Source organism: Amblyraja radiata, chromosome 42 (assembly GCF_010909765.2).
Source record: "Amblyraja radiata isolate CabotCenter1 chromosome 42, sAmbRad1.1.pri, whole genome shotgun sequence".
NCBI classification, from domain to species: Eukaryota; Metazoa; Chordata; class Chondrichthyes; order Rajiformes; family Rajidae; genus Amblyraja; species Amblyraja radiata.
The window spans coordinates 1,789,551-1,861,639 of record NC_045997.1 but is presented as its reverse complement, the minus strand read 5'-3'; the positions used below and the strand labels follow the sequence as shown (position 1 = coordinate 1,861,639).

General features: G+C 46.0%; 2 long non-coding RNA genes across 2 annotated transcripts; both read left to right on the top strand.

Annotated features, from left to right (window-relative positions):
• Window positions 1-39,720: 39,720 nt before the first annotated feature.
• Window positions 39,721-42,711, top strand: LOC116967955. The gene is made up of 2 exons (XR_004410363.1): window positions 39,721-39,750; window positions 42,105-42,711. It is a non-coding gene; the product is annotated as an uncharacterized LOC116967955 (long non-coding RNA).
• A 10,038-nt stretch (window positions 42,712-52,749) lies between these two features.
• On the top strand, window positions 52,750-70,215 carry LOC116967956. Its single transcript, XR_004410364.1, has 2 exons — window positions 52,750-52,782; window positions 70,108-70,215. It is a non-coding gene; the product is annotated as an uncharacterized LOC116967956 (long non-coding RNA).
• The last annotated feature ends 1,874 nt before the right edge of the window (window positions 70,216-72,089 follow it).

Here is a 72,089-nt window from a genome sequence, read left to right as displayed (position 1 = left end):
GGAGCAACGGAGATTTCGTTCAGAACTCACCCATCACACATTGATCAATCTCAATATGTTTACCATTGAGATAAACGGTTCCATAGTCAATTATTACTCACTGTGAGTTGGTCACTGGATCTGGGATGGAAATCCCAACCATCAACCGTTCCCGGTAAACTAATAAATGGCGCAACTTCCTGCTCGTTTTATTGCAGCCTTCCACATATAAATTGGACAGTTCCCAACATTTAGACGCTATGTTCACACCCAGTGTCTTTAGTCTCTCCAGCACCCTCCCTCGGTCAATTTCATTCTGTGGAATCCTCCTCTTAATTCACGGTCTGTGTCCGTCAGGACCTTCAACCTGTCCCGTACAGACAGACGGAACATCCTCACTCTGACGCTCAGTTATTCTCCATGCTACGTAGCACATCGCATATTCTCCCTGGCTGTCCCCATGATTCCTTTACCTACTTTGTAATAATTGCTCTCTAGCTCACTGTTAATTGGGCGAAATGTCGAGAGGTCCTGTTGTCTTCACAGACATTGCTTAATCAGCTGATTTCCTCTAGCGTTCCATCATTTCCTTTCTTCTTCTTTGCACTCTTTCCAGCTTGATAACATCTTTTTTGCAACAGGGTGACCACAATTGAACATACATCTCCATGCGCAGCCGCACCAACTACTTGTAAACTGTAACAATATATACTAACATATTTACTTAAGGAATTGACTAATTTAAGAACAGCGTGCCGAAACGTCCCATACCATAGGAATAGATCGGGTTGATGTTCAGAGTTCCTTGTCCAGAGTAGGGGAATTGAGGAACAGAGAACATAGATTTGACGTGAAAGGGAAAATATTTTATAGGAATCTGAGCTGTAATTTTTGCACATTAACTACCTGGTGGGTGTCAGGAAGAACCTACCAAAGGAGACAGCGGGGACTGGGACTATCCTTACGCTTAAGGAACAGTTAGACAGTTACATGGATAGGACAGGTTTGGAGGGATATGGACCAATGGCGGGCAGTGGGACTAGTGTAGATGGACATGTTGACCGATGTGGGCAACATTAGCTAAAGGACCTGTTTCCAAGCTGAGTCACTGTCTGACTCGATGACTCTGTGACCATCTTATGCACCCGCAATACCAAATTCTGGGATCAATTACGTATATTGTTAGAGATCCTTGGTCTACAGCATACTCCAGGGTCCCCTGGGAAAGACCGGGCCTGACTTCTCAAAATATAGCAGGTCACGCATTTGAGAATTAAACGCCGTAAGCCATTCCACTGCACATTTGTGCAGCTGATCATAATCCCGACGAAATTCTTAATATCCATCTTGGTTTTCCACCATTCTACTTGCCTTAGTTTTATTGTTAAGTTACTCATCATACATTGATCCTTCTCATTCAGTTAGTTGATATTGATGATAAACAGCAATATGTCCACCACTGACCCGTGAGGCATAACATTAGTCGCAGGCCTGCAATCCTAAAATGTCCCTGTTAAGTTTAGGTTGACGTTGAAAACTTTTATCACTTCCTCTTTCCACAAATTTCGTCTAATATGCAGTGTGTTGCATGTAAACCAGCATCTGCAGTTCTCTGTGTCTACATTCTTTGTCTGCTCGGTGCGGAGCAAAATATAAATGTGGAACAGAGACACATTTTTTATTAGGCACAGAATATCAGCAAACACCATTTGGACGTTTTTATTCCAAAGCCGTCTTCCAGGGCTTCTAATCACGTCTTTAAACGGCATTGTCCTGTCTCTTATTACTCAATGATGAACGCTACCGCAGTAGCTGTTTCAATTGAACAAAGCTGCAGAAAACAGTTGAATTTGGATGAACTCATTTCCCAAGAGGTCGTTGGTTTTCTGCTGTAATTCGCGGTTCCAGTCGTAAATTATAAAATGGTGCTTTTCACAGCTCCATTCATTGCAGTAGATTTGTACGACATAGGCAAACTATCGTAAAACATTCACTAGCTTGTTACATATCGGACAACTTGAGACCGCATTATTTATTGGAACCTCAACGACGGAAGCAGGAATATACTTCTCAGTTCAGCTTTATTCTAGAGCGAACCCTAGCATTAACGGTTGTAGTCAGCATTGACTGCGGCTGAAAGCGTTGGCTTCAGATCACAGCCTCCACTGGTTCTTCTCCCACTCCTGACTATGAGGGATGTTTAAATCAGAGTTATCTTTTCTCAGTCCGTGAGTGTTCCAGCCTATAGATAGAGACATAAACTAAATAGTGACGGCGCGGAGGTGGGGTATCAAATTTGGATTGTAAGTGTGAAGCAAATGGAAAAAGATTGCAGGAAATGTTACAGAAGTTTCCAGAATTAACGGGACAGACATTTTAAGAAGGGATAAGAGAGTGTCAGGTAAAATCGGTACCAGAGTGAGATTTGGAGGAGAACACTAAATGAGAGGTTTTGTATTTCAATGCGCGCAGCATAAAAACATTATGCTGTGCTTGAGTGGAAATGGACCATAGCAGGGTTGGCGGTGTAACAGAAATGGTATGAGCGTGTGGCACTGTTATAAATTGGTAGGTATGATGTTGTGGTCATTACAGAGACGTGGCTGCAAGAGGATCGAAGCTGGGAGCTGAAACTTCAAGGTGTTACGAACTATCTGAATGACAGGCCGTTGGACAGAAGGGCTGGGGGTTTGCACTGTTGGTTAGGAATGGAGTTCAGTGCTTACCGAATGATGACATAGTTTGAGCGGATGCCGAGTCATTTGGGATAGAGCAGCAAGATTCTAATGGTCAACATACCCGAATGGGAGTTATTAACAGTTCCTCAGTAGGCAGGATATCGGGAGACAGGATATAGGACACAAGTTGCTATAGGAGACATAATTGGCATGTAAGAAAGGCAATGCTGCGGTGGTCATGGGAGATTTCTATATGAAGCTAGTCTGGGGACAGCAGTTTGGTACTGGACACCAAAAAAGGGAATTTGTGGAAAGCCTCCGAGATTGATTTTGATGCAGTTTGCCGTGGAGCCTGCTAGGGTAAAGGCAATTCTGGATTCAGTGTAGTGTGATGAACCGGATTTGATAAGGGATATCAAGTTCAAGGAACCACTAGGAGGTAGCCACCACAACATGATAACTTTTAGCCTGCAATTTGAGAGGGAGAAGGTTAAAACGGATGTGTCAGTACTGCAAATGAGCAAAGGGGACTACAGAGGTATGAGGGAGGAGCTGTCCAATGTTGAGTGGAAATGGACCATAGCAGGGTTGGCGGTGTAACAGAAATGGTATGAAATTTTGGGAATAATGCTGAGATTCACGATATTTTTTTATTTCAAAGAGGAGGAAAGATTATTGGGGAGAAACAGGCGACCGTGGCTGACAACTAAATACAACTCAACTAAGAAGACATATATAATTGGCGAGGTTTGTTGGAAGCAAGTGTATTGGAAAGCTTTTAAAAAATAACAAAAGGTAACTACTAAGGCAGTAAGGGGAGAAAAGATGAAAGACACAGGTTAGCTAGTTAATAATATCAAAGAGGATGGTAAGAGTTTCATCGGTTATGTAAATAGCAAGAAAGAAGATGTGTGGGCATTTCACCTCTGGAAATTAATGCCGAAGAAGTGATAATGGGGAATAAAGAAATGGCAGAGGATATTAAGAAAGTTTTTGCCTCATTCTTCGCAGAGGAAGATACAAGCAATGTGCCTGAAATTCAAGAGATTCTTGGTGTGGAAGTTAGAGGAGTGGCTATTACTGGGTGAAGGTGCCTGGAAGGTGAAAGGCTGAAGGTGGATAAGTCACCTGAACCGCATGAACTGCACCTTAGGTTTCTGAAAGAACTGGCTTTAGTGAACGTGGAGGCATTCATAGACAATAGTCAATGGACAATAGGTGCAGGAGCAGGCCACTTGGTCCTTCGAGCCAGCACCGCCATTCAATGTGATCATGGCTGATCATCCCCAACCAGTACCCCGTTCCAGCCTTCTCCCCATATCCCCTGACTCTGCTATTTTTAAGAGCCCTATATAGCCCTCTCTTGAACGCACCCAGATAACCTGTCTCCATCGCGGAAATAAACCTTGTAAACCTACGCTGCACTCCCTCAACAGCAAGAATGTCCTTCCTCAAATTAGGGGACCAAAACTGCACACAATACTCCAGGTGTGTTCTCACTAGGGCTCTGTACAACTGCAGAAGGACCTCTTTGCTCCTATATTCGATTTCTCTTGTTATGAACGCCAACATACCATTAGCTTTCTTCACTGCCTGATTTACCTGCATGCTTACTTTCATAGACTGATGTACAAGGACCCCCAGATCCCGTTGTACTTCCCCTTTTCCCAACTTGACTTTAGGATTGACTTTTAAATTTCGTTGTACCATGCGCAATGACAATAAAGAGATTCATTCATTCATTCATTCATTCATTCATTCATTCATTCATTCATTCATTCATTCATTCATTCATTCATTCATTCATTCATTCATTCAATCATTCATTCAGTCATTCATTCAATCATTCATTTAATAATTCATTCATTCATTCATTCATTGACGCCATTTAGATAGTAATATACCTTTTTATTTTTGCTATCAAAGTGGATAACCTCTCATTTATCCGCATTAAACTTCATCTGCCATGCATCTTCCCACTCCCCCAACCTGCCTAAGCCACCCTGCATTCTCATAGCATCCTCCTCACAGTTCACACTGCCACCCAGCTTTGTGTCATCTGCAAATCTGCGAATGTTACTTTGAATCCCTCCATCCAAATCATTGATGTATTTAGTAAATAGCTGCGGTCCCAGGCCCGAGCCTAGCGTTACCCCACTAGTCACTGCCTGCCATTCTGAAAGGGACCCGTTAATTCCTACTCTTTGTTTCCTGTCTGCCAATCACGTCTCTCCTCCATGTCAGCATTCTAACCCCTATAACATGTGCCCTAATTTTGCCCACCTATCTCCTATGTGGGACCTTATCAAATGATTTCTGAAGTCTAGGTACACTTCATCCACTGGCTCTCCCTTGTCCATTTTCCGAGTGATAGTGATAGTAGTGATATTCTAAGAATATCTGTACTCAGCAGTGGTCCCAAATGATTGACAAATTGTCAATATCACCCCGCTACTCAAAACGGAGCAAGGCAGAGTAATGGGAACAATATGCCGGTTAGTCTGAATTCGGTGATTGGTTAGATTTTACTTCGGAGTCACGTTAGTGATTACGTGAAGAAACCCGTTCAGCCGCACGTGCGTCATTACGTCAGACCCATTGGTGCAGGCGGCCGGTTGGGGCAGCAGCTCCCCAGCCCGGTAAGTTTAAACTTCAGGTAACCTGTTTTATTCCCTGCAGGAACCTCTTGTTCCAGAGGCTTCCTGCTGGAGGATTCGCGAGGCCCGACGAGGGAACCAGCTATGGGCTGTGGGGAAACCTCGGTTCTTGCCGCCAAGCGCGTGTAGCTGGAGAATGTCGGGTGTCACGAAGTGGGTCGCTGACGGGTGGTCAGTGTCTTCGAGGCGCTCCGGGTGCCGGGAGGGGTTCCCTCCGGTCGGCACAGAGGGGCTGGGGTTCACAGGGATGGGACCTCCATTAGGCCGGGTGCGAGAGGGCATTTACCCTCTGATATGAATATTTATGCAGGAGTTCCCGTGGAGGGGACCGCCAGCAGGCCGGATGCCGGGAATGATTTTCCCTCCGACGATATGAATGTTAATGCTGGGGTTCCCGTGGAGGGGACCTCCAGGATACCGGGAGTCGGGAGGTTTTTTTCCCGATATAAATATATATGCCGGGTGTCGGGAGGATTTCCCCGATATACATATAGAGGCTGGGGTTGCCGGCTAGGGGAATTCAGTAATTATGCGGCTTGCAGACCGCAGGGGTCCCTAGGTAAGGGGTTAAACGGACCGGAGCGGTCATCCCAGGGGCCGGTACGGGTTTCCCTCCGGTAATATATAAGGGTGATGGGATTCCCGGGGGAGGGGAACTCTACCAGCTATGCGGTGCCCAGACCGCAGAGGTCCCCAAGCTATGGGGTGAATCGACCCAAGTGGTCAGTCCTGGTGCCGGGAGGGTTCCCTTCCGGTAGAAATAAATAATGTGGAAGTTGGCCAGGATGGAGCCTTATTGAGAGGAGGCTCAAGATAGATACACCCTAACATCAGGAGATATGGCATTATTGGGCAGATGGGAGAGCCCTTGCCAGCAGCGCCTTGTAGCAGGGCTCCATAATGGGGATGCCGAATCTATGGCAGTGCCGGCCTATTTCTCTAGGCCGTGTCAGCAACGCCTTGTATAATGCTGCTTAAATGTATGGCAGCAGCACCTGTAGAAGGGCTGCAATGATGTCTCCCTTATGGAGAGGGGGAGCTTACCCGGGCATGTTCTGACCCTGAAGGAGAGGTCATGCCAGCAGCGCCTAGTAGTAGGGCTGCTTAATGCCTCCCTTATGGGAGAGGAAAACATGCCGTGTCAGTGTAATCTGATGCCGAGGCTGAGGGTATAGCGTGCAGCATACCTCAAGGAAAGAAGGGCACATGTCAGAGATACGATTTCTGGCAGCAAGGTTGCCATCACATCACAATGCAGTGAACACCGCTATCAGGGGAGTTTGAGCCCCCCGCCGAATATTCTATTCAGGTAAGACATATTCCACAGGCAACACCTGAAGGGCGAAGCATAAACTGTTGGACCAATTAGGCCAACGACGAGTAAAGATTCATAGTTTAGGGGAAAACGCACCCCACGGCTTCATCGTCAGGAAGCGGTTCACTGAAGCTGATAGCAGCATTAAGCTGACCATAGTTACTCTACAACTATGTGACAACGAACAAGTTGGTAAGATTTACAATTGGTTGGGCAATACACAAATAACTGAGACATTGTCATCTACTCAGAGGCATTTTAACCAGGTAACTGGACAATACTAGTATTCCAAGAAGGTTGGAATTTGACCAGAAGAGTGTTGAGCCAGGTCCAGTATTTTAGCCAGGTTGCCTTCGAGACAGGCTCGTAGATATGGGGAATTTTCTTTCAAGCCAAGGTCAGAATTATGGCAAGAGTTGGCTTGGGACATGTGAGAATTATCGGAACCGGGCCATAGTTGCCGTCAGGGAAGACTCGAAATGATGGCAGGTGTGGCCTGTTCATTATGAAAGAAGGGTGATCAAACTGATTGCATAGAGTTTTCCATGTACAATGAGCATCAGAGATATTTGAAGGCATTGTTATGATGAGGCAATTTAAACAGTATGATAACAAAAATCATTCAAAGGACTACTCAGAGTTCAAAAACACTTGTGATGTATTGTCTAGATTATATGTTGATGCTGTATTTGGCTAAAATCCACTCAGTCTCAAGCTAATTGAGGAATTGGTTTCTCCTATCCAGTGAATTAGGTTGTTCTTAAATGGATAGTTGGCCCGTGTCTCCGCCCTAGGCAACAGATTGAAATCAATAGAAACCTGGAACAGCCGTGTGGTTATAAAGGAGTTCATATTCATTAGACTAACTGGCAATGTAATAGATGTGATGCAGCTGTGCATTTGGGAGAACGGACAGCATGCTTAATGACAAACAATAAGGGTCATGAAGGTAATTGATAATACAACTTGCTATTGCCAGCTGAAGCTAATAAAGCCACTATGATGGACAGACAGTATTATGCATTGCTCCAGTAATTGATCAATAAATATGTCATTATATTGCAAAAAAAGGTGCTATGGCTTAAGGTGGGGACAAGCAAATGTCATATCTAGTTGGAGGTGCAGGAGATTTGCAATGAGGCCCGGGAGCCGTTACAGGGGGAGGAGCGACCTTCGTGTGGTGAGTTAAAAAACCCATCGCGGGGCTTGTTTCAACAGAGGCCCAGGAGCCGTTACAGAGGGAGGAGGAGCGACCAAAATCTGCAACGTTCCATTCGCAGATCACATTTCAAATTAAGGGGGCTGGTGGAAGCCTCTGATTGGTCGAACGGACTAGAGGAAGCAGCCGTTACAGGACTAGAGGAAGCAGCTGATTGGCTTGTATCCCGGGTAAGGCGTTATTGTATTCGGATAAGGGGGAGACTGAGGCCCAGGGCAGTTTACTGTTCTGGATGTCAGATGTGGGAGGTCATTGAGTCTGAATGCCCTCCAGACGTCCACATCTGCGCCAGGTGCGTCGAGATGGGGCTCCTAACGGACCGTGTTAGGAACCTGGAACAGCAACTCGATGACCACTGTCTGCTCAGGGAGAGCGAGGAGGTCATAGATAGGAGTTACAGGGAAGTGGTCACTCCAAGACCAAGGGAGACAGAAAACTGGGTCACAGTTAGGAAGGGCAACGGGCAGAGGCAGGGACTGGTGAGTACCCCGGTGGCTGTACACCTTGAAAATAAGTATTCATGTTTGAGTAAGGGTGGGGGAGACAGCCTACCTGGGGGCAGCGACAGCGGCCGGGCCTCTGGCATAAAGACCGGTCCTGTTGCTCAGAGGGGTAAGGAAAAGAAGAGGAGGGCAATTGTAATAGGGAACTCTATAGTCAGGGGGTCGGATAGGCGATTCGGTGGACGCAGACAAGAGACCCGGATGGTAGTTTGCCTCCCTGGTGCCAGGGTCAGGGATGTGTCTGAACGGGTCCAATAAATCCTGAAATGGGAGGGAGAGGAGCCTGAAGTTGTGGTACATATAGGTACCAACGACATAGGTAAAAAAAGAGAAGAGGTCCAGAAAGAAGAATTTAGGGAGTTAGGTAGAGAGTTAAGGAGAAGGACTGCAAAGGTAACAATCTCACGATTACTGCCTGTGCCACGCGACAGTGAGAGCAGGAATGGAGCGAGGTGGAGGATAAATGAGTGGATGAGGGACTGGTGCAGTGGGTATGGATTCAAGTTTCTGGATCATTGGGACCTCTTTTGGGGAAGGTGCGACCTGTACAGAAAGGACGGGTTGCACTAGAACTCGAGGGGGACCAATATCCTGGCAGGGAGATTTGCAAAGGCTACTGGGGAGACTTTAAACTAGTATAGTTGGGGGGAGGGACTCAAATTGGGAAAGTTAGCAGTCAGTGTGTGATGCAGGAGGCAGAGAATGGTAGCACTCTGACCCAAAATGTAGGGGAGAGAGAAGAAAAAGTCAATAAACAGAGAATAAGAGAGGGTGGGTTTCTTAAATGTGTATATTTTAATGCTAGGAGCATTGTAAGAAAGGTGGATGAACTTAGAGCCTGGATTGACACCTGGAAGTATGATGTTGTGGCGATCAGTGAAACATGGTTGTAGGAGGGCTGTGATTGGAAACTAAATATGCCAGGATTTCGTTGCTTCAGGTGTGATAGAATTGGAGGGGCAAGAGGTGGAGCTGTTGCATTGCTTATCAGGGAAGATATTACAGCAGTGCTTTGGCAGGATAGATTAGCGGGCTCGTCTAGGGAGGCTATTTGGGTGGAACTGAGAAACGGGAAAGGGGTAGCAACACTTATAGGGGTGTAATATAGACCGCCAAATGGGGAGCGAGAATTGGAAGAGCAAATATGTAATGAGATTGCAGATATTAGTAGTAAGCACACGGTAGTGATTGTGGGAGATTTCAATTTTCCACACATAGACTGGGAAACATTCTGTGAATGGGCTGGATGGGTTGGAGTTTGTAAAATGTGTGCATGATAGTTTTTTGCAGCAATACATAGAAGTACCTACTAGAGAAGGGTCGGTGCTGGACCTCCTGTTAGGAAGTGAGACGGGTCAGGTGGCAGAGGTATGCGTTGGGGAACAGTTCGGGACCAGTGATCACAATACCATTAGTTTCAATATAATTATGGAGAGGGTCAGAACTGGACCTAGGGTTGAGATTTTTGATTGGAGAAAGGCTAACTTTGAGGAGATGCGAAAGGATTTAAAAGGAGTAAATTGGGACATTTTGTTTTATGGGAAAGATGTGGAAGAGAAATGGAGTACATTTAAAGGTGACATTTTAAGAGTACAGAATCTTTATGTCCCTGTTCGGTTGAAAGGAAATAGTAAAAATTCGGAAAGAGCCATGGTTTTCAAGGGAAATTGGACACTTGGTTCGGAAAAAGAGGGAGATCTACAATAATTATAGGCAGCATGGAGTAAATTAGGTGCTTGAGGAGTATAAAGAATGTAAAAAGAATCTTAAGAAATAAATTAGAAAAGTTAAAAGAAGATATGAGGTTGCTTTGGCAAGTAAGGTGAAAGTAAATCCAAAGGGTTTCTACAGCTATATTAATAGCAAAAGGATAACGAGGGATAAAATTGGTCCATTAGAGAGTCAGAGTGGACAGCTATCTGCAGAGCCAAAAGAGATGGGGGAGATATTGAACAATTTCTTTTCTTCGGTATTCACCAAGGAGAAGGATATTGAATTATGTGAGGTAAGGGAAACAAGTAGAGTAGCTATGGAAACTATGAGATTCAAAGAAGAGGAAGTACTGACACTTTTGAGAAATATAAAAGTGGATAAGTCTCCAGGTCCGGACAGTATATTCCCTAGGACATTGAGGGAAGTTAGTGTAGAAATAGCAGGGGCTATGACAGAAATATTTCAAATGTCATTAGAAACGGGAATAGTGCCGGAGGATTGGCGTACTGCGCATGTTGTTCCATTGTTTAAAAAGGGGTCTAAGAGTAAATTTAGCAATTATAGACCTGTTAGTTTGACGTCAGTGGTGGGCAAATTAATGGAAAAGATACTTAGAGATAATATATATCAGCATCTGGATAAACAGGGACAGTCAACATGGATTTGTTCCTGGAAGGTCATGTTTGACTAATCTTCTTGAATTTTTTGAAGAGGTTACTCGGGAAATTGATGAGGGTAAAGCAGGGGAAGTTGTATATATGGACTTCAGTAAGGCCTTTGACAAGGTTCCTCATGGAAGGTTGGTTAAGAAGGTTCAATGGCTGGGTATTAATGGTGGAGTAGCAAGATGGATTCAACAGTGGCTAAATGGGAGATGCCAGAGAGTAATGGTGGATGGTTGTTTGTCAGGTTGGAGGCCAGTGACCAGTGGGGTGCCACAGGGATCTGTGTTGGGTCCACTGTTGTTTGTCATGTACATCAATGATCTGGATGATGGTGTGGTAAATATGATTAGTAAGTATGCAGATGATACTAAGATAGGTGGGGTTGTGGATAATGAAGTAGATTTTCAAAGTCTACAGAGAGATTTATGCCAGTTGGAAGAGTGGACTGAAAGATGGCAGATGGAGTTTAATGCTGATAAGTGTGAGGTGCTACATCTTGGCAGGACAAATCAAAATAGGTCGTACATGGTAAATGGTAGGGAATTGAAGAATGCAGGTGAACAAAGGGATGTGGGAATAACTGTGCACAGTTCCCAGAAAGTGGAATCTCATGTAGATAGGGTGGTAAAGAAAGCTTTTGGTGTGCTGGCCTTTATAAATCAGAGCATTGAGTATAGCAGTTGGGATGTAATGTTAAAATTGTACAAGGCATTGGTGAGGCCAATTCTGGAGTATGGGGTACAATTTTGGTCGCCTAGTTATAGGAAGGGTGTCAACAAAATAGAGAGAGTACAGAGGCGATTTACTAGAATGTTGCCTGGGTTTCAGCAACTAAGTTACAGAGAAAGGTTGAACAAGTTAGGGCTTTATTCTTTGGAGCGCAGAAGGTTAAGGGGGGACTTGATAGAGGTCTTTAAAATGATGAGAGGGATAGACAGAGTTGACGTGGATAAGCTTTTCCCACTGAGAGTAGGGAAGATTCAAACAAGGGGACATGACTTGAGAATTAAGGGACAGAAGTTTAGGGGTAACATGAGGGGGAACTTCTTTACTCAGAGAGTGGTGGCTGTGTGGAATGAGCGTCCAGTGAAGGTGGTGGAGGCAGGTTCGTTTTTATCATTTAAAATAAATTGGATAGTTATATGGACGGGAAAGGAATGGAGGGTTATGGTCTGAGCGCAGGTATATGGGACTAGGGGAGAATACGTGTTCGGCACGGACTAGAAGGGTCGAGATGGCCTGTTTCCGTGCTGTAATTGTTATATGGTTATTATATATGAGTTATTAACTCTTCAGTATTGGTATCAACTATCTATAGACCCTAAGCGCATTTATGGGTTAAAGAGTGATTGAGTGAATATGCATAGGTGCATGCTCAAGTTCATGTTGATACACTGCGATGTGGCATATGATAAGCAAGAGGGTGCAATCAGGGAAAATATCCTGTAAAAAGTACATACTCTAATTTGCCACTGTAGTATCATTAAGTACCGAACAATGACAACACGCGTGGTGTTGGAGCACGCAATGTGTGGCATTACAGTGGCGAAAGATAGATTCTCGCTACAAGCATGGGAAATGGTTATTTATGTCTTCCTCCAATTTTCTTTATGAGTCGGGTCTTGAAATAGAGTCAACAAGAGTCGCTTTAGGTTCCAGCTCTGGAATTGGCCTATGTAGTTTGATTCCCGATTTGTCGGGAATAATAATAATGCAACATTATATTGTTATTTAAACGTAACTTGCCGGTCCAGCCTGCGGCTTGAAAGATCAGCCGTTGCATGATAAAATCAATATATGTTCTACAGATTCTCAATAGACTGCTTACGGCTTGGGTTTGTCATGACTATTTTTGTATGTATTCACAGTGCTGGAATGGTAACAAAAAGCGGTACTTTGCTGCTTCAGGAGATGGGAAGCGTTTGTTTAATGCTCATGTTATATTTTAAATGGTACATATTCTGAGTTATTGCAGTTCATTTAAATGGTCTTTGACAATATTGAATTACTAGACTAAGTGGGACCCGTTGCGTTCCATGTTCACACGGGAGGGCTGGTCCCCCGACGCAATATACCACCTCTCCACCAATTCCAATATTGGTAGCCAGTGGGGGGGGGATGCTTTCTGGAGCGCTGGAATGGGTGTTGTTGGCTGCATGGACTACTGGTCTCCAGAGGGCTAGAGAGACTGATGTGCTGGCAGCTCACTCACAGCTGGCGGGCTGGCAGTTGACTCACGGCTATTCCTTGAAATTCCATTTCAAGCAGACTGCAAGGCCGCCAAATTCAAATCCATTTTCCTACCATTTCAAGCAGGGTGCAAGGCCACCGAATTCAAGTGCAGTTTCTTACCTCTTCGAGCAGGGTGGAAGTCCACCAAATTAAAGTGCAGTTTCATACCATTTCAAGCAGGGTGCAAGGCCACCAAATTTAAGTGTAGTTTCATACCATTTCAAGGCGGGTGCAAGGCCACCAAATTCAAATGCAGTTTCATACCATTTCATGCAGCGTGCAAAAACACCACATTCAAATGCAGTTTCATACTATTTCATGCAGGGTGAAACCACCATAAAAACCACCATAAAACCACACAAAACACCACACTCACATTTCAGTAGACATTCAGTGCGTTCAGTTGATTCACAGCTCAGAGTCGTTACCTCTCCCTCCCCCATCGTGCAAAGATTGAGCCACACCCACACTTCCGGGTTTTATAATCCCTCCCCCTCCCACCGGGAAAGGTGTGGCCTTTATGGCGTGATTGACAGGAGAGAGCGTCTTAACATTTTTAAAACAGTAATAACACTTTTGTGTTTCATTGTTGGGAGGAATCCTCTGCACCTGATGAGCGGAGGGGGACTGAGTAAGATGGCCAAAAATCACAGCCGTAAGTGGCAGCATTTTATCTTAAATCAATATAGTGCAAACAGGAAGTTGTCAAGTTTAGACAAACAACCATCTGCAGTGCCCTTTCACTTCAACCCAAATCCCCCAAACAACCATTTGCAGTGCTTTTTTACTTCAAGCCAAACCTCCCAAACAATCATTTGCATGCAGTGCCTTTTTACTTCAACCCAAACCACCCAAACAACCATTTGCATGCAGTGCCTTTTTACTTTAACCCAAACCCCCCAAACAACCATTTGCATGCGGTGCCTTTTTACTTCAACCCAAACCCCTCAGAAAACCATTTGCATGCAGTGCCTTTTTACTTCGAGCCAACCATATTTTCATTTCCAAACCGCATTAAGGGCACTCACAGTTGAGTAGACACGTGTTCAGTGTAATTCAGAGCTCAGAGAGACGTGATCCTCTGGCTTCCTCCATCTTGCAGAGACTGAGTGAGGCATATCACTTCCGGGTTTATAGTCCCTACCCTCTCCCACCAGTAGGGGCAACAGAGAGAATGGCGATTTAAAAAAAACCATTAATATATCTCTGATTTTTGAACGATGTGAAAAATCCTCCAGTCCGTGCAGGCGGAGGGGGGCTCTGAGCGAGGTGACCAAAAATGATGGCCGTTGGTGGCGGCGTTATCTCGGAAATCAAAGCAGAGCGAGCCAAAAGCGGTCAAGATCTTACTTTTAGTAATATAGATAGGATCATTAACTGTGCCAAGGGGCTTTCCATCAGACTTACTGCAGTTAACAAGGTCCAAGTTGTTGGGTTCACCTCGGATATCGAGTTAGTAAAGGATATCTGTTATACAGGTTTCCCAGGACAAGTACAATGCAGTATAGGTGATAGACATTGTGTAACACTATTTGAACCAGGGTGTTCCAACTACATTCTTAGCTTTGATCGGACCTCATTAGGTAGTTATCCTCCTAGCGCTGGTTAGCGCAACAGGCCACTCGCTACATTATTGTGACAGGAGAGGATGATTACATCTGCAAATATATGCAAAGTATTTTATGCTATAATTAATTTAAGCAGGGCAGTAGGGGTGTCAGGTCTCAAAATAGGTCAAGACATACCCAGGGATTTCTCGTTATGTGGGGACACACATATACAACAATACGTCAAGGACACCAAGAGGCTCTGAGACTGAGCTAACTATGAATGTTAGTTACAAATGACGTTATAAGAACCTATCTGCTCAGATCTTGTCAGGTGTTAAAACGGAGTTGTCGTATGCAGGAGTAGATACTGATCTGGATCTCACACCACCAGGGCTACTATAACAGCAGCAGCAGCAAGGGTTAATTACGTTCCGCTGGACCTCATCATGACGGCTGTAGTGTGCTCAAACGAACAATATTTCAAACATGTTATAATAACCCGTTGCCAGACCAGAGGTATTCTCAATGTATTTTATGTTCTGTAATAGGTTCCATCCGGATTAGAGATGTGACTATGTAATTGCTTATTTAACAGCATCAGCATGTTTAAATCTATGTCATGACTGTATGCATTATGAATGTTATCCCTCATGTTGTCAATGAGGCAGTTGTGGTTGTGTAGACTTGTTTTCTCACGGAATGAAATCACAGAGCTTTGAAATCTTCACGTAGTCACTCACGTGACTCCGAAGTAAAATAGTAAGATTAAACGAGGACTTACCAGTTTGAAGTTTGATCGTTATTTTATGAGGAGTTACGATGAGGGAATACTTGTGCTCCGCTCCCAGCCCTCGTTAAGATCATCTGGTAGTTATAGTCTTCTTTCATCTTACTATCATACTTCATTCACTATTATTATCTGTGATTTCACACCGCTGCTTTGATGTTTGACGCACGTGCGGCTGAACGGGCTTCTTCACGTATTCCCTCATCGTCACTCCTAATAAAATAATAATCACACTTCAAACTGGTAAGTTCTCGTTTAATCTTACTATTTTAAAAGCCATTATAAATGATGAGGTTACGGAGTATGATGAGGAAAACTTTCAGAGTGTGAGTGAATATGTAGTTATTTGGAACAGAAGACTGCAGAGGCCAAGTGAGTAGACATTTTTAATACAGAGATAGATATATATTTGTTTAGTAACGGTGTCAGATGTTACGGCACGAAGGCATCAGAATGGGGTTCGGAAGAAGAGGCAGATCAGCCATGATTGAATGGCAGAGTAGACTTGATGTGCAGAATGGCCTAATTCTACCCCTATCAAGTCATGAAGGTTTCATGGCGCCGGGCTAATACTAGCTGGAGTTTAGTCGGATGAGGGGGAAACTTACTGAAGAGCGAAAGGCCAGGATCTATGGATGTCGAGAGGATGTTTCCACGTGTGGAAGTGTCTAGGATAATATTATACAGCGTCAAAATAAAAGGACGTACCCTTAGAAAGGTGATGGGGAGGAATTTGTTTCGTCAGAGGATGGTGATTCTGTGGAATTTATCGCCACAGAAGGCGACATAGTCATTAATTGAAATGTGTTATGCGGCGATAGGCAGATAGTATTTGCTTTGTCCGTGTGTCCGGGGTTATGGGGAAAATGCAGCAGAATTAAATTGAAAGGGAAGGACAGAACAACCATGATCGAATGACGGAGTAGATTTGATGGGCCGAATGACCGAATTATGGTACTAATACTCTTGGATGTATGAACAATCGGGTCGGATGTTATATCCCTGCTATGGCACATCCACTTTAACTGCACATCGGAAGCAACGTTTTGGAATCTTCTTCCGTTTCCATCATCTCGGTTCCACATGTTCGGTCAGGCTCTTGCATAGTCGACAATCTTCTCGTTTGCCACCGCTAGATCTCCCAGGCAGCATTGTTCACCAAGAAGTTGGCATCTTATTAGGTGTGACATGGATTGTACAGAAGATCCATATTCAATTTCTGTGTCTGCCGCACCTGCATAGACCCATTTGCACATATTGATCTTGTACGAAACCTATTGAGGGACTTCCAAGTCAGTGAGGTGAGAGCGAGCAGCAGGAGAGTTGGCTAAGGAAAAAAGATATAGGGAAGACAGAAATATAAAAGTGAGATTAGGGGGAGCTGAGCAAAAGAGGGAGTGTTGGAGGATGAGGGATGAACTATCTCAGAGATAGTGCGCTGATGTAAAGAGAGGGGAGTTCATAGAGACTGTATATGGCACAGAGAGAATGGTCAGAGTGATGCAGCGAAACCGAGGGAAGGATGAAGTGATAGTGGGAGGGGAAGGGGAACAGATAGATTGACAGAGAGCCGGAGGCAGAGATGCAGCATATACAGGGCAAGGGGGAGCGTAACAATTCGGAAAGACTAACAGCACTAAGCATGTAATAATGGGGAGGAAAGGCGCAGTGCCGCTGCTATAGCTACGTTTAGGACAGTTCTGAGGCGGGAATGTTTCTGTTCTCTGCCCTGTGTACTTGGGACGTTCCTCCGCGAATGGCAGTGGCCCAGGGCAAAGTCAGGAACATTACAGCAAAGGAAGGAGTGTCTAGGGTCACCGGTAGTGAGGGGTTGAGATTACAGTCGCGTGAGCCGCGATCATATTGAATGACGCAGCAGAGTAGCGGGGTCATTTTCGTCCGAGACGAAATGTTCAACTTATTCCTCAACCTGTGGACATAGTTCACCCAGCACTTCAGCAAACTGGGCACCAAAAGCCCTGAGAGGGTCCCAGGAATTCGGGATTACCTTTCTGAGTGAAGTGGATTGAATGGAATCAGCCAAACAACATGTGGAGTATGAAACAATATCACATTTGTTGGAACAATGCCGCTTCCAATTGCACACTTCGGCATCGCCACAAATCGCAGTCTTTGGAGTTTCACAATCAATTCCCTGAACTATATACAGCATGTCACAATGGGGATTTCACTTTGCTGATGTAATCTGTTTATGAAAAATGTCACAATATCTGTTTATAATTCTGTTGAACATTTGTCCCGGTGGAGACGTTGAGTGCTATAAAATCTCCGGGAATGTTTTGCCCCACCATTTCATTCCGAGAGATCACAGGGACGCGTCGCAGGGCAGAGACTATGTGGGAAAAAGTTTGGGAATATTACAGTGTTGAGAAAATCTTATGCGCGATCATTGTTGGCGTTGGAGTCCCTGGTAAGTGAGCAGAACAATTCAAGTGTTTATAACACCGTGTGTTAACCTGCGTTGAACTGATTTTAATCAGGTTACATGCTTCTCAATTGATTCATTGGTACAGTAAACGTCACTGCTTGGGTGAGGCAGCATTTTAAGGCGGTGTGAATCCACAGTGAACTCCCGCTCCTCTGAGCACATCTCTCCAGTCTATTGAGTCCGTCTCAAACGTATTCCACCGCCTGTTGGTCAATAATTGCATCGAACACCTGAACCAGTGGCCGCGGATCCACCGCGCGTGCTGTTACCGAACTGAACTCAATGTGGAATGAATCCATTAACGGAGCCACTATGCTGCCAGATTCTAATTTGGCCCTGCCTTCCTCGTCCCGATCAGATGGCCTGTAACCAGAGCGCTGGTCAAACAAGGCCGTTCACGGTGAAGTCTGTGAAACCGGTCCCATCGGAGACTCTGAGCCAGGTTAACTATAGAAAGGACTAATCCACCTATTGTATCGTGTTCCCTCTCCGCCCGTCGCTTTATTTCTTCTCGGCTGAAGCAGGCAGGTCGGGCAGGTGGGTCTGACATTATTAAACTTGCAGCCACGCACCGACTACAAAACTCGTGATCTGTAGCTGAATGTTGGGCCGTTGTTTAGCCCTGGAGAACTTGTTCAGTAATGCCCAGTGTCCGTTCCCTTATTTTTCTGCAGTGAATTTAGTGGCGATTGTGATCCTGTCCCGGGGAAAATGCGGCCTCTCCACCTGCACCACTCGCTACCTGGTGGCCATGGCAGCAGCCGATCTACTGGTTCTAATCACGGAGGTAATTTTGTATCGTCTCCGATATCATTACTTTTATTGGAGTTTCCTGACTATCTACCCTGTGTGCAGTGTGAGCGCTGTACTGCGCTTTGCGGCTGCAGATTGTTCTGTCTGGTTCACCGTTACTTTCACCTTTGATCGGTTTGTCGCCATTTGTTGCCAGAAGCTGAAAACAAAATATTGCAGCGGGAAAACTGCGGCTGCGGTACTCGCAACAGTCTGCGTTCTGTTCTGTCTGAAAAACATTCCCCGCTATTTCACACGGAAACCGTGGAGAGTCATCGACAATGTCCCGTGGGCTTGTGACATGAGGGACAGTTATTTCACTGACCCCGGTTGGGTGGCATTTGACTGGATCGAAACGGTTTTAACTCCGCTCCTCCCTTTTGCTGTAATCCTGCTGCTCAACACTCTGACAGTCCGGCACATTTTAGTGGCCAGTCGGGTCCGTAAGGGGCTGGTGGGTGCGAACAAGGGGGAGAACCGCAGTGACTCGGAGATGGAGAGCAGGAAGAGGTCTGTGGTTTTACTCTTCGCCGTTTCCGGCAACTTCATCCTCCTGTGGCTGACGTTTGTTGTAGAGTTCGTCTATTATCAGGTCACACGAACTGGAAATGATATGACTGCTTCTGAATCGATCTTTAGCAACGTCGGAGCTTTGCTGAGTGCTCTTAGCTGCTGCACGAACACATTTATTTACGCAGCGACCCAGTCCAAGTTCAGGGAGCAGGTGAAATGCGCGGCGAAATATCCGTTCACCTCAGTGCTTCGGCTCATTAATAAATCCGCGCCATGTGCGCACCGCTGAGGCGGCCGCCGTCTCTCCGCTCCGTGCTCTGGCTCTTGCCATTCAATTCACCCGAGGGCCAATCATCCCGTCTCCCTTCGCACTCGGGACCGTTCATTGGTAATTTACGCCCTGGGACTAATCGATACATCAGCCTCCACAGTGGGGACCTGTCTCGGGTAAACTCCACTCTGAGACCAATGGTTTAATCTCCCTCCGCATTGGGGTCTGGCCTTTTGTAAACTCCACCCCGGAAGAAATCGTCCTTTCTCCGCAGTAGTGATAACATGCACCCTGGGACCAATCGGCACATCTCCGCGGTGGCGACCGTCCTGGGGTAAACTCCACCCTGAGACCAATGGTCCCACTAGCCTCCGCTGCGGGGACAGGTGTGGGTTAAATTCTACCCTGGGACCAATGGTCCCGCCAGCCTCCGCGGTGGGGACAGGTCTGGGGTAAACTCCACCCTAGGACCAATCATTCCATCTCCCTGTGTGGTTCAGATCTGCCTCTTGAACGTGGATCCGTTTACAAAAACCTTTGCAAGAATTAATGTTCGTCCTCCCACTTGTGATTGGTTAGTCTGGTGTGCCCTTTCCCCATGGGCCACTGTCCGTTATACCTCCTGAGGGTGGACTGGGGAGAGGGACCGGGAGCGGGAGGAATGTGGGGAGCTTGGGTACATAGAGATTGCGATGGGATGAAAAGAGGAGAGGGAGAGAGTGGACGGATCGGAGTAGGGGAGAGATGTAGAGGGGAGGAGATGCAGGGGGTTTAATAATGGGATGCGGGAGAGGAGGAAAGGACAGATGTCAGAGGACGAGTGGAAAGATAAACAGGAGGAGGGCAGAGAGGGACAGGAGGAAAATTGAGTGTGAGAAGGGGTGGATAGTGACAGATATGGACGGAGAGGGAGATGGGGAGACAGCTGGGAAACAGGGAGAGGAGGAGGGAAATGAGGAAGTGTCATGGTCAGAGGGGAAGACGAGGGAAGAGTGGGAGCATTGTGCTGGACAGGGAGGGAGATAAAGGCAAGTATGTAGCGATGTTGTGGGAGTGCAGGAAGAACATGGGAAGTGGGGTTCGGGGAGGAGAGGGAGGGTGGGGAGAGGAGTTAGGATATAGTAGGGTGAGTGTAGGGTGAGAGGAGACAGGTGGTGTGGGGAGAGACAGGGGAAAGTCGGGAGAGAATGGGTGATGAGTGTGAGGAGAGAAAGAAGCGGCTGTGGGGAGAGAAGTGTAAGAGTGGGGAGAGAGATAGAGGGGAATTCCGAGAGATAGGAGGTGTGTTGAAGTGAGAGGAGGAGAGTAATGCGGGGAGAAAAATGAGGAATAAAGTTGGAGAAGTTGGAAAGAAATAGTTTTGTGAATGTGGTGAGATTGAGTGGAATGAGGGGAGAGAGGGGGGGAAGTGGGGCGAGAGAGAGTGGGGAGTGTGTGGAGGCAGATGGGTTCGGGTGTGAGGGGATTGAAAGTAAGGAATGTGCGGAGATATGGGGAGAGAGGGAGTCTGAGAGCTGTGTGGGATGTTGAGGATGGTTGTTTTGGAGAGGGGGCGCACGATCAGAGAGGTTGATGGGAGAGGTGGAAGGGTTCGACGGAGACAGAGAGGGAAAGAGGAGGAGAGAAGGAGATTTGGAGAGGGAGATAAGGGAAGGATTGAGTGATGTTATCGAGAGAGCAGTAGGGGAATGGAAACGGGGTGTGGGGAGAGGGGAAGTGGGGACTCAGAGTGCCGGTGAGGCGGGTTGAGGGGAGAGATGGGGAGGAATGTGGGCATAGAGGGAAGACCAATGTAGGGGGAGAGAGGGTGTGTGGGTAGAGTGACGGGGGAATATGGGGAGAGAAGGGTGTTATCCGGAAGTGGCGGCGCTGTCCAAGCCTGCAGTCTATCCGTGTCTTCGTTCTTTGTTTTCTTTTTGTCTTCTTAGAGGTATGTTTTAGTCTAGTTTTCGTTGTGTATATTTGTGGGGATGGGGAAAACTTTGTTTAATCCCTTCCTTCAACGGAGTTGCGACTTTTTCTTGTCGTATCTCCGTCTCTGTCTGCGCTGAGGCCTAATATCGTGGAGCTGGTGGCCTCCAACTGACATCGACCTTGGAGGCTCCGCTGGCAGAGCCTGAGGATTCACTATCGCGGAACTTGCTGAATTCGGGGGCTGTGGTGGCGCTGTGGCTCCGACCCGACATCAGGGCTTGGGAGGCTTCGGCCGCGGGCCCTGTGGACGGTAACATCGGAGCATGCAGGTCCCTGTTCGGTGACCGATTTTCGGGAGCTCCCGCGGCGGCAGCGGGAGCTCCCGAAAATCGTGGAATGTGAATCGCGGAATGTGAATCGGCCCGTTCGTAGAGCTTAAAATCGGCCGCGGGATTTGCCATCGCCCGGCGGGGACTGCAACATCGAGAGCCTCGATCGCCTCGACGCAGCGGGAGAATAAGCAAGGAAGAGATAATACCTTTGGCCTTCCATCGCAGTAAGGAGGTGCCTGGAGATTCATTGTGATGGATTGTTGTGTTAAATTGTCTTGATTGTGTGTTTTGTTGTCTTTTTCTGTCATGTCTGCATGGAACGAAATTTGATTCAAACTTGTTTGAATGACAATAAAGGAAATTCAATTAAATTCTAGAGCAGGAGGGGTTGGGAAAATTGGGAAATAAGTGGTAGTGCGGGGGTGGAGAGTGGAGGAGTGAGGGGGTGGGAGGAATGTGGGGAGCGAGAGGGCAGGAGATTGGGTAAAAAGGAATGTGGGGAGAAGGCGCTTGTGGCGAGAGAGAGAAAGAACGGGGGAAGACAGTGCGGAGACCAAGGTGCAGGGTGCCGAGACGGGGGAAGTTGTGTGGAGAGGGTCTGCAGATAGAAAAGAGGAAAAGTGTTAGGATGTTAGAAGGATTGTGGGGCGAGGGGAGTGTGAGAGATTGGGGAAGTGGGATGAGAGAGGGAATGGGAATAACGATTGGGAGAAGTATGCGGCGAGTGACGGGTGGTGGGGGGATTGGTAGGAGGTCGCAGAGAGACGGGAAGTGTAGGCACAGAATAATTGTGGGAAGAGAATAGGTGAAGAGTGGGATGAGAAAGGACGAATGTGTGAAAGTGGATGGGAATGTGGGGAGAGGGTGCGTTTGGTCAGAGTTGAGAGAGAGGGGGAAGAGTGGGTAGAGAGAGAGAGTGGGGTGCGGTGAAAGAGAATGAAGGCGTTTTACGGAGAGTGAGCAGGCCTGTGGGGGAGAAAGGGGGACGAGTGGGTGCTAGAAATGTGAAGGAGCGGGAGAGAGAGAGGTGAAGCGGTGTGGAGAGAGGGGAATGAGTTTGGGGAGATGGGAGGAGTGTGTGGCCGGAGCGCGGAGTGATGGAAAGCAGAGGAAGATGGGAGACGTGGAGCTGGAGAAGAGAGAGGAAGTAAGCTGACGGGGAGAGCGGGTTAAGGGCAACTATGGAGCAATGTTTCGGGGAGAGCAGGAGGGGCATGGGAATAGGGTGGAGACAGATGGGGGATATGAATGAGAAGACGGAGGGCCCGAGGCTTGGGTGAGAGACTGGGTTTGTGAATGGGGGAACAGAATAAAGCAGTTGGGAGATAGAGGGACGGGGTGTGTGGAGAGAGGGGCTGATTAGTGGGGAGAGAGCTCGCCGAGAATGGGGAAATCGGACGAGCGTGGGGTGAGCGTGTGCAAGGAGTGGCGATAGAGTGTGTCTGAGCGCTACAGGATTGTCACGTAGTGCGCTGGAAGTGGAGGTGGGATTGAGGGTCAGGAGAGTGTTTGGCGGGGTCAGATTCAGAGGCGTGCAGGAGATACAGATTAGTGGGGAGAGAGTGGTGGAGGAATGAGAGTAAGAGATGTCGTAGAGTCGTAGAATCATAGAATGATACAGTGTCAACAAGCCATTCTATCCAACTTTCCCACACGGAAAAATATTTCTCAGCTACATTCGACCTACCCCTGCGTTTGGTCCATATACCTCCAAACGTGTCTGATCCATATACCTGTCTAATCTATATTACTAAAAGTCTGTTCTTGACGGGTTTTGGCCATTTGTGCTGCGATTTCCGAGAGAACGCCGCCACCTACGGCCGTCATTTTTGGCCACCTCGCTCGGAGCCCCACGCCGCCGCATGTGTGCCAAGGAATTTTCCCGTGGATGAAAATTGACAGATATATTAATGTTTTTACAAAATTCCCCATTCTCTCTGCTGCCCCTGCTGGAGGGAGGGGGGGACTATAAAACCAGGAAGTTGTGTGCCTCAATCAGTCTCTGCAAATGGTGTGCCTCAATCAGTCTCTGTAAGTGGTGTGCCTCAATCAGAGCTCTGAATGACACTGAACAGATGTTTGGTTTGAAAATGAAAATATGGTTAGACGTAAAAAAGCACTACCTGCAAATGGTTGTTTGGGTTGACGTAAAAAGGCACTCTCCCTCGCTCTCTCTTCCCCTCCTCTCTCTCCCCACCTCTCTCTCTGTCCCTATCACTCTCTCCGTATCCCTCTCTCTCTCTCTCTCTCTCCCTCTCTCTCTCCCCCCTCTCCTCTCCCCCCTCTCGTCTCTCCCCCTCTCGTCTCTCCCCCTCTCCTCTCCCCCCCCTCTCCCCCCCACTCTCCTCTCTCTACCTCTCCTCTTCCACCCATCTCTCCTCTCCCCCCTCTTCCTCTCCCCCTCCCCTCTCCCCCTTCTTTCCACTCCCTCCCTCTCTCCTCTCCCCCCTCTCTCCTCTCCCCCTCTGCTCCCCCCTCTCTCCTCTCCCCCTCTCTCCTCTCCTCCCCCTCTCCTCTCCCCCTCCCCTCCCCCCTCCTCTCCCCCCTCCTCTCCCCCCTCTTCCCACATCCCCCCTCTCCTCTCCCCCCTCTCCTCTCCCCCCTCTCCTCTCCCCCCTCTCCTCTCCCCACTCTCCTCCGCCCCCTCTCCTCTCTTCCCCCTCTCCACTCGCCCCTGTCCTCTCCCCCCTCTCCGCTCCCCCTCTCCTCTCCACCCCTCTCATGCACCCTCCTCTCGCCCCTCTCCTCCGCCCTTCTCCTGCCTTCCCTTCTCCTCCCCCTTATCCACCCCCCTTCTCCGAACCCCCTTCTCCTCCCTTCTCCTCTCCCCCATCGTCTCTCACCCCCTCCTCTCTCCCCCCCTCTCCGATCGCCCCCTCTCCTCTCACCCCCCTATCCTCTCCCCCCTTCTCATCTCTCCCCCCCTCTCCTCTACCCCCTCTCCTCTCTACCCACCTCTCCTCTCCTCTAACCCTCTCCTCTCTCCTCTCACCCCCTCTCCTCTCTCCTCCTCCCCCCTCTCCTCTGTCCCCCCCCTCTCCACCCATCTTTCCACCCTCTCCCTCTCCCCCTCTCCACCCCCCTCGTCTCCCCGCCATGTCCTTTATCCCCCTCTCCTCTCCTCTCCCCCTCTCCACTCCTCTCCCCCTCTCCTCTCCTCTCCCCCTTCCTCTCCTCCCCCCGTATCCTATGCCCCCCTCTCCTCTTCACCCTCTCCTCCCCCTCTCCTTTCCTCCACCCTCTCCTCGTCCTCTCCTCACTCCCCCTCCACCCCCCCCTCTCCTGCCCCCCTCCCTCACCTTACCTCCCTCTCCTCTCCCCCCTCTCCTGCCCCCTCCCTCCCCCCCTCTACTCCTCCCCCTCTCCTCTCTTACCTCTCCTCTTCCCCCTCTCCTCGCCCCCTCCTCTCCTCTCCCCCCGCCTTACTCCCCTCTCCCCCCTCTCCCTCTACCCCCATCTCCCTCTACCTCTCCCCCTCTCCCCCCTCTCCAACCCCCCCTCCTCTCCCCCCCATGTCCTATCTCCCCCTCTCCTCTCCACTCCCACTCTCCTCTCCTCTCCCCTTTCCTTTCCTCTCCCCCCTCCTCTCCTCTCACCCGTCTCCTCTCATGCCCTCTCCTTTCCCCCCCGCCTCTCCTGCCCCCTCCCTCTCCTCTCCCCCTCTCCTCTCCCCCCTCTCCTCTCCCCCACTCTCGTCTCCCCCCTCTCCTCACCCCACATCCTCCCCCCTCCTCCTCCCCTCTCCTCTCCCCTCTCTCCTCTCCCCCTCTCCTCTTCCCCTCCCCCCTCTCCACTCTACCGTCTCCCTCTCATCCTCACCCCCTCTCCTCCTCCCCCCTCTCCTCTCCCCCTCTCCTCACCCCCCTCTCCACTACTCCTATCCTATCCCACCTCTCCTCTCCCTCCTCTCCTCTCCCCCCTCCCCTCTCCCCCCTCTCCACCCCCCCTATCCTCTGCCCCCCTCTCCACACACCCCTCTCCTCTCTCCTCTCACCCCCTCTCCTCTCCCCTCCTCCCCCCCTCTCCTCTCTCCTCCTCTCCTCTCCCTCCCACCCTCTCCCCCCCTCTTGCCACCCTCTCCCTCTCCCCCTCTCCACCCCCCTCGTCTCCCCGCCATGTCCTTTCTCCCCCTCTCCTCTCCTCTCCCCCTCTCCATTCCTCTCCCCCTCTCCTCTCCTCTCCCCCTTCCTCGCCTCCCCCCCGTATCCTATGCCCCCCTCTCCTACTTCCCCTCTCCTCTTCACCCTCTCCTCCCCCTCTCCTTTCCTCCACCCTCTCCTCGTCCTCTCCTCACTCCCCCTCCACCTCCCCCCCTCTCCTGCCCCCTCCCTCACCTTACCTCCCTCTCCTCTCCCCCCTCTCCTGCCCCCTCCCTCACCCCCTCTACTCCTCCCCCTTCTCCTCTCCCCCATCTCCTCTTCCCCCTCTCCTCGCCCCCTCCTCCCCTCTCCCCCCGCCTATCTCCCCTCTCCCCCCTCTCCCTCTACCCCCATCTCCCTCTACCTCTCCCCCTCTCCCCCCTCTCCAACCCCCCCTCCTCTCCCCCCCATGTCCTATCTCCCCCTCTCCTCTCCACTCCCACTCTCCTCTCCTCTCCCCCTTTCCTTTCCTCTCCCCCTCCTCTCCTCTCACCCGTCTCCTCTCGCGCCCTCTCCTTTCCCCCCCCCGCCTATCCTGCCCCCTCCCTCTCCTCTCCCCCTCTCCTCTCCCCCCTCTCCTCTCCCCCAATCTCGTCTCCCCCTCTCCTCACCCCATATCCTCCCCCCCTCTCCTCTCCCCTCCCTCCTCTCCCCCCTCTCCTCTTCCCCTCCCCCCTCTCCACTCTACCTTCACCCTCTCATCCTCACCCCCTCTCCTCCTCCCCCCTCTCCTCTCCCCCTCTCCTCACCCCCTCTCCACTACCCCCTCTCCTATCCCCCCTCTCCTATCCCCCCTCTCTCTCCCCCCTCTCCTCTCCCCCTCCCATCTCCCCCTTCTCCACCCCCCCCCTATGCTCTGCCCCCCTCTCCACACCCCCTCTCCTCTTCCCCTCGCCCACTCTCTCCTCCCCTCCCTCTCTCCTCTCCGCCCTCTCTCCACCCCCTCTCCTCACCCCACTCTGCTCCTCCCCTCTCTCTTCTACCCCCTCTCTCCTCTCCTCCCCCACTCCTCTCCTCCTCCTCTCCCCCCTCCTCTACCCACATCCCCCTACTCCTCTGCCCCCCTCTCCTCACCCCCCCTCCTCTCTTCCGCCCTCTCCCCTTCTCCCCTCTCCTCTCCCCCCTCTCCGCTCCCCCCTCTCCCCCTCCTCTCCCTCCCATCTCTCCCCCCTCCCCTCACACCCCCTCTCTCTATCCCCTCTTTTTCTCCCCCTCCTACCCTCTCCCACCGACCCTCCTCTGAACCCCCTCCCCTCCACACACCCCTACCCCCTTCCCTTTGTGTTCTGTATTTGTGTGACGGTCAGGCAACTGCGGGGAGAAAGGGCCGGTTGAGGGGGAAGAGGGCTGCTGGAGTGGGGAGTAAGTGCTGGAGGGGCAGAAAATGCCGCACGAGTAGAAGAAAGAGGGCCGTATCATTGTGGAAGAGGGGAGGCCAGAGGAGATAGGGGTGAATTGGGGTGGGTTGGATGTTTTGAGGATAGAGAGCCAAATTTCTGGGGAAAGAGAGGGCCCGGGTAGGTGGAGAGAGGGCCGAAGGAGAAGGGAGAAATGGCTGGAGGAAAGAGTATAATGTCGGGGTAGAGGGGTATCAAAGTGACGGAGGAGAGCGGGATGGAGAGCTGGAGCAGTGGTGTGTCGTGTGAGGGTTGAATCGGGAGCGAGATGGCCTAAGCTATGTAGGGAGAGAGAACCTAATGTGGAAACTAGCGACTGAGGAAATGGGGGGCGAAAAGGTAATGAGGAGGGGATACACTAGTGTAGGGGAATAGAGAGGTATGGATGAGGGAGAATGCAGGCTTGTGGAGGGGGAGTGAGTGTGCTGCAGGGGGATTAATGAAGGGTGGAGGAGTGGGCGGGAGGGAGCTGGCGGACGGAAGAGAATGAAGTACAATGGGAGACAGAGGGTGTTGCATGGGGCGGGGGTAGTGAGAGGGCAGGAGGCGAACATTTATGTAGGCGAGGATAAAGAGGTATGGGGGAGGGGGCAGGGGATTTAGGAGGGGGAGTGAGTTGGCTGGAGGAGTGAGGGCGCCAGAAGTGATGAACGGTGAGAGAGAACGTTGGAACAGTGTGGGTTGGAAAGTTGGGGAGAGAGTACTGAAAGAAGACGGAGAGAGCCTGGGAAGAAATATGTAGCAATGTTACAACATTTTGAGAGTTTAATAATCAAGTTTGCAGTTTATCCCATCAGAAAAAACAATAAAAAGATGTTTAAATTGACATCTAATTCACTTTCATATCGTCAGTATTAAAAAAGATATGGTCATTTTCATACTCGGAAATTAGCATCTTGTTCCCTATTGCTTTTCCATTTACTTAACTCAAAAGCTGTGATCAAGGACAGTCAAAAGCACATAACTTCTTAAAAAATAATTTTCAGTTATTATAGTATAGCATTCTGAAACAAATATGAAACATCTTACTTGGATGACCTGAAATTAAAGCATATCATTAGTTAATTACCTAATTGTAGTTAATCACAAAATTGACCGTCGTGACGGAAATAGTAATAAACACACAGAGTGCCTTGACAATTCAAAAATGTGATATTCTCAAGATCAGGACTTTAATAGTATTGTATTAAATGCTGTAAGTCCGTAACAGATAGGTAAATAAATTATAATTTATGGCAATAGACCCAGTCTTTATGGAATAGATCAGTTGCGAGCTGGTTCATTGGCATATCATAATCAGTACCATCATCATACACCTCAGATTGTAACCAATACGACACCCTGAACACCTTGTTTTTCCTCAACTTTTCAATTTTGGCATTGTAAACTACAAGTTTTTGCACTTCAAACCACGCACGACATGGCTTTCTTCCCACTACTTTCCCATTAAGAATGTCCTGTAGATTTCATTTCTTAAGAAAATGATTTTTTTAAATAGCCTTACGTATCCAAATAAATCCCATTCGCACAAGAATTCACAATATAACATGATTTTTATTTCTCATTGTCATGAATTTATATGCCAGATGGAAGGAATTTAATGTTTAAGTCCCATAAACTAATCTAGAATCATCCACTCAATTTAATCACCATTATTATTTTTTTGCACAACACATGGGAATGAAACTAATACTTAGTATAAAAATATTGACTATGGATAGACAATAACACCAAATAAAGACGATGTCGGTGCTCTTATGAAATGATTGTCCAAAAAAACCAAACATTTAAATCATCTTGCGATAGGGTTTTTTTTGAAACGCGATCGATTGGAACGTTGCATTTGCGGTGAATTTGAACTCCATATCGGCAGGAAAGCAAATACACGACTTACCCTTTGTTTTGTCCCGTTCTTACGATCCGTCACGTTGTAGGTGTTCAGGGCATTAGAACTCACTTTTTATTTAAATCTAATTATTAAATTGTCTCGCGATTAAAAAAAAAACGGGAACGAAAGACGGATCGATTACACTTCAGCAGCTAGCAGCCCGAGAAAATCCGCCTCGGACTGGCAGTAGAAAACTCGATTTTAATCTCGCCCCTCCACCCCCAAATTTCATTGACATTTATAAGATTGTTTAGGGCTTGGACACGCTAGACGCAGGAAACACGTTCCCGGTGTTGGGGAGTCCAGAACCAGGAGCAACAGTTTAAGAATAAGGAGTAACCATTTAGAACGGAGACGAGGAAACATTTTTCCTCATAGAGAGTTGTGAGTTTGTGGAATTTTCTGCTACAGGGCGGTGGAGGCAGGTTCTCTGGATGCGTTCAAGAGAGAGCTAGATAGGCATCTAAAATAGCGGAGTCAGGGGATATGGGGAGAAGGCAGGAAGGTACTGATTGGGGATGATCAGCCATGATCACATTAAATGGCGGTGCTGGCTCGAAGGGCCGATGGCCTACTCCTGCACCTATTGTCTATTAGAAACATAGAAATATAGACAATGGGTGCAGGAGTAGGCCATTCGGTCCTACAAGCCTGCACCGCCATTCAATATGATCATGGCTGATCATCCATCTCAGTATCCTGTACCTGCCTTCTCTCCATACCCTCTGATCCCTTTAGCCACAAGAGCCACATCTAACTTAAATATTGCCAATGAACTGGCCTCAACTACCTTCTGTGGCAGAGAATTCCAGAGATTTACCACTCTGTGTGAAAAATGTTTGTCTCATCTCGGTCCTAAATTTTTTTCCCCTTATCCATAAACTGATGACACCTTGTCCTGGACTTTCCTAACACCGGTAACAATCTTCCTGCATCTAGCCTGTCCAACCCCTTAAGAATTTTGTAAGTTTCTATAAGCGCCCCCCTCAATCCTATAAATTCTAGCGATTACAAGCCAAGTCTATCCAGTCGTTCATCATATGAAAGTCCTGACAACCCTGGAATCAGGCTGGTGAACCTTCTCTGTACTCCCTCTATGGCAAGAATGTGTTTCCTCAGATTAGCAGACCAAAACTGTACGCAATACTCCAGGTGTGGTCTCACCAAGATCCTGTACAACTGCAATAGAACCTCCCGGCTCCTATACTGAACTCCTTTTGCTATGAATGCTAACATACCATTCGCTTTCTTCTCTGCCTGCTGCACCTGCATGCCTACTTTCAATGGCTTGTGTACCATTTCACCCAGGTTGCATCTCCTCTTTTCCTAATGGGCCACCATTCAGATAATAGTCTAATTTTCTGTTTTTGCCACCGAAGTGGATACACTCATATTTATCCACATTATACTGCATCTGCCATGCATTTTCCCCACTCATCCAGCCTATCCAAGTCACCCAGCTGCCTCCTCACATCCAACACTGCCCCCCAGCTTCGTGTCATCCGCAAACTTGGAGATGTTGCATTCAATTCCCTCGTCCAAATCATTAATATATATTGTAAATTGCTAGGGTCCCAGCACTGAGCCTTGCGGTACCCCACTAGTCACTGCCTGCCATTGTGAAAAGGACCTGTTTCCTCCTACTCTTTGCTTCCTCTGCCAGCCAGTTCTCGATCCACATCAATAATGATCCACCAATACCGTGTGCTTTACGTTTGTATACTAATCACTTATGAGGGACAGTGTCGAAAGCCTTCTTAAAGTGTAGATATAACATATCCACTGGTTTTCCCTTATCCACATTACTAGTTACATCCACGAAAAATTATATAAGATTCGTCCGACATGATTTACCTTTCATAAATCCATGCTGACTTGGTCCAATTATTTCCCTACTTTAATAATGTGCTGCTATCCCATATTTAATAACTGACTCCAGCATTTTCCCCACTACCGATGTGTGTCTAACTGGTCTGTAATTCCCCGTTATCTCTCTCCCTCCTCTTTTTTTAAAACGTGGGGTTACATTAGCTACCCTCCAATCCTCAGGGACTACTCCAGAATCTAAAGAGTTTTGAAAAATTATCGCTATTGCATTCACTATTTCTGGGGCTACTTCCTTAAGTACTCTGGGATGCAGCCTATCTGGCCCTGGGAATTATCGGCCTTTAATCCATTCAATTTACCTAACACCACTTCCCGGCTAAACTGGATTTTACTCAGTTCCTCCGTCTCATTTGACCCGCGGTCCCCTGCTATTCCCGGCAGATTATTTATGTCTTCCTTAGTGAAGGCGGAACCAAAGTAGTTATTCAATTGGTCTGCCATGTCCTTGTTCCCCATGATCAATTCACCTGTTTCTGACTGCAAGGGACTTGTTTATATTACTAAATCTCTGTTCTTGACCGATTTTAGCCTTCTGTGCTGCGATTTCCGAAAGAAGGCCGCTGACTACGGTCGTCATTTTTGGCCACCTTGTTCAGAGCCCCCCTCCGCCGCATGTGTGCCGAGGATTTGTCCCGTCGATGAAAAAAGACGGATATATTAATGTTTTTACAAAATTCCCCATTCTCTCTGCTGGGAGGGGGCTGGACTATAAAAGTGGGAAGTGGTGTGCCTCAACCAATCTCTCGTCAAGATGGAGCTCTGTCAATTAGTCTCTGTCACTGAGCTCTGAATGACACTGAACAAATGTCTTCAAACTTGTGAGTAAGTACCCTTAATGTGGGTTGAATATGAAAATATGGTTAGTTTGAAATAGAAAAGCACTGCGTGCAAATGGTTGTTTTGGGGGGTTTGGGTTGAAGTAAAAAGGCACTCTCTTTCTCTATCCCCTCCTCTCTCTCCCCACATCACTCTCTCCCTAGCCCTCTCACTTTCTCTCTCTCTCTCTCCCCACCTGTCTCTCACCTTTTCTCTCTCTCACACTCTCTCTCTCCCCACCTCTCTCCCCATCCCCCTCTCCACTCCGCCCTCTCCTCTTCCCCCTCTCTCCTCCCCCCTCTCCTCCGTCCCCGCTCCTCTCCTCACACCCTCCTCTCCTCTCCCCCTCGCCTCTCCTCTCTCCCCCTCTCCTCACCCCCCTCTCCTCTCCTCTCGCCCCTCGCCTCTTCTCCCCCCCCCTCTCCTCTCACCACTCTCTTCTCCCCCCCTCTCCTCTCCTCTCCCCCCTCTCCACTCCCCTCTCTCCTCTTCCCCCTCTCTTGCTCCCCCCTCTCCTCCCTCCCCGCACCTCAACCCCCTCTACTCTCCTCTCCCCCCTCTCCTCTCCCCACTCTCTTCTCCTCCCCCCCTCTCCTCTCCCCTCCCCCCTCCTCTCCTCCCCCTTTCCTCTCCTCTGCCCCCTCTCATCTCCTCATCCCCCCTCTCCTCGATCCTTTCTTACCTCCCCCTCTCCTCTCCCCCCTCCCCCCTCTCCCCTTCTCCCCTCTCCTCTCCCCCCTCTCCTCTCCCCACTCTCTTCGCCTCCCCCCGCTCCTCTCCTCTCCCCCCTCTCCTCTCCTCCCCCTCTCCTCTCCTCTTCCCCCTCTCCTCTCCTCTCCCCCCCTCTCCTCGACCCGTTCTTCTCTCCCCCTCTCCTCTCCCCCCTCCCCCCTCCCCCCCTCTCCCCTTACCCCCTCCCCTCCTCCCCCTCTCCTCCCCCCTCTCCACTCCCCTCTCCTCCCCCCCTCTCCACTCTACCCATCTCCTTTCCCCCCAGCTTCTCCTCCCCCCCATCTCCTCTCCCCCTCTTCTGTTTCCCTCTCCTCTCCCCCTCCTCTCCCCCGTCCTTTGCTCCTCCCCCTCTCGTCCCCCCTACCGCCACCTGCCCCTCTCTTCCCCCCACACCCCTCTCTCCTTCCCCGTCCCCCGTATCTGCCCCCTCTCTCTCTCTCTCCCCTCCTCTCTTCCTTCTCCTCTCCTCCCCCCCCCTCCACCCCCCTCCCCTCTTCCCCCTCTCCTCTCCCCCTCTCCTCACCCCCTGTCCTCTCCCCCTCTCCTCTCACCCTCTCCTCTCCCCCTCTCCTCAATTCCCCTCTCCTCTCCCCCCTCTCCTCTCCCCGTCCTCTCCTCTCCCCCTCTCCTCTCACCCCCTCTCCTATCCCCCCTCTCTCCACTAACCCCCCTCTCCTCTCCTCCCCCTCTCCTCTCCCCCCTCTCCTCTCCCCCTCCCCCTCTCCCTCTCTCTCGCCCCTCTTTTTCTCCCTTTCCTCCCCTCCATCCACCCCTCCCCTCCAACCTCCGCCCCCTCCCTGCTCCCCACATCTCTCTCTCCCCCTATCCCCCCTCTCTCCCTTCGTCCCATATCTCTCCTACCCCCCTCTCCCATCCCCCACACCACCCCCTTCTCTCCTCCCCCTCTCACCTACCCCCCCCCCTCTCTCCCTCTCTCTCTCTCCCCTCATCTCCTCCATCCCATCCCCCATCCTTCCTCCCTCCCCTAAACCCCCTCCCTCCACACCCCCTACCCTCTGCCCTCCACCCTCCCCCCTCCCGCATCCTCCCTGCTCCCCACCTCTCCCGCCTCGCTCCTCCCCCCACCCCTCTCTCCTCCCCCTCCCCCTCTCTCTCCCTCTCTCCTCCCCCTCTCTCTCTCCCCTCCACCCCTCCATCCCCTCTCCCACCCTCCCCTCCTCCCCTAAATCCCCACCCTTCCACACCCCCTACCCTCTTCCCTCCACCCTCCCCCTCCCTGCTACCCATCTCTCCCCCTCACCCCCCTCTCAGAACCCCCACTCTCCCCCCCTCACTCTCACCCTCTCTCTCTCCTCCCCTCCACCCCCACATTTCCCCCGTCACCCACCCTTCCTCTTCTCCTCCTCTCCACCCCCCCTCTCTCGTGCCCCTCTCTCTGTGTTTCCGTTTCTCTCTCTGTCTCTGCCCCTTCTCTCTCTGCCCTCACTCTCTACCCCCCGCTCCCCCGCTCTAGATGTGACTGCAAGTTGGGGGCTATGCGTCAGTTGGTAGTGTGGTTATGGGGTAAAAGGAGCAAATTAATAATATTAATATAAGATCAAGGTGGGGTAATTAGCGTGAGTGCGTGGGGGGGGGTGTAGTTAGTGTGTGAGACGCTGCATGCCGCCTTCCCCCCCCCACAACCACACGTTGTGGGAACAGACCCAACGGGTCTGCACTTGGTCTGGCTTTAACTAAATTTGTTTTAACTAATCTTTTTCTCTTCACATATCTATAAAAACGTTTGCAGTCAGATGTTATGTTCCCTGCCAGTTTTCTTTGATAATAAATGTTCCCTTTCCTAACTAAGCCCGTTGTCCTCCTCTCCTGGACTGAATTTCTCCCAGTCCTCTGGTAGGCTGCCTTTTCTGGCTAATGTGTATGCTTCTGCTTTTGTTTTGATACTTGTTCCCTTGTTATCCACGGATGCACTACCTTCGCTGATTTATTATTTTGCCAAACTGGGTTGAACAATTTTTTAAGTCATCCATGCAGTCTTTAAATGCCTTCCATTGCATATCCACTGTCAACACTTTAAGAATCAATTGCCAGTCTATATTGGCCAAATCACGTATCATACCCTCTCAGTTACCTTTCTCTAAGTTCAGAACCCTTGTTTCTGAATTAATTATGTCACTCTCCGTCCTAATGAAGAACTCAACCATATTATGGTAACTCTTGCCCTAGGGGCCACGCACAACAAGACTGCTAACTACCCCTTCCTCATTACTCAATACCCAGTCTAGAATAGCCTACTCTCTGGTTGGTTCCTCTACATGTTGGTTTAGAAATCTATCCCGCATACATTCCAAGAAATCCTCTTCCTCAGCACCCCTGCCAATTTGATTCACCCAAGCTATATGTAGTTTGAAGTTACCCATTGTAACTGTTTTACCTTTTTTACGCGCATAACTACTTTCCTGTTTGGTGACAACACCAACTCCACTACTACTGTTTGGTGGCCTGTACACAACTCCCACTAGCGTTTTCTGCCCCTTAGTTTTTCGCAGCTCTACCCATATCAATTCCACATCCTCCAAGCTAATGTCCTTCCTTTCTATTGCGTTAATCTCCTCTCTATCCAGCAACGCTTCCCCTTTCTGTCTATCCCTCCTGAATATTGAATATCGCTGGATGTTCAGCTCCCAGCCTTGGTCACCCTGGAGCCATGTCTCCGTGATCCCAACTATATCATAGTCATTAATAGCCATCTGCACATTCAACTCATTCATCTTATTACGAATGCTCCTTGCATTGGGACACAACGCCTTCAGGCTTGTTTTTACAACACTCTTACCCCTTACACAATTATGTTGAAAAGTGGCCCTTTTTGATTTTGGCCCTGGATCTGTCTGCCTGCCACTTTTACTTTTCACCTTCCTAACTATTGCTTCTACCCTCATTTTACACCCCTTTGTCTCTTCTCTCACACATTTAAGAAACCCTTTCCCTTTAACTCCATACTCGACTAACCCATTTGACACCTCACCCACTTCATTATCAATTATCTATTGTCTTATTTTTTTATTGTCTATTGACTTCTCTTCAGCAGCACAGATGAAACGGTGGCTTGATGCGGCAATAGATGGGACTAAGCCGAAACAGCAACAAACCAGAGATGAAGCTCCATCAGTGTAATCCGATTCGTGTCGATCATCGGAGGTGCTGCAGGACGAGGCACTGCATGGACATTTGATAGGCCTATACCTGATGACAACAAGATCGGCCATAATCAGCTCTGTTGACAGTTATGCAGTACGATTTGTTCCTGTTGAGTGATGTATAATGTCCACCCATTCTTACAGACATAACGGACAAAGTCACATTCACCTTGACATATGTTGGTCTTCTAAAGAGATGTACAATTGTTGGTTGTTCTGTTAAAGAAGAGGGGCCAAAGAAAGTGGAGGCTCACACTCGTCAGCAAGCAAAATCAGATCTCTGTTTTCGGTATCGGGCAGGTCACATAACAGCATCAAAACTGAAATATGATTGCACGACACATGCAGGTTCTCAAGTGGGATCAAATGGGTGTGTTACCCTGATCTGTACAAATTTAGCACTATGCACTAGATGGGACTGTGATCAAGAACGGCATGCGGGACATTCCTATTCGGCTTATATGCATGCTGAACATTCCAGTTTCATGGTGAAGGACACAGAACTGACCATAAACTTCAAGTACCTTCATTTCTGTGCAACACCGGATGGACTGGTTCAGTGTGCTGAACATTGTTGCGGGGATGTTTTGTTGTCTGTGAAATTAAATGTCCGTTCAGTAAGAAGGACATGTTTAATGTCCGCTGCAGAGGACAATCAGTTTTGTCTTCAGAATTTGAACAGTGAGCATAGAATAGAATAGAATAGAATAGAATAGAATAGAATAGAATAGAATAGAATAGAATCTTTAATTGCCACGCAACCAGGGTTGGTGGTATTTGGGTTCGGTACATGATGGTACACTGCTTTTGTTACATACTACTAATAACGCAGATCACCGTAATAAAGGGCATCCATACCACATCACAAATCACAAATCTCACCAACAATACATAGTGCAAAAGAACAAACAAAGACCATAGACAAGACACTGTATACATCAAAAGTCATATTATTGTCTGATTATTGGACGGAATTGAGAGTTCTTATTGCTCAGGGGAAGAAACTGTTTTTAAAGCGGGTGGTTTTAGTAGCAAGTGACCTGAGGCGCCTCCTCGAAGGGAGAGACTGAAAAAGGTGATTTGCTGGATGGGAGTGGTCCGAGATGATCTTTTTTGCCCGTTGTGAGGTACGTTGGAGATAACTGGAATGGATTGAGGGGAGGGGGGAGTTGATGATCCTGGAGGCCTTGGAGACAATGCGTTGTATTCTGTGTAGTGAGTGACTATCGGTGTTACCGTACCAGACTGTGATTGAGGAGGTGATGATGCTTTCAATGATTGATTGATAGAAACGGACCAGGAGGTGTTTATCGACTCTGAACTTTTTGAGCTGTCTGAGGAAATATAGGCGTTGTTGACCTTTCTTGATGACGTGGTCTGCATTGATGTGCCATTTTAGATTATTGGAGATATAGGTGCCTAGAAACTTAAATGAGTTCGTGGAGGTTATGGGGTGAGAGTTGACATGGACCGGGGGTTTGTGGTTTTGATTGCGTCTGAAATCTATGATGATTTCTAAGGTTTTTGAAGTATTAAGCTGGAGGTTGTTGTCTGCGCACCATTTGACTGCGCTATCGACTGTTAGATGGTATTGTGATTCTTTGTTGTCTGAGATAAGGCCAATTATTGTTGTGTCGTCTGCATATTTAAAAATTGTAACTGAGCTGCATTGGGATGTGAGGTTGTTGGTGTAAAGTGAGAAGAGCTGGGGTGATAGAACGCACTCTTGGGGGGCTCCTATGTTGAGAGTCAAAGGGCTGGAGAGTTTTTCACCCACCTTGACTCTTTGCTGTCTGTTTGTTAGAAAGTGTAGAATCCAATGGCACATGGCTGGGTGGATGCTCATGTCCAACATTTTATTGTAGAGTTTAATCGGGTGTATAGTATTATCTGTCCAATGAGCATTGACACACATAAACATAGAAACATGGAAATAGGTGCAGTAGTAGGCCATTCGGCCCTTTAAGCCTGCACCGCCATTCAATATGATCATGGCTGATCATCCAACTCAGTATCCCGTACCTGCCTTGTCTCCATACCCCTGATCCCTTTAGCCACAAGGGTCACATCTAACTCCATCTTAAATATAGCAAATGATCTGGCCTCAACTACGTTCTGTGGCAGAGAGTTCCAGAGATTCACCACTCTCTGTGTGAAAAAATGTTTTTCTCATCTCGGTCCTAAAGGATTTACCCTCTATTCTTAAGCTGTGACCCATTGTCCTGGACTTTCCCAACACCGGGAAAAATCTTCCTGCATCTAGCCTGTCCAATCCCTTAAGCATTTTGTAAGTTTCTATAAGATGCCCCCTCAATCTTCAAAAATCTCGCGAGTACAAGCCGAGTCTATCCAGTCTTTCTGCATATGAAAGCCCTGACATCCAGGGAATCAGTTTGTTGTACCTTCTCTGCACTCCCTCTATGGCAATAATGTCCTTCCTCAGATTTGGAAACCAAAACTGTACGCAATACTCCAGATGTGGTTTAACCAAGACCCCGTACAACTGCAGTAGAACCTCCCTGCTCCTATACTCAAATCCGTTTGCTATGAATGTTAACATACCATTCGTGTTCTTCACTGCCTGCTGCACCTGCATGCCTACTTTCAATGGCTGGTGTACTATGACACCCACGTATCGTTGCATCTCCCCTTTTCCTAATCGGCCACCTTTCAGATAAAGTCTGCTTTCCTGTTTTTGCCACCAAAGTGGACCACCTCACATTTATCCACATTATACTGCATCTGCCATGTATTTTCCCACTCAACCAGCCTATCCAAGTCACCTTGCAGCCTCCTAGCATCATCCTCGCAGCTAACACTGCCCCCCAGCTCAGTGTCATCCGCAAACTTGTAGATATTGCATTAAATTCCCTCGTCCAAATCATTAATATATATTGTAAATAGCTGGGGTCCCAGCACTGAGCCTTGCGGTACCCCACTCGTCACTGCCTGCCATTCTGAAAATGACCCGTTTACTCCTACTCTTTGATTCAGATTCAGATTCAGTTTCAACTTTAATTGTCATTGTCAGTGTATAGTACAGAGACAACGAAATGCAGTTAGCATCTCCCTGGAAGAGCGACATATAATATGATTTCAATAAATGAATCTAATTACATGGTACCCCATCTTTTCTTCCTGTTTGCCAGTCAGTTCTCTATCCACATCAATACTGAACCACCAATACCGTGTGCTTTAAATGTGTATACTATTCTCTTATGTGGGACCTTGTCGTAAGCCTTTTGAAAGTCCAGATACAACACGTCCACTGGTTCTCTCCTATCCACTCTACTAGTTACATCCTCGAAAAATTCTATAAGATTCGTCAGACATGATTAACCTTACGAAAATCCATGTTGACTTTGTCCAATGATCACCACTTTCCAAATGTGCTGCTATCCCATCTTTAATAACTGACTAGCAGTTTCCCCACTACCGATGTTAGACTAACTGGTCTGTAATTCCCCGTTTTCTCTCCACCCCCCCCCCTTTTTAAAATGTGGGGTTACATTAGCTACCCGCTAATTCTCAGGAACTACTCCAGAATCTAAAGTGTTTTGAAAAATTATCACTAATGTATCCACTATTTCTGGAGTTACTTCCTTAAGTACTCTGGAATGCAGCCTATCTGGCCCTGGGGATTTATCGGACTTTAATTCATTCAATTCACCTAACACCACTTCCCGGCTAACCTGGATTTCACTCATTTCCTCCATCTCTTTTGACCCGCGGTCCCCTGCTATTTCCGGCAGATTATTTATGTCTTCCTTAGTGAAGACAGAACCAAAGTAGTTATTCAATTGTTCCGCCATGTCCTTGTTCCCCATGATCAATTCACCTGTTTCTGACTGCAAGGGACCTACATTTGTTTAACTAATCTCTTTCTCTTCACATAAATATAAAAAACTTTTGCAGTCAGATGTTATGTTCCCGGCCAGTTTTCTTTCATAATCTATTTTCCCTTTCCTAAGTAAACCCTCTGTCCTCCTCTGCTGGTCTCTGAATTTCTCCCCGTCCTCTGGTAGTTTGATACTGTCCCTGATTTCCCTTATTATCTACGGATGCACTACCTTACCCGATGCTTACTGCTACCAGGTCCAGGCCCATTTATTTGTCTCGGAGAGATCGTTTTGCGCGTTTGTGGTTTGGACCAGTGATGACGTCCGTCTCCAGATAGAGCGTATAGTGGGTTATCATGCTTTTTGGACAGATGTTGTAGCTGCTGCCACTCAGTTCTTTAATTTCGACGTATTGCCGGAGCTTGTTGGCAAGCATTTTACCAACACTCCCATAAATATGTTGAATAATGTCGTGGAGACCCATGACCAGGAGGAACAAAAATGGTGCAACTGTCAGGAGGGTGAAAGCGGGAAAATTATCATGTGTGATAACCCAAATTGTCCAATTTCGTGGTACCATTTTGAATGCCTGAAATTGCCAGAACATTACGAAACACTAAAAAAAAAAGTTTTGCCTCGTTTGTGGGCTCCTCCCAAAATCAAATTAAAAAGCTCCCAAAAAGATATGAACGGCACGTTTTGTGCTGAACATGTTTCTCTTAAATACCAAGTCTAGCATTTGTACACCACGTTTGCTTTGTACTGCATGAAGCCAGGTAATAGGCCATTTTGTGTTCACTTAAAAAAAGGTCACTTTTTGAAACTGATCTATTTAAGATTAATGTTAAAAAATTTGAAGTGCACTTCTGTGTTTGTTATTTAATGGTTTGGCAATTAATTGCAATTTGATCCAGAATAAATGCTGATGAGCCAAGTAACTTTTTTGAAAGTTTTTATTGTTTGTATATACAACATACGAAAGCACAAATGTCTGCGCCTACTGTGAGATTATGGGTTAATTTAAGTTGAAAATTGCACAACAGATCATTGCAATATGATCAATTCTAGCTACTTGATTTTCAGACTTAGCACCATGTAATCCAATGGCACAGTATGACTTCGAAATAGGTAATTTTGCCTGACACCACCATTCACACACTCTACATGAATGCGTAAATGTGCTGATTCACGAGGTTTTTTTCCAAATCCAGCGCAGATAGTTGTGCTTCCCCTCTTGTAAATGCAGGTATTTCTGCTTGACAACCGTAAAATCCGGCATCATATTTTATGTCAAAACGACGATTAGTTAAAATAACATATCCAGGGTGCAGGTTGTCAAAAAAATAGATGAAAGTGTAATAGTTGTATCTGTGCCTCTGCTCCCCCCCCCCCCCCACATGCTGCAGATAAAATGAAATAGCACCACATGCTGTTATACCTATCAATTGGGAATAATTTTGTTGAGCGCCAGGTTCCAAGCCAAGGTGTGTCACCCCTGTAATTTAGTATATATTATGAAATTGTACACTGAGGTGCTATGGATTATAAACTGCGTGAATCTCTCCAGCTGCCTCCCGTTTGACTGCCAGTAGCTCCGCTGGCTTCCAACCTTTACCTTAGCTGCTAATTACAATTAAATGCATTATGTGATTGGACACAATGCCCTTGGAGACAGCGGTTGATTGGACAGTAGGAGACTGAATTGTTGATTAGACGGGAATTTTAAGGCAAGCTGGTTGGTGATTGGTCGAGAATAAGAGGTGGTGGGTTTCTTAAATGTGCATATTTTAATGCTAGGAGGATTATAAGAAAGGTGGATGAGTTTAGAGCCTGGATTGACTCTAGGACCGAGATGAGAAGAAACTTTTTCACACAGAGAGTGGTGAATCTCTGGAACTCTCTGCCACAGAGGGTAGTTGAGGCCAGTTCATTGGCTATATTTAAGAGGGAGTTAGATGTGGCCCTTGTGGCTAAAGGGATCAGGGGGTATGGAGAGAAGGCAGGTACGGGATACTAAAGTTGGATGATCAGCCATGATCATATTGAATGGCGGTGCAGGCTCGAAGGGCCGAATGGCCTACTCCTGCACCGATTTTCTATGTATCTATGTATCTATGACACCTGGAAGTATGATGTTGTGGCGATCAGTGAAACATGTTTGCAGGTGGGCTGTGATTGGAAACTAAATATTCCAGGATTTCCTTGCTTCAGGTGTGATAGAATTGGAGGGGCAAGAGGTGGAGGTGTTGCATTGCTTGTTAGGGAAGATATTACAGCAGTGCTTTGAAAAGATAGATTGGAGGGCTCGTCTATGGAAGCTATTTGGGTGGAACTGAGAAGTGGGAAAGGTGTAGCAACAATTATAGGGGTGTATTAAAGACCGCCAAATGGGGAGCGAGAATTGGAAGAGCAAATATGTAAGGAGATAGCAGATATTAGTAGTAAGCACAAGGTAGTGATTGTGGGAGATTTAAATTTTCCACACATAGACTGGGAAACACATTCTGTAAATGGGCTGGATGGTTTGGAGTTTGTAAAATGTGTGCAAGATAGTTATTGCAATATAGCAATACATAGAGGTGCCTACTAGAGAAGGGGCAGTGCTGGACCTCCTGTTAGGAGATGCGACAGGTCAGGTGGCGGAGGTATGCGTTGGGGGGCACTTCGGGTCCAGAGTATACCATTAGTTTCAATATTATTATGGAGAGAGTCAGAACTGGACTTTGGGTTGGGATTTTTGATTGGAGAAAGGCTAACTTTGATGAGATGCGAAAGGTTTTGAAATGAGTGAATTGGGACACTTTGTTTTATGGGAAGGATGTAGAAGAGAAATGGAGTACATTTAAAGGGGACATTTTAAGAGTACAGATTCTTTATGTCCCTGTTCGGTTTAAAGGAAATAGTAAAAATTGAAAAGAGCCATGGTTTTCAAGGAGAATTGGCCACTTCGTTCGGATAAAGAGACAGATATACAATAAGTATAGGCAGCATGGAGTGAATGAGGTGCTTGAGGAGTAAATAAAGTGTGAAAATAATCTTAAAATAGAAATTAGAAAAGCTTAAAGAAGATATAAGGTTGCTTTGGCAAATAATGTGAAAGTAAATCCAAAGGGTTTCTACAGCTATATTAATAGCAAAAGGATAACGAGGGATAACATTGGTCCATTAGAGAGACAGAGTGGACAGCTATCTGCAGAGCCAAAAGAGATGGAGGAGATATTGAACCATTTCTTTTCTTCTATATTCACCAAGGAGAACGATATTTAATTATGTGAGGTAAGGGAAACAAGTCGAGTAGCTATGGATACTACGAGATTCAAAGGAAAAGAAGTACTGACACTTTTGGAAAACATAAAAGTGAATAAGTCTCCAGGTCCTGACAGGATATTCCCTAGGACATTGAGGGACGTTAGTGTAGAAATAGCAGGGGCTATGACAGAAATATTTCAAATGTCATTAGAAACGGGAATAGTGCCCGAGGATTGGCGTACTGCGCATGTTGTTCCATTGTTTAAAAAGGGTTCTAAGAGTAAACCTAGCAATATAGACCTGTTAGTTTGACTTCAGTGGTGGACAAATTAATGGAAAAGATACTTAGAGATAATATATATAAGCATCTGGATAAACAGGGTCTGATTAGAAAAGTCAACATGGGATTGTACCTGGAAGGTCATGTTTGACTAATCTTCTTGAATTTTTTGAAGAGGTTACTAGGGAAATTGATGAGGGTAAAGCAGTGGATGTTGTCTATATTGACTTTAGTAAGGCCTTTGACAAGGTTCCTCGTTGAATGTTGGTTACGAAGGTTCAATTGTTGGGTATAAATGCAGGAGTAGCAAGATGGATTCAACAGTGGCTGAATGAGAGACGCCAGATATAATGGTGGATGGCTGTTTGTCAGGTTGGAGGCAGGTGGCTAATGGGGTGCCTCAGGGATCTGTTTTGGGTCCATTGTTTAAAAAAATATTTTATTTATTAGAAGTGAGTACAATGCATTGGTACAAAAACGATGTTAACATACTACATTCTCTGTACAACTTCACTTTTTTTTTTAAAGAGAGAAGTCAGAAAGGAGAGACGAAAAAGAGGTTCTGAAAAGTGAAGAATAGATTAGTGAGCGTGGGTGAAAAACCAATAAAGAGAAAAGTGAAAGAGAAGGAATAAATGAAGAAGCAGGAGGGAGATTATTCCATTGCCACAGTGAGATGTTTTTTTTTAAATATTCTAAATCATCTTTCACCCATACCTGAAACTGTTGGTTTTCATGATACTATGTCACCACATGAATCCAAGAAATCAATAAATGGGGACCAACTCCTTAAGAATAGGTCTTGTTTGTCTATTAGGAGGAGTCTCATTTCTTCCAACTGTGCTGTGTCCAGCATATTACTGATCCACAATTTAAATGTTGGTATATTAGCTTTTTTCCAAAATTTAAGTATAAGTTTTTTTGCTGTTATTAACCCATAATTGAAAAATGAGTTTTGGTGTGTATTTAATTTGTTCCCATCTCCACTTACTCCAAATATAATAATTTCAGTGTTAGGTTCCATTTTTTTCTTAAATAGGTTTGAGAATATATCAAATATATCACACCAAAATTTATAAAGTTTTGTACAAGAGACAAATGAGTGGGTAATGTTGGCATTTTGAGAAAGACATTTATCACAAATGGGAGAAATATTTGGATAAAATGTATTCAACCTAGTTTTGGAATAATATAGTCTATGTAATATTTTAAATTGAATTAAGTTTTGTCTAGCGTTGATCGAACATTTATGTATATGTATCAAATATTTTTCCCATGTTTCTTTTGAGATTTTTATCATTAATAATTGTTCCTAGGCTTCTCTAATTGCCTCTGTTGATGGTAATTCTATATTTAAAATACTGTTATACAAGTATGATATTAATTTTGTTGACTCCGCATTGATATTCTTTACTTCTTCCAGTGGGTCTAAAATTATTTTGGAATCTTGGTATATATTTCTTCATAAAGTCACATACCTGTAGGTATTTAAATATTGATTGTTATTCAATTTAAATTTTAATTTTAGTTGTTGAAATGATAATAAATGTCCCAATTCATACAAATCACCTACCTGTTTAATTCCCACTTTTCCCCATTGTTTATATGTTTTATCCATATCAGATGGTTTAAATACTGGGTTATTCACTATTGGTGTTAACACTGATAAATTTCTTAATTTTAAAGTTAATTTTATTTGTTTCCAGATTGGTATTGTATTTTGTATAATTGGATTCTTCTTATATAACATATTATTCAGCTTTATTGGGGGGGGGGGGGGAGATCGCTCCGATATCGTAGGGGGCGCAATCCTCTTTCTCCATTCTTATCCATTCCAACTGTTGAGCAGCACTGTCCAACCAATAAATTATATTTGTAATATGTACTGCCCAATAATAGTATAGAAAATTAGGTAGTGCAACCCCCCCCCCCCGCAACCCCCCATCTCTTTGGATTTGCACAAGTGATTTCTTTTAATTCTATGTGCTTTGTAATCCCAAATAAAATTAAAAATATTCGAGTCTAATTAAAAAAAAAAGTATTTTGGTATATATATCGGTATAGATTGGAATAAATATATTATTTGTGGTAGCGCTATCATTTTTATAGCGTTTATTCTGCCGATTAGTGAGAGTGGGAGCGTTCTCCAAAATGTATTCAGTGAATCGAATGTATTTAATAATGGTATAAAATTAGCATTAAATAATGGTTTATATCTTCTAGTAACTTGAATATCCAAATATTAAAATTTTCCGTTGCGATTTTAAATGGAAATTTTAATAGGTGATTCGCTTTCTGCGGTTTTAATTACATAATTTCACTTTTATTCCAATTTATTCTATAACCGGAGAAATAGCCAAATTCCTCTATTAGATTTAATAGATTCGGAATTCTCGTTTGGGAGTTTGTATTATATAAAAGTATATCATCTGCATATAGTGATATTTTATTAATAGTATCCTTAGTATTATATCCCTGAATATCCGGATGCCTTCTTATCATTTCAGCAAGCGGCTATCATGTGCAAATAACAGGGGTGCTAAAACCCAGCCCCTGCCTATTGCCCCTCGATAATTGAAATTTTGAAGATAATATATTATTAGTTAGTATTCTTGCCATTGGTTTATCATATAGTAATTTAACCCATCTGATAAAATTCTCTCCCATATTAAATGTTTGGAGTACTTTGTATAAACACTGCCATTCTACCTGATCAAATGCTTTCTCTGCATCCAGAGATATAACTGACAAGTCTTCCTTTTCAGTTTTGTATGAATACATTATATTAAAAAGGCGTCTCAAATTGTTAGATGATTGTCTTTTAGGTATAAACCCCGTTTTGTCCGGATTTATCAATTTATTAATATATTTACTCAATCTTCTTGCTAAAGTTCTTGCTAAAATTTTCTGATCTGTATTTAGTAGTGATATGGCTCCATATGAGCCCGGTTCTTCTAAGTCCTTATCTTTTTTAGGTATTAACGTAATTGTTTTCGGTAAAGGCATATTTATATAACTTAAGTAACCGTGGTACCATTAACTCCTGGAAACCTTTATAGAATTCATTATTAAAACCATCTGGTCCTGGCGTTTTCCGATTTTTCAGCTCTTTTATTGTTTCACTTATTTCTTCCCTTGTGATCTGTGCTCATAATTCCTCTTGTTCCAAAATATCCAATTTTGGCAGATTACAATTATCTAAAAAATCTACAATTATATTGTCTTCTATTTTAATTTAAGACGTATACAAGTTTTGATAAAATTGGGCAAACCTTTTATTAATATCCTGGGGTAACGTTAATAGTTCCACATTATCTGATTTGATTTTAGTAATCGTCTTTTCCTTCTCCTGTTTCTTCAATTGTCTAGCCAGAAGTTTATGTGGTTTATCACCAAATTCAAACTGTGCCTGTTTTGTGATCTGAAATAATCTTATTACTTGCCGATAATATTTGATTACGTTTAAATTTCAATAATGTGATCTTATTATGTTTATCTATAGTTGGGTCTTTTGCGTTATCTAATTCTAATATATTAATTTCCTTTTCTAAAGTCTCTTGTTCTATGGAGTTCTTTTTATTTTGGTAACTTTGATATGAGATTATAACTCCACGTATAAATGCCTTAAAAGATTCCCATAATAAAGATGGTGAAATGCCTGGTGTCTCATTTGTATCAAAAAATAATTTATTTTGTCGTTTTAAATACTCATAATCTTGTGGATTATTAATTAACTGTGTATTAGAACGCCAAAACGATTTTATACCTGGCATTCCATCTAGTTTTAAAGTAAATGTCAATGGTGAGTGATCAGAATTAATACTATTGTGATATGTAGGGTTAATCGTATAAGGAATTAATTTTGTGTCCACTAAAAAATAATCAATTCTCGAATAAGTTTTATGTACCGCCGAGTAAAATGAGTATTCCCTTCCCGTAGGGTTGACTAATCTTCATACGTCTGTTATATTAGTGTGTTTTATATATATGTTTAAAAATTCACTAGTTTTAGATTTAACCTTACTCTTCCTTACTGTTATTGATTTATCTAAATATGTATCTATAACACAATTAAAATCCCCCCCTAATATTACATTTTGGTAATTATACTCATCCATTATATTCGTGATTTTCTTAAAAAATTGGGGGTTATCAAAATTTGGTGCATAAATATTTATCAGAGTCAGTGTTGTAGAATAAATGTCTCCTGCCACTATAGTGCACCTTCCTTCCTTGTTAGATATAGTGTTCTTTGATATAAATGGTATACCTTTCCGAATAATAATAGCCGTACCTCTAGCTTTAGAAGTAAATGACGAATAATAAGTTTGGCCTAACCAATTTGCTTTTAGTCTCATCTGTGTTTGTAATTTCACATGCGTTTCATGAAAAAACGCAATATCCACCTTTAAAGATTTTAATTGAGCCATAATCTTACCCCGTTTAATTGGATCGTTCGCACCCCTAATATTCCAACTACAAAATGTGATTCCTCCATTCCTTTTTCCCCTAATGTCTTGCATTCTTAATTAGTTTTGCTAGTTTTAATTCATGTGGTGTGGTTAAATACCTTCAGGTTTTGGGTGTGGGGTAACCGTCCCCTATTAACGTAATTTTACATCTTCTCCGTCTATTGAACCTCCATAGGAAGAAATAAGAAGTGCGTTGAAAAATACATATACAAAACAGAATGCTATTATAACAGTGAATTATACTTTTTTACTTTTTAAAAAGAGTGATTTTAAGGTATCAAAAATGGGATACCTTAAATTATCGTTGCCACCTAAGGTGGCCCGAATATTATTGACTTCTGCCGTTGGAATTGTACATTGAGCTCAGCCCCCAAATTAAGCTGTCCTAGACAATATCATGCCATTTCCCCTTATTATAGCCAAAAATCTTAACCTACATAGAGAAAAAAAAATGTAACCAGTCAAGCCAAAAAAAAAAAAAAACAACAACAAAAAAAACAACATCCAAAATTTCAACATAAAAAATTATCATCATCATTACTTTTCCACGTAATCTCTTAAATGCCCAAACTTTAAACCTTCTATAATTCTTATTCCTTACTTACAATCATGAAATCATAAGACATAAGGACAGGCCTTGTCCTTATACTCAGAGATGCACCTAATTACCAGCCTGTTCCAAGGGTTAATTTTCTTTATCTTAATAGTAACCATCTTCCTGTCGGAACCTTTGGAACTATTCCAGATCCTTAACACCTCCCCCTTTACTACAGGTTTATAGTATTATAATCTTCTTATACCTATTTTCATTAGTTATTGAGTATTAGAATACATCCAGGATATATTTCCTTACATTTCATCTATTGGAATTATTTAACTGTTAGTAATTTAATAAGCTTCATATAATTAGTTGGTTCTTTACAATTTAATCTTCATTATAATAGTTAAAGCTTTAAATTCAGTCCATAATATCAGCTCTGCTGTTTTTCTTCAGCCTGTCATTTTTTCTTCAGTTGTTTATCTTCTAACTTTTCGTTCAAGATGAAATCTGAACTCTGTCGTTGAAAACACATTCCATTGAGATAAGGCTGTCTGGTTATTGTCTGAAGCAGGTCCGCCATCTTAATTGTAGTACAGACTTTTATTGAAAGTTTTAATCCTCATCCTTCTCAATTTTCTGTACAATCTATTGTGCGTACTTAAGTGCCTTCTCCGGATTCCTGAATGAACGTTGAGTTGTTTTGTAAGAAATAAACATCTTGGCCGGATAGACGACGCCGTATCTTATCCCTCGTTGTCCTTGCAAAGTGTTGCTTGCTTTTTTGAATTGATTCCTTTTCTCCATTACTTCGCGAGGGTAGTCCCTATAGAATCTCACGGACTCTCCCTCGAATATAAGCCTCTCACCGTGTGGTATCATCTTCAATAGTTTTCCCGGGGTTGAAACATCTAAGAACTTCGCAGTAATTTGTCTTGGGGGAGCATGTGTTTCTCCTCGGGGAGGACCGACTCTGTGAGCCACATCAATCCTCTCATTTTCCTTCAGCTTAAAGACCTCTTTGATTATTTTGGAGACAAGCTCCGGCATATCAATTCCTTGCTCTCGTCCTTCCTTTACTCCTACAATCCTTAAGTTCAGTCTTCTTGATCTCGCTTCCAAATCTTGACATTTGTCCGTCAATTTAATCAATTGCTCCCGATTATCACTTTGTTCCTTTTTCAGAATCGATATTTCACGAGCCATCTCCTTCATTTCAGTTGTAATCTCTTCTGTCACGATGTCAGAATGTTTCATCTCTTCAATCAACATATCACATTTCTTTATATGATCACTTTCTAGTCTTTCAAATTCCAGTGCTGTTCTCTGATCAAAATCACTGAGTTTCTGCTTCAGAGAAGTATACATTTCCCTTGATTCTTCTCGAGCAGCATCAATTTTCTTGGATAAATTAACTTCCAGTTTACAGAGATTGTTCTCCAGTGTAGTATTAATACTGGCAAACATTTCGGAGAAGTCTTTAGTAAGATCTTTAGTAAGATTAGCTCTTACCGTTTGTTCCAGCTGTTTCAGTTCCTTCTCCTTCTCCTTTTATTTGGCCTCTCCTCTTGTAGCCATTTCAAATATTGCTTGTTGAGGAATGGACTCTTCTTCTGAGCTTTCAGTTGTTTGATATGAAACAGACTTTGTTGATTGAAGAGCTTCCAAATCTTCTTGAACCTGAAGTCTGATAGTAGCTTTCCTGGGTCCTCCTGTGAGTTTTCCTTTTCTCATCTAAAGGTCCCGTTAACCTCCGATTTGTTTTGTTGATTTATGATGACGTCACTCCCACGACGCCAAGCAACCTTCGGTGGGTATTTTTTTAAATCGTTCCCGACTTTAAAACGGCTTTTTATGCGATTCACGGGGAGCTGAGCTCAATGATGTGCCCTCACCACAACATGGCCACACCGGAAGTCGGGTCCGCTGTTGTTTATCATGTACATCAATGATTTAGATGATGGTGTGGTAAATTGGATTAATAAGTATGCAGATATACTAAGAATAGGTGAAGTTGTGGATAATGAAGTAGATTTCCAAAGTCGACGGGGAGATTTAGGCCATTTGGAAGAATGGGCTGAAATATGGCAGATGGAGTTTAATGCTCATAAGTGTGAGGTGCTACAGCTTGGCTGGACAAATCAAAATAGGACGTACATGGTAAATGGTAGCGAATTGAGGAATGCAGTTGAACAGAGGGATCTTGGAATAACTGTGCCTAATTCCCTGAAGGTGGAATCTCATGTACATAGGGTGGAAAAAAAGCTTTTGGTTTGCTAGCCTTTATAAATCAGAGCATTGAGTACTGAAGTTGGGATGTAATGTTAAAATTGTACAAGGCATTATTGAGACCAATTCTGGAGTATGGTGTACAATTTTGGTCGCCCAATTTTAGGAAGGATGTCAACAACATAGAGAGAGTACAGAGGAGATTTACTAGAATGTTGCCTGGGTTTCAGCAACTAACTTGCAGAGAAAGGTTGAATAAGTTAGGTCTTTATTCTCTGGAGCGCATAAGGTTAAGGGGGGACTTGATATAGGTCTTTAAAATGATGAGAGGGATAGACAGACTTGACGTGGACAAGCTTTTCGCATAGGGAAGATTCAAACAAGGGGACATGACTTCAGAATTAAGGGACAGAAGTTTAGGGGTAACATGAGGGGGGACTTCTTTACTGAGAGAGTGGCAGATGTGTGGAATGAGCTTCCAGTGGAAGCGGTGGAGGCAGGTTCGATTTTATCATTTAAAAATACATTGGATAGGTATATGGATGGAAAAGGAATGGAGGGTTATGGTCTGAGTGCAGGTAGATGGGACTAGGGGAAACTAATTGTTCGGCACGGACATGTAGGGCCGAGATGGCCTGTTTCCGTGCCGTATTTGTTATATGGTTATTAGATGGTTAACCCCCTTCGAGACAGCGGTTGCTTGGCCACCAAATAATCGGGCACAAATTGACAAATAGGAAAATAATAAAATCGCTGGTCGGTGCGAACTCAGTGAACTATCTGCGATGTATTTCCAAACTAAACAGTATAACTTGCAGGTACATACATTTAAAATTAAATTAAGTGATTATTTCACATGATTTCTCACTGTATCTGACCAATCTCTGTTTAAGATGTTTGATCTGCCTTCGGCATTGACTCTGAACTAAAAACATAAACCAGACTCAATTGTATCGTCACCTTGGACTCCGTAAACTCACAAATCTCTGCATTCAGGAGGCTGCCGTGGTTGGAATCACCGGCTCTGACACCAGAGTGGGTAAAGTGACCTGCGATCAATAGAGAAGATGATAGCTCTTCTCAATTAAAAAAAACAGCTATATGTTTCACTCTAACCATGATGGCTAGAGCTTCTTACAAGGTTATCTATGAACACGATAATTAAATATTGTCGTAACGCTCAATTGAGGTCAAATGAAGAATGTATTCATTACGTTGTTCAGTGGAGCCCATGGATGTGTCACTGCAAGCAGTGAAGAATGCAATCTCCACACTGCTTGTCCCCGCGTTTAATGAAGGGACTTTGAAATTATTTGAAATAAAAGTTGATTTCTCTTTGTAACAAATGTCAACCGCGCTTCTGATGAAATATAAATCAATACACTTCTTTCTCCAACCTTCCGTTATTCCGTTAACTTTAATTTAAAGTGGAAGATTCAAACATTGTCAGCTCCACCTGGACTTTACCCAGAGTGACTGGGGAGTCCAGAACAAGGGGCCACCGTTTAAGAATAAGGGGGTAGGCCATTTAGGACTGAGATAAGTATACACCTTTGCATCCAGAGAGTTGTGAATCTGTGCAATTCTCTGCCACAGAAGGCAGTGTTGGCCAATTAATTAAATGTTTTCAAGAGAGAGTTAATTTTAGCTCTTAGGGCTAACGGAATCAAGGGATATGGGGAGAAAGATGGAACGGGGATACTGACTTTAGATGATTAGCCATGATCATATAGAATGGCAGTGCTGACTCGAAGGGCCGAATGGCCTACTACTGCAACTATTTTCTATGTTTCTGTTTCTATGACTGATAGAAATGCATGCTCCATTCTTGAAGGTATCTCGTGCTGGATTTGAAATCCCCGTCGTCGTAATGTATCAATAAAGATGCTCTGCCCTTCGGCCCACCGAGTCCGCACCGACCAGCAACCCCCACACACAAACACTATCCCACACACACTAGTGCCAATTTACATTTGTAACAAGCCACTTAACCTACAACCTGTACGTCTTTGAAGAGCGGGAGGAAATGCAAGATGTCGAAGAAAACCAATGCAGGTCACGGCGAGAACGTATAGACTCCGTACAGGCAGCACCGGTCATCAGGAAAGAACTCGGGCCTCTGGCGCTGTGAGGCAGCCACTGTTACGCTGCGCCACCGTGCCGCTAAGGTTTCTCGTGCGAGATTTGAAAGCCCCGTCAAATCATAATGAACCAACAAAGATGCTCTATTTTATTTCCATCTGTTTAGTTTAGTTGAGAGATACAGCGCCGAAACAGGCCCTTCGGCCCAGTGAGTCCGCACCGATCCCTGCACACGAACACTATCCTGCACACAGTTCTTCAGACTGAGAGTCAAGGGAGAGGGAAACTGGAGGTATGAAAAGATACAGAACAAACCCCAGAACAGAACGACCTGCTCGGTACGTTTTCTCACCACTAGTTTTCAGAATAATATGGTCACTGATGGGGTGCAGAATATGATTATTGTGACGTTGGCCTTCGTCAGTCAGAGAGTTCAAGACAGTAGGTAGACACAATTGCTGGAGAAATTCAGCGGGTGCACCAGCATCTATGGAGCGAAGGAAAGTAAGTAAGTAAGTACGTAAATTGTATTGATATAGCACGTTTAAATCAACTCGAAACCAAAGTGCCTTACATAGAATAAATAATTAATTTTCCGTACATCCAAAATAAAAAAATAAAAAATGACACAACACATTGTAGAATTCAACATGAAGAGGAGGAGGAGCCAGAGGGCTTAGGGAGAGCTAATAAGGGGAGGAGACTGCAACGGCTACCGGAAATTGGATAAGCCAATGTTCAGGCCACCGGGATGCAGACTGCACAAGAATATGAGGTGCTGCTCCTCCAGTTTCGGGTGGTGCTTACTCTGGCAATGGAGGAGGCCCAGGAGTGAAAGGGCGGATTCGGAATGGGAGGGGGAGTTGAGGTGCTGAGCCACATGGAGATCAGGTTGGTTAATCCGGACCGAGTGGAGGTGTTCGGCGAAATGTTCGTCGAGCCTGCCTTTGGTCTCACCGATGTAGACATAGTTCAACTGAGATTGGTCTACATTGGTCTACACTGACTTGGCCTCTACAGCCTTCTATGGCAAACAATTCCACATATATACCACCCTCTGACTAAATATCTTTGTATCATCTCCTTCCTAAAATAACGTCCTTTAATTCTGAGTTCATGGCCTCTAGTCCTAAAGACTCCCACTGGTGTAAACATCATCTCCCCATCCACTGTATCCAAGTCTTTCACTATTCTGTATGTTTCAACGTGCACCCCCCCCCCCCCCCCCTTCATATAGTTCATTTGGTGACAAGCAGGACCAGCTAAGAAGCGCCATTTACAGATCTCTAATATAGATTCCCGTACATGTCAGACAGAGCATCCTGTGCAGGCAGTGTGAGCCAGATGCACCATGTGCATATACCCACTGCTTCTAAACGGCCTGTGCATTGTTTAGCTATCGAGAAACGACTCATCCCCAGCCTGGAGATCGGAATAATTGCATATAAATGGGTGTTGAATATGCTCAACATTTCCTGCGTAAAAAGACAATAAAAACAGATTGTGCATTAGTCTGTTTCTTAATATCTGTCCCGGATTATTTATGGGTCTATTTCAGTTTTCATATGTGCTAGGTTTCCACACCATGACAGAACACATACTCGGTTGGATTACTTGATAAAAAAAACAGGCCGCAGCTCCGATAGCAAGAGCTCTCTCTGAACCTTTGTGTTCAGCCTAATCTAATGAAATTGTCATTTTCATTCAGTGCGACCTTACTGTCAGATCGGTGGCTATGAATTCACATCTATCTGTCAACTGATATGAAGTAGCTCCATGAACAACGAACTGCAGTGATATGCCGGAAAGAGGTGTGTACCACTTTGAACCATTATTAGTTAATATTAAGATCTATCGATACATAACTAAAACTCTGATATTTTTATCTTCCGGTTTGACGGCGGTCAATCTATTTGCGCAAAAACCGTGCGTGGTCGCGCTACAATTTCCCCTGCTTACTCACCAATGCAACGCACCAAATTTCGTTCCGATCGGTATAAGCTGATAAGAGTTATCGAGGTTTAAATAACTTAAAAACCGCACGTGCACATATCGATTGCCTCTTCTGCCATACAGCGCCGCGCGGATTGGTCCCTTCTACTTTCACTCCGCGCGACAATCCGCTCCTTCCTGCGCCATTGCGTTGTCCCTGCAGCTGCGGGAGGCGCAGGATGGCCGGCGGAGGTCTCCAAACGGACACAACTTTCGGAGGAAAGGACTGGAAAAGGCGACCCGTTCCCGCGAAGACCTGCCCAGCGCAGCCCGGGGCGTTAACGGAGATGGCGCCGATGTCGCCAAACGGAAAGGGGAGATCTGATCCCGGCGGAGGAGAGCGACCAGCGTAGCGGATAGTGAAGCGACAAGCGAAGCGAGCAGCGAAGCGACCAGCGAAGCGACCGGCTACCAGCGACCAGCGACTAGTCCGGCACGGGAAATGTCGCCAAACGGAAAGCGGAGAATCTGATCTCGGCAGAGGTGAACGACCAGCGACCAGCGACCAGCGACAAGCAACCGGTGTGAATCTGCTCCGGTCACTTCCCCTCTGGACTCCTTCGATGGCTCCTGCCCCACCCCCATGATACCGCAAACAACCTCCGCTATTCAATTTGATCATGGCTGATCATCCAACTCAGTATCCTGTACCTGCCTTCTCTCCATACCCCCTGATCCCTTTAGCCACAAGGCCCACATCTAACTCCCTCTTACAGTGGCTTGCAAAAGTATTCATACGCCTTGAACTTTTCCACATTTTGTCACGTTACAACCACAAACGTAAATGTATTTAATTTGGATTGTGTGTGATAGACCAACACAATGTGACGCATAATTGTGAAGAGGAAGGAAAATGTTACATGGTTTCCAATTTTTTTAACAAATAAAAAACTGAAATGAGTAGGAAGGAATCCATCGCTGACTACACTGATAATGTGACACAAATTGAATTCATTTGATGGTTCACACCCATTACAAGGACATCTCACAAAACCATCAGTTACCCAGTTCCGTCGCACTGTGCTCAAATACATTTTAACTAGTAACACCATGCAAAACGTTTCCCTCATGCGAACCCACTGCAGACGATTGGACATGTTTGCACGTTACCTATCCATGGATAACCATTAGATACATGGAAAATATGTGCAGGATTAGGCCATTCCGCCCTTCGAGCCTGCACCGCCACTCAATATGATCATGGCTGATATTAGACAGGATTGGTACATTAATAATGGTAAAAGTACGCTTCATCGGGTTTGTTTTGTTGTGAATTTGTCATGTGGCCCCAGGCCAGAGAGACAATGACGTGAGGAATATGAGACCAACTCAATAACTGCTCTGGTTCTGTCTTCACTAACGAAGACATAAACAATCTGTTGGAAATAGCAAGCGAACGGGGGTCAAATGAGATGGAGGAACTGAGTGAAATCCAGGTTAGCCGGGAAGTCGTGTTAGGTAAATTGAATGGATTAAAGGCAGATAAATCCCCAGGGCCAGATAAGTTGCATCCCAGAGTACTTAAGGAAGTAGCCCCAGAAATAGTGCATGCATTCGTGATAATATTTCAAAACTCTTTAGATTCTGGAGTCGTTCCTGAGGATTGGAAGGTAGCTAATGTAACCCCTCATTTTAAAAAGTGAGGGATAGAAAACGGGGAATTACAGACCAGTTAGCCTAACATCGGTAGTGGGGAAATGCTGGAGTCAGTTATTAAAGATGGGAGAGCAGCACATTTGGAAAGTGGTGAATTGATTGGACAAAGTCAGCATGGATTTGTAAAAGGTAAATCATGTCTGACGAAACTTATAGAATTTTTCAAGGATGTAACTAGTAAAGTGGACAAGGGATAACTAGTGGATGTGTTATATCTGGACTCTCGGGAGGCTTTCGACAAAGTCCCATGTTACGACTCCCGAATGCAAGTACTTCAGAGCCACGTAACACAAGTCAAAAACCAGGTTCAGGTTCAAAAACAGTTTTAATAATTCATTTGAACACAAAACTCAAACCTGATATAAACAACCCAGTCAGGGATATGGATAAACCGACAAACAATTTAACAATGCTCCAGCCAACCACACCATGGGCCGTCGAACCGGAGATTCCAAAACTTGCCCAAAGAGATACAACCCTGAAACCAAAATACATGTAAACTCTAAGGTCAGCCCTTATCCGTCCCAATACAATATCTATCAACAAGGAATGGTGAAAATACACAAAGTTCTATGCCATGTGGTCAGGCTGCCTCGGCCCCCACCAACAGACTGCTTCAGTCAGAGTCCACGACGAAGAGAGGGAATTCTGGGAAGCTCTGGTCTTTATACTCCAGATGAGTCACCCGTCACCTGACGCAGCTGGGCCAATCGGGTACAGGAGCCTTTAACCCCTCGATTCCAGACTCACAGCCACGAGGCCTGTACTTGGGATAGAAACAGAGAAGTAAGTACATAGCATTCACCAGGGGGGGGGAAGCGCCTAACACCCCCACCCAAAGATACTGAATAAGTTTCTGAAAATGAACAAAAAAAACACCACCAAATTTCAGCAACTATTCCGTAGCAGACATCACTGGCGCGACAATGCATCAGCCAATACATTATCTTTGCCACGGATATGTCTGATCTCCAAGTTGTAATCTTGCAGCTGCAAACTCCAGCTCATTAACCGCCGGTTCTTATTCCGCATATTCTGTAAGAATACCAAAGGATTATGATCCGTGAGTACGATGACAGGGACATTCGAGGAGCCAACATAAACCTCGAAATGAGTCAGAGACATTACAACCGCAAGGGTTTCTTTCTCAATGGTGGAGTACCACTTCTGATGACGATTAAACTTCTTAGAGAAGTACGAAACTGGATGCTCCACCCCATCTGGATCATCCTGTAGAAGAACTCCACCAACCCCACGATCACTAGCATCTACGGCCAGCTTAAATGGACGCTCAAAATCAGGTGCCGCAAGCACAGGTGCGCGCACCAGAAGACTTTTGGTCTGATCAAAGGCTTGTTGACACTCTGCGGACCACACAAAAGCTACCTTCGGACTCAGCAAATCCGTCAAAGGGGCAGCCACCGCAGAGAAGTTTGGACAGAATCCTCTATAGTACCCAACCATAGCCAGATACCTACGGAGTTCAGTCCTAGAGGTTGGAGCAGGAAATGCGACGATATGCCCCACCTTTTCCTTGAGAGTGCGAACCTGACCCCGGCCCACTACTTTACCCAGATACGTTACCGTGGCCTGGCCAAACTCACACTTCCCCAGATTGATCGTTAGGTTTGCCTCCGCTAGACGATGAAATACCTCCTTCAGATGACCGATGTGTTCGATCCACGACCTGGAGCACACAACCAAATCATCAAGATATGCCTCACAGAAGGACAAACCAGACAATACAATGTTCACCAACCGTTGGAAGGTTGCCGGCGCATTGCGCATCCCAAATGCCATTACCGTGTACTGAAGAAAGTCATCAGGCGTAACGAACGCAGAGATCTCCCTCGCCCGCCTAGTCAAAGGGACTTGCCAATAGCCTTTTAACAAGTCCAACTTAGACACAAAAGATGCACTTCCCACACGATCCACGCAATCCTCCATCCGTGGAAGAGGATAGCAATCCGGCTTAGTTACACCATTTAATTTCCGATAGTCCGTGCAAAACCTGTCCTCCCCATTTGCCTTCGTCGCCAGTAGACACGGAGAACTCCACGGGCTACAACTAGGTTCAGCAATGCCATGCCGCCGCATATAGTCAACCTGACTTCTTAGACGATTACGCTTGTCAGGGTTGACCCGATACGGATGCTGTTTAATTGGCGTAGCACCGGCCACGTCAATGTCATGCTGCAGCACAGACGTCTGAGAAGGCACATCCGAGAACAGTGACACATTTGACTTCACCAAAGCAAGCAGGTCACCCCGCTGACTTCCAGTCAAATGAGCCAACCGCAAGGGAAGCGTCTCCAAAGCCTCAGAGTTACACAGCTTTCCCTGCGTCACTGCCACAGACAACCGTGCCTCCTCCACATCACCACCCGTGTCAGGGGGCAGCACCACTGCAGCCAAAACAGGCTTAGAAGGACATAGCTCCGACCCATCAACCTCCACAGGCTCCTGCTCATGGTACTGTTTCATCATGTTAACATGACAGAGCTGAGTCTTACGCCTCCGATCAGGGGTACCAATAACGTAATCCCTCTCACCAACCTTCTTAACCACCTGATAGGGACCGCTATACCGAGCCTGCAGACTGGAACCAGGAATAGGCAACAACACCAGGACCTTGTCACCTGGAGAAAAATTCCTACTAGAAGCCTTCCTGTCGAACCAGTCCTTCATCCTAGACTGAGCAGAGGCAAGATTACCCATTGCCAGTTCGCATGCCCTCCTCAGTCTAGAGCGAAAAGTACAGACGTGGTCTAAAATACTTCGTTTTGTATCCTCCTGCAACCATTTCTCCTTCAGGACCCTCAACGGACCACGTACAGTATGCGCGAACACCAGGTCAGCAGGACTGAACCCTAAAGACTCCTGCACGACCTCACGCACCGCAAACATAACTAGATGAACCCCCTCATCCCAGTCTTTTTCAAACTCCAGGCAGTAAGTCCTCAACATAGATTTCAAAGTCTGGTGAAACCTCTCGAGAGCTCCCTGGCTCTCAGGATGATACGCACTGGAGTAACAATGCTTAATATCTAACAACTTCATTACCTGACTAAAAACCTTCGACATGAAGTTGGTACCTTGGTCACTTTGCACAACCTTGGGCAAACCGAACAACGAAAAAAACTTAGTGAGAGACTTAACAATTGCAGGGGCAGTAATTCTACGCAAAGGGACCACCTCCGGAAAGCGGGTAGTCGCACACATAATTGTTAATAAAAACCTGTTGCCCCCCCTTGTCCGAGGTAGAGGGCCCACACAATCAACTAGAATCCGCTCAAACGGCTCACCGACCACAGGGATTGGATATAAAGGTGCAGGAACAATCGATTGGTTCGGCTTTCCTGCCACCTGGCAAATGTGACAACACCTGCAGTGCTGTTTCACGTCCTTTTTCAACCCTGGCCAAAAAAAATTCCGTAAGATGCGGTCATACGTCTTATTGACCCCCAAATGTCCACCCAGAGGACCATCATGAGCCAAACAGAGTATCTCGTCCCTATACCGACGAGGCATCACAATCTGATCAACCACGCTCCAATCATCATGCCCAGATATATCCAAGGGAGACCACTTTCGCATCAGTAAGCCATCCCTTAGAAAATACCCCTTTGCTGTGGAATCCATATCCCCCTCAGGCACTGCGCAGTCGCACAGATCAGATAAACCTGGATCACTCTTTTGCTCCTCAACCAGCCGGTCACGTGACAGTGACACCGGCACATTTCCAGACACTATCCCATCTTGAGATGGAGAAACACCCTTCACAACACAGGATCTATCATCCTGATCCCCAAAAATGCTCTCACTCAGGTCCACCACATCCTCAAACTTCGCCTGGCTCTTAGCCATAGCCCTCGTGACAGCACAAGCTGCGAAGACCTTTGGATACTGCATAGCCAATTTATCAGGACTCTGCACCATCGGAACAGCCGTCACCTCAGGAGTGACTAAAACCCTACCTCCTGCCAAGTCATTCCCCAAAATCACAGAAACTCCCTCAAAGGGAAAACACGGCCGTAACCCAACAGTTACCCGGCCTGAAACCAACTCGGACTCGAGACGCACGGTATGCAAAGGCACTAACATGTCATCCATCCCGAATCCTACCACTGGGACACTTGACCCAACCGATGATTCCCCAGAAAACGGCAGTACATCATCCAATATAAAGGACTGAGTAGCACCAGTATCACGCAAGATGGATACTGGAACTCTATCACCCCCATCCTCTAGAGAAACAAAACCATTCATGATGAACGCAGAATAATTCCTACACTCATCAGAATCAGGCACCTCAGGTACGACAGGTGCCTTCTGTGCACCCACCAAAGCCACAGGCTTTGCATTTTTCTGCTTCAGAACGGGACACGACTTTAACATGTGCCCTCTCCTTCTACAATAGTAGCACACAGGACCTTCATCAGTCCTTACTTTTCTGTCAACCTTATCAGCTCGGACATCCCCCTGTATCAACGTGCTGCCATTTGCAGGCACAGAAACAGCTTTGACACTGCCACCGGCGACACCACCACGATCAACCGGCCGTGCACCAAAACTATAGGATCGCCCAACAAAATCAGATTTATGAGTCAATACATACTCATCTGCCAACACTGCAGCCTTAGACACCTCATTCACCTTCTGCTCATTAAGGTAAGTAGTAACCCTCTCAGGGAGACAGTTCTTAAAGTCTTCCATAATCATCAAGGCCCGCAGTAGCTCAAAATCCTTCACTCCTTGAGAAGCGCACCACCTGTCAAAAAGTGCCTCCTTCTCCCTAGCAAACTCCACATAAGTCTGACTATCAAACTTCCTAAAGCGCCGGAACTTCTGCCGGTACGCCTCTGGAACTAATTCATAAGCCCTTAATACTGTAGACTTCACACACTCATAGTCCAGACTGCTTTCAACAGATAAAGACGAGTACACCTCCCGTGCTTTACCCACAAAGACACACTGCAATAGCAAGGTCCACACGTCCCTAGGCCACTTCAAGGACAAAGCCACCCGTTCAAACACTGTGAAATACTTGTCCACATCCTCCTCACGAAATGGGGGAACCAGGCGGATGTTCTTGCTCATATCAAACTCCCGTTCCCTAGAAGAAACCCGGGAATTATCAATTTCTTTTTCCCGCAGCTGAAATTCAGCCCTTTTGGTTTCCTCCTCAAGCCGTTTCATTTCAAGAACATGCATGAGCTCTTTCTCTTTTAACAAAGAGGCAACTCTCTGTGACTCAAGCTCCATCTCCTTCAGTTTAATGATGGCCTCCATGTTCTGAACTGGCTGAACAGAAGGTGGGGGACTGTCTGCACCACCAGGCAAAACCCCAGCCTCCACCAACGCAGCCCACAACTCCGATTTAATGGAGTGTTTCTTTGAATGCTTGTCAATAGGCACGGCATAGTTCTCAGCCAGCAAAATCAAATGCTCTTTCGTACATCTATCAAACAACTCCCGACTAGGAGCCTCAACAAATTCTTTCACCTTAAATTCCATTTCTAAAGTAGCCCCAAACCACCAGCTAAAACTTGGGCCTTAATGCTACCACAAACAGGGAAGAAAAAATTCCCTCTCAACACACAGACTTCCTCAGTCCAGAAGCCTACCAAAAATACCCCCTAAAAACGTCTAGGGTCCTCAAAACTTAGGACGAGCCCCCATTTTGTTACGACTCCCGAATGCAAGTACTTCAGAGCCACGTAACACAAGTCAAAAACCAGGTTCAGGTTCAAAAACAGTTTTAATAATTCATTTGAACACAAAACTCAAACCTGATATAAACAACCCAGTCAGGGATATGGATAAACCGACAAACAATTTAACAATGCTCCAGCCAACCACACCATGGGCCGTCGAACCGGAGATTCCAAAACTTGCCCAAAGAGATACAACCCTGAAACCAAAATACATGTAAACTCTAAGGTCAGCCCTTATCCGTCCCAATACAATATCTATCAACAAGGAATGGTGAAAATACACAAAGTTCTATGCCATGTGGTCAGGCTGCCTCGGCCCCCACCAACAGACTGCTTCAGTCAGAGTCCACGACGAAGAGAGGGAATTCTGGGAAGCTCTGGTCTTTATACTCCAGATGAGTCACCCGTCACCTGACGCAGCTGGGCCAATCGGGTACAGGAGCCTTTAACCCCTCGATTCCAGACTCACAGCCACGAGGCCTGTACTTGGGATAGAAACAGAGAAGTAAGTACATAGCATTCACCAGGGGGGGGAAGCGCCTAACATCCCACATAAGAGATTAGTATGCAAACGTAAAGCACACGGTATTAAGGGTTCAGTATTGATGTGGATAGAGAACTGGCTGGCAGACAGGAAGCAAAGAGTAGCAGTAAACGGGTCCTTTTCAGAATGGCATGCACTGACTAGTGGGGCACCGCAAGGCTCAGTGCTGGGACCCCAGCCATTTACAATATATATTAATAATCTAGATGAGGGAATTTAATGCAACATCTCCAACTTTGCCGATGACACAACGCTGGGGGGGGGGGGGGGGGCAATGTTAGCCATTAGCAGGATGCTAGGAGGCTGCAAGGTGACTTGGATAGGTTGGCTGAGTGGGCAAATGCATTGCAGATGCAGTATAATGTGGAAGCATGTGAGGTTATCCACTTTGGTGGCAAAAAACAGGAACGTAGACTGTTATCTGAATTGTTGCCGATTAGGAAAAGGGGAGATGCAACGAGACGTGGGTGACATGGTACACCAGTCATTGAAAGTAGGCATGCAGGTGCAGCAGGCAATGAAGAAAGGGAATGATATGTTCGCATTCATAGAAACATAGACACATAGAAAATAGGTGCAAGAGTAGGCCATTTGGTCCTTCGAGCCTGCACCGCCATTCGACATGATCATGGCTGATCATCCAACTCAGTATTCCATCCCACCCTTCTCTCCATACCGCATGATCTCTTTACGCACAAGGGCATCATCTAACTCCCTCTTAAATATAGCAAATGAGCTGGCCTCGGCTACCTGTAGCTGAGGCCAGCTACAAGTAGATCACATTAGTAGATTACATTACTCCAGTTCTGAGGTCTTTACACTGGCTTCCTGTCTGTCAAATAATTGGTTTCAAAATACTACTGTTGGTTTACAAAGCACTGAATGGTTTAGGGCCAAAATACATGTCTGATCTTCTGCTTAGCTACGAACCTCCCAGACCTCTCAGATCGTCTGGGACAGGTCTGCTCTGTGTCCCCGGAGTCAGAACTAAACATGGAGAGGCAGCATTTAGTTTTTATGCACCACATATCTGGAACAAACTCCCAGAAAACTGCAGGTCTGCTGCAACTCTCAGCTCTTTTATATCTAGACTGAAGACTTTTCTGTTTGCCGCTGCATTTCAGTAAACAATACAATTTGTTAATTACCTATACTGCACTGTAACTTCTATTCCTGGTTTTATTCTATTTTAAATATTTTATTTGATTGTTTTTAATTTTGTACTTATTGAATCTGAATAATCTAATAATCGTTTAACATCTAAATGTCATTTTATATATGTTTCTTTCCAATGCGTTTAATGTTTTTTGTAAAGCACTTTGAATTACCTTGTTCTTGAAAGGTGCTATACAAATAAACTTGCCTTGCCTTGCCTTACCTTCTGTGGCAGAGAATTGCACAGATTCACCACTCTGTGTAAAAAATGATTTTCTCATCTCGATCCGAAAAGATTTTCCTCTTACCCTTAAACTGTGACCACTAGTTCTGGACTTCCCCAAAATCGGGAATAATCTTCCTGCATCTAGCCTGTCCAACCCCTTAAGAATGTTGTGAGTTTCTATATGAACCCCCCTCAATCTTCTAAATTCTAGCATGTACAGACCGAGTCTATCCAGTCTTTCTTCAAATGAAAGTCCTGCCATCCCAGGAATCAGTCTGGTCAACCTTCTATGTACTCCTTCTATGGCAAGAATGTATTTCCTTAGATTAGGAGACCAAAACGGTACTCAATACTCCAGATGTGGTCTCACCAAGACACTGTTCAACTGCAGTAGAACCTCCCTGCTCTTATACTCAAATCATTTTGCTAGCAATGCTAACACACCATTTGCTTTCTTCACTGCCTGCTGTACCTGCATGCCTACTTTCAACGACTGGTGTACCATAACACCCAGGTCTCGTTGCATCTCCCCGTTTCCTAATCGGCCACCATTCAGATATGAGTCTACTTTCCTGTTTTTGCCACCAAAGTGGATACCCCTTCATTATACTGCATCTGCCATGCATTCGCCCACTCACCCAACCTATCCAAGTCACCTTGCAGCCTCCTAGCATCCTCCTCACAGCTAACACTTGCTTCATTGCTAAAGGATTTGAGTATAAGAGCAGCGAGGTTCTACGGCAGTTGTACGGGGGCTTGGTGTATTGCGTACAGTTTTGGTCTCCTAATCTGAGGAAAGACATTCTTGCCATAAAGGGAGTACAGATAAGGTTCACCAGACTGATTCCTGGGATGGCAGGGCTTTCATAGGAAGAGAGACTGAATAGACTCGGCTTGTACTCGCTAGAATTTAGAAGATTGAGGGGGGGGGGGGGGTCTAATAGAAACTTACACAAGTTTTAAGGGGTTAACAGGCTAGATGCAGGAAGATTATTCCCGGTGGTGGGGAAGTCCAGAACAAGGGGTCACAGTTTAATGATAAGATGGAAGTATTTTAGGACCTAGATGAGAAAAGCATTTTTTACACAGAGAGTGGCGAATCTGTGGAATTCAGTGCCACATAAGGTAGTTGAGGCCACTTCATTGGCTATATTTAAGAGGGAGTTAGATGGGGCCTCGGCGTCAACGGGAGCCTCGGCGCCAGCGGGAGCGTCTGCGGCGTTTAGGCCTCGCGATCGACCCTCGATCTGCCGTAGATGAGCGTGATGGGAGGGGAGAATGGAGGTCATTGGGAGACCCGGCGTCAGCGGTCCGCCATGAGGAACGTTGGGAGAACATCGGGGGATCCGGTGTAGGGGATGGATTGGGGGGGGGGGGGGGGTGGGGGGTTAGAATCCTCTGCCCAGGAATACGCCTTTGTTTATTTATTTCTTCGTTCGTTCCGGTTGAGGCGATGTACACACAGCAGCCCGCCACAGTCCCTAGTCTTTTTCATTTTTCAATTTTTAATTTAATTTTAATTTCAAGATTTCCTGCACCTTGTTGTGTGTTGTGACTGTTGGCAGACCAACTTCCCTCCGAGGATGAATAAAGTTCTATTGTATCGTATCGTATGTATCTGTATCCTGTTTTGACCAGTGACAGTCGTACGATCAAACAGAACACAGGACAGTACAGTTCAGGAGCGGACACATGATGTATGCGCCGAACATAATACCAAGCCCAAATCTTATCTGATTCGATATAACAAATATCCTTGCATTACCTGCATATACATGTGCTAATAGACAATAGGCAATAGACATAGATGTAGGAATAGGCCATTCGGATAATTCGAGCCAGCACCGCCATTCAATGTGGACATGGCTGATCATCCCCAATCAGTATCCCGTTCCCGCCTTCTCCCCATAACCCCCGACTCCGCCATCTCATGAAACGTGCCAACCTATAAGACTGTTAAATAGCATTATTGTATTTGCCTCCACCATCACCTCTTTAAACTCAATTGTCCATGTTGCACACTCAAGTGATTGAGCATATCGGTGCAGCACCGACACCACTGGGCTTTATTTAATTTACTAGTATGCTACAGGCCTCACACTGTCCCCACGTTTTATGTGACTATAGCTGTCAGCACATTCTTTCATTATCACAGTACAGGTGGAAGAGTTTAATGAAATCTGGGCATCCCAATACTCGGGCGGATTTCAGGGCTGGCTTGATATTCGCAAATGACCAAATTTATCGGAAGCAGTTTGGGCTTGTTACATTGCTTCTTGTTATACATTGATAAGGCTTTTTAATAAATCAACGTTTGATAGACACATCGCTGATCTACCAGCTGTATTTTTTTTGTCTCTTGTCCTATCTGAGTAAAGTCAGAAATAGGTGCGGGTGAACTACAAAATTCCCCCCTGCATGCTACATCGAATATTTAGAGGATGTTGCCAGGACTAGATGGCCTGAGATATAGGGAGAGGTGGAGTAGGCTGGAACTCTGTTCTTTGGAGCGTAGGCCGATGAGGGGTGATCTTATAGAGATGTATAACATCATGAGAGAAATCGATCGGGTAGATGTTCAGTGTCATTTGCCCAGAGTAGATTAATCGAGGACCAGGGCACAAGGGTTTAAGGTGAATGGGAAGAGGTTTAGTAGGAATCTGAGAGGGTAATATTTTCACACGAAGGGTTGTGGGTGTATGGAACCAGGTGTCAGAGGAGATTGTGAACTTAGGACTATCAAAACGTTTAATAAACAATTTATCAGGTACATGGACAGGACAGGTTTGGAAGTATGGTCTAAACGCGGGAAGATGGGTCTAGGGTAGCTGTAACTTACAATACGATACAAAAGATATGTATTTATCCCAGGAGAGAAATTGATCTTGTTTAGGAAGGAACTGCAGATACTGGAAAATCGAAGGTACCGGTACACAAAAAAAAGCTGGAGAAACTCAGCGGCTTTCTGAAGGAGGGGTTCGGCCCGAAACGTTGCCTTTTTCCTTCGCTCCATAGAGGCTGCTGCACCCCCTGAGAAATTGATCTTGTTGGCCGGTGCGGGAAAGTTGGGCCGAAGGGCCTGTTTCCACGCTGTATCACTCAATGCCTCTATGACAGGCTCCACTGGCATATTCCGGCCAAAATGCCAATTCAAAACATTTCTCATTTGCCAGCTTTTGATCCATATCCATCCCAATCTTTCTTCGGCAGGTACATGTTTGAATGATTTCATAACCAGAGTTGATATTCCACCTCCCTCTACAATGACCTCTGGCGAGGAGGCGTGACTGTTGGAGGTCCAGACGTGCCTGTGTAGAGGAGCAGATGGGTCTGGCACAGAGGCAGACGTATGTAGAAGAGAGGCAAACATGTGTGGAGAAGAGTCAGTTGTATCTGGTGGATGGCGGCCGTGTCCGGCGGAGGGACATACGTGCTTCGCAGAGGGGAGGACTTGTCTGCCAGAGGGGACGATGTGCCATGCAGGGGATCGGTCTGGCATATGTGAAATTGGGAAAATGTTCCACGGCATATTCAGCGTTGCTTCTGGCCGCCAGAATGTCCCGGCTGTAAGGTCCCCCTGCGATCCGCAATCTCCTTCGCGGACATCATCTGCACCCCCCTCTCCATCCCCCCTCCCCCCATCCATGACAGAAGCAGCAGTGAGGGCAGGGGATCACCTCGAGTTGGTTCAGGCTATCCTAGGAAAAGGTGTGATAGAAACATAGAAAATAGGTGCAGGAGGGGCCATTGTGCCCTTAGATCCAGCACCGCCATCCATTGTGATCAAGGCTGATCGTCCCCAATCAATAACCCGTAAATGCCTTCTACTCATATAGCTTGACTCCACTAGTCCCTAGAGCTCTATCGAACTCTCCCTTGAATCCATCCAGTGATCTGGCCTCCACTGGCTTCTGCCCCGGTGGCAGGGTATGTCTCTCGATGGGTGCAGACCTCGGACTGCGAATTTCGCTACTGCTGAGTGTTGCAGTTTGTCGGAGAGTGCTTTGTGTGAACTGGGTTTCGGGTCCAAGTGTTTGGAGCACCCTGCCTTGGTTGGGATTGTACAGGTTCCCCGGTGCGGAAAAGTGTGTGTGGATTACACATTGTCCTGGACCTGGGATACTGAACACACATGGACACTGGCTCGGGGACGGGGCTGTGGAATACAAACGGTCCCATCCGGTCTATGCGCATTACACTGGGTAGTGGTTCCTCGGACCGAGGTTGTGAATTATACATAGTTCCAGGAAAGTCGATGATGAATGCACCGTGACATGACACCATGAGATCATACAGAGTTCTAGGACGGATAATTTGTATTAAAAACAGCGTCGGGCTCGGTGGTGCGGATTCCACCGCGTCCGGTGACAAATCATATTGACTACATATGGACATATGGTCCTGGAGCACACAGTGTTACTGGTACTGAGATTGGGGATGCGTGGAAGGTTGATTACACAGTGGATTTTAAAATGTATCTGGACTGAACAGTGACGGCGTCGTGACACATGTGTGTGGACCACACTGGGTCCAGGGACCCAAGTCGGAGAGTGGTTGTGCTTATTGCCCCGGGTCAGTGACCTAAGTCCTCGTATTACACGTGATGTCACTGATTATACATGAATCACAACCGCGGGTCGGGTTTTAGATTGCACATGGCCCTGTACTCTGGGGTGTATTAACATACAGTGTCCAGATCCGGGGATGTTGATAAAACAGTCCAGGGACGGGGAGGTGTTGACTAGACAAGGTTCCGGAGCGGAGATTTGTAGATTATATAGAGTTTGTGTTCCGAGGCGGCGAGTGTGGATCACATAGAATCTTTGAGCGGGCGATGGGTGTGAATTACACAGTGTCTTGGAAGAATGAAGTGGATTTCACAGTTACTGACACGGAGTGGGAAAGGGGGAGGATTACAGAAGGACTGGGACGGGGAAAATGTGGATTAGAATTTCCTGGGACGGTGCTTTGATTACAGTACGTCGCAGGACGGAGGAACGTGGAGCAGAGAGAATGCCTGGATGGGGTTGTAAATTAAAGCGGATCCATGGATTGGGATCTTGATTACTTGGGTTTTAGGAGTAGCATAGTAGTTCCCAAATAGACCAGAACGGGAGGATATGAATGCTCTATATACAAAAGACACTAGACTGGTCGTGGCGAGAGGGTCACACGGAGTGAGGGTGGATTTGTTGTGTGTGGAACGAACATCGGTCCTTTTCCCGTGCTGAGTATGCAAATATAGCACTCCCCAGCTCAGAGAGAAGTGTGCCTAAACTAAGCTAGAAGCAGCGCCCTAAACGACCAAATACGATCCTTCCTGCGGAGCACTGTTACGTTGGGTTCACCCCTGCTCCGAGAAGCCGACGTGCTTGGCCCACACCGCCCTTGCAAGATTCAGATTCAGATTCAGATTAAACTTTATTGCAATTGTGCAGTGTACAGTACAGAGACAACGAAATGCAGTTAGCATCTCCTTAGAAGAGCGACATAAATATGAGCAATGAATAAATCTATTTACGTGCATACAGTCATCGTATTGTTTTCCTGACGGGAGGGGTGTCGGGGGGGGGGGGGGGTAATTGGCAATCACCGAGGTACAGTGTTGAGTAGTGTAACAACCGCAGGGAAGAAGCTGTTCGTGGGCCTGCTGGTCCGGCAACGGAGAGACCTGTTGCGCCTCCCGGATGGTAGGAGGGTAAACAGTATGTGGTTGGGGTGAGAGCTGTCCTTGGCGTTGCTGAGCGCCCTTCGCAGACAACGCTTGCTTTGGACAGACTCAATGGAAGGAGTGGGGAACCGGTGATGCTTTGGGCAATTTCCCCCACCATATGCAGAATGCACCGCGTTGTTCACAGCTCGCTGTAATATCAATATACAAAGTCAGATTAAACGTAACACTCGTTGCATACTTTAATATTTATTTTAAGCAAAGACTAATTTCATCTGTTATTCCGTCCTCCCCTCCTCATTGCGGCAGAAAATACAAACGTGTGAAAGCACGGACCACCAGATGCAGGAAGAAATCTTTCGCCGTTGTTTTTAGACTAATTAACATAACCGTAAGCGAAGAATACAGTCCCGATCTCCCAACCTACCCCGTCGCGGACAGTGCACATATGTCAGCTGATTTTCCTCTGTAACTAATCTGCAACACCAACTGATCCCAGGAATCAGCAAACATTCTGTCATTGGATCCTCGAGTTTCTGACAATCAGTGAGGACAGGTGACAACACCTGCTGCGCAAAAAAAAAAATACGCCTGAACTATTCGATCGCGGTCCCCCGCAATATTTCCTTTCCGCTCACATCTTACGGCCAATGTCGGCTCAAACCCGATCTACAAATTTGCAGATGACGCCACTCTGATGCGCCGGACCAAGAGCAATGGGGAAACTAAGTGCAGGTTGGAGATAACGAAGTTAGTAATATGGAGCCAGGACAAATAAAAAAAACCTCGCCCGGTATAACAGCAAGACGAGGGTGTTCGATATCTGGAGTAACTCAGTGAGAAACGCAGCGTCTCTGGCGTGATGGAGTGTGTGACGTTTCGGGTCAAGACTCTTCTTCAGACTGGTTAAGGATAAAGGTAACGATACTTATAGACGGTAATGTGAAGAGATAAAGACCAATGATTGAAAGGAATGCAAAAAACCTAACGATGATACAGGAAACATGTCATTGTAAGCTTTTGTTTGCTGAAATTGAGAAGCTAGTGCGCCTTGGGTTGAGGAAAAATAGAGGGAGAAGGATTACAGGGGCTACATGAAGTGAGAGAAATCAATATTCATAGCACTGGGCTGTAAGCTGCCTATGCGAAATATGAGGTGATGTTCCTCCAATTTGTATTTAGCCTCACTCTGTCAATGGAATAGATCCAGGACAGAAATGTCTGCGAGAAACTGGTGAAAGGAAACAGCCAAAGTGATTACATCAGTAATGGTGTCTGAGATTATGCGCTGGTGCTCATCTGTGGGATCATGGTCCAAGGATAAGTAAGAGGATGTGTCTGCAAGTTATTGCCTGGCCTCAGGCCGGTAGATATCAGCGCGCCAGACTACCACGGCAGCTCCCTTTTTGGCGGGTTTGATTATAATGTTAGGCTTGCTGCACATTGAGCGGAGGGATGTACGTTCAAAGGTGGTGAGGTTGGACTAGGTAAGAACTCAGTGGGTCAGGCAACCTTTGCAGTGGGAATGGACGGATAATGTTTCCTGATGGGTCTTCCACATACCTCTTCGTGGTCCCGATACAAAACCTCATTTCTCCATTACCTGCCCAGATGCAGCTGACCGCGGAATTCCTCCATCACTTTGTGTTTTCCTCACTTGTTTACGTCGGCTGCGTATTATCTGTGGCAAATATAACCTAATCAGATATGGTGAGAAACGTAAATGTGCAAATGAACCGCATGACTGAATAGAGTCGAACGGTCTAGGACGTGGATCGAAGTAGTATAAGAAAGGGGGAACACGTCAGAAGCCTATCGGTGGAAAGGAGTCTCAAGTTTTCCGACGAATTTGAATATGTTTCTCCTGGCGCGCTCTGTTGACGGAGACAAGCCCACCACATTGTATGTCACATTCCGGTGTGAAATTTCAAACGATGGTGCACGCGGTTATTTTTACTTTGCTTCCCTGTTGAGCTGATGACAGTTGTCCGGTTGCGTTGCTTGCCTGACAATGCCAATCAACAGATCAGAGTGTCAATAGCACCGGAAATATTACAATCTGGTTTGGGAATTGCTCTGCCCAGGACAGGAAGGCTCTGCAGAGGGTAGTGCGTTCGGCCGAACGCGCTATGGGCACTTCACTCGTCCCTCTACAGGAACTATACATCAGGAGGTGCAACTCCAGAGCCAATACGATCATGGGAGACCCCTTCCACCCCTGCAATGGACTGTTCCAGCTACTACGGTCAGGCACACGCCTCCGTTTCCATGCTGTGAGAACGGAGAGGATGAGAACGAGTTTCTTCCCAGAGGCCATTTGGACTGTAAACTCCTATCTCACCTGGGACTAACATTACTGTACCATTCTAGCGGGTTTTTTTCAATTGCTGGGATTTTTCCCCTTTTACCTTCCGCCCACAATATTTAGTATGTAAGAATATGTGATTCTGTTCCATTCTGTTTGTTGTTTGTTTGTTTGTTTTATTTGCACAAAGTCCGCGAGCATTGCCATTTTTCATTTGACTGCACATCTTGTATGTGTACTGTATGTGTGGAATAAACTTGACTTGAATTGACCATCAGATTTAGATCATTTCGTTACTTCCCATTTAATACATAATTTCAAAACATTCCTCAAAATCGCCTGCTTCAAATAAGTTAATACTTCTTCAATGAATATATATGTGGAATGACCATGGACCACGTAGTAGACCCGCCATCTCACAGCGCCAGAGCCACTAATGTGGGTCACGTTCTCCGTCATATGTTTCCTTTGGCGGCGAGTAATTCCCGCGCTTCATAAGATAAGTTCCACAACGGCGGACTTGGTCACATGGTCACTAAGTTAGT